The sequence below is a fragment of the Amphibalanus amphitrite genome, unplaced genomic scaffold, assembly GCF_019059575.1.
Source record: "Amphibalanus amphitrite isolate SeventyFive unplaced genomic scaffold, NRLGWU_Aamphi_draft 002149F_arrow, whole genome shotgun sequence".
NCBI lineage: Eukaryota > Metazoa > Arthropoda > Thecostraca > Balanomorpha > Balanidae > Amphibalanus > Amphibalanus amphitrite.
The window spans coordinates 1-60,473 of record NW_024883642.1 but is presented as its reverse complement, the minus strand read 5'-3'; the positions used below and the strand labels follow the sequence as shown (position 1 = coordinate 60,473).

The following is a 60,473-nucleotide window of genomic DNA, read 5'->3' as shown; positions in this document are numbered from 1 at the left end:
GATGCACTAAATTTGAAAAGATGTAATTCAAATTGAATGACATCTTTTTCAAATTTAAGTGCAGCTTTTCAATTGAACTCTAACTTTTTCAAACTGAAGGAAAAAGGTTGTAGATCATAAAATTAAAGCTGACGATTAAAATGTTTGCATATCGTAGCTGGGTGAAGTTAGGTGTGATCATCATACCCATAACGAACAAGCTTACACAGTGAAAATCATAACGCTAACAAGTTGCCCGTGCATTGCTCTGATGATTTGTTCAGCGCTCTGAGCAATATGTTCCGATAGAAAATAATGCACTGTTTTAAACTTAGAGATTAGAAGACGCACGAACGTATTTTTCATCAATGTTGTTCCTTGACGTTCAAAGGAAGAGCTATATATTGTTCCGGCTCAGAGGAAAAATGCATCTTTGAGCACCTTACCACTTTGCGTTTTGATCTCGGAGCTGATTATTACGGAAAATATGAACAATGCATAACTGAAAGAGTCCCAAGGTTTCGACATTCAATAAAACCGTTAATCTTTAGAAAGCCAAACGTAACGCCTCATCAATAAATTGCACGATTTATCAGGTGCCAACTAAACAATGCAGGCTTTATAAATCAAACCTCCAGAACCCACTTGGCCCCAATGCAGCATTTCCATTCATATCCACTCGACCCAGCCCACTTAACCCGCGCCCCGCTGGGGGGGGGGGGGCAGAATCATGCCCCCTCCCGTTTTTCGCCAATAACTTCTAAAGCGCGTTACGCCAGCGACATCAAACTTTCAGTACCTTATCATACATCAATTTGACACGTTCCCTGAAAATTTGAGCGAAATCCGTCGGAAATTTTTGAGAAATTGACGTTTTAGTGCGTCATGTTCGCCATTTTCGCCTCAAAAACGGCAAAATTTCAACGCCGCTAACATCTTTATTTTTAAAAGAATCAAGACGTAACAAAAAAAAGGTATTACGTGATTTCACTTGTCTATCAAATGGCTATCTCGGTTTTTTGAAAATATGGATTTTTGCCCATTTTTTTTCTTCAAAAAACTGGACTTTTTTGGGAAAATAATTATAAAATCCAAAATTTGAGTGTCTAAAAAACGGAATATGTCAGAGAAGTGGTTATGGTCACCTATACCAATTTCAGAAGAATCGGTTAAAAAATGTGAGAGTTATTCAAAATTTTATGACGTCACGACACAATTTTTTTTGAAAATGATTTTTTGGAAGTTCTAGACCTCGTACGGTACAAAAATAGCACCATTCGATTCGCCGTGCAAAACTGCATCAGATAGACCCTTTTTAGGCCTTAACAACCAACTTCAAAATTTGACCTCACTTGACTGACCTTGACCTGACCTCGGCCTCAAATTCATCCAGAGGTGGTCCATATCACTTATTGACTGGCCTATTGAATTCTCATGAGTAAAATGACCCATAAAACATGTGTCGCACATGCCCTTTTCTAGATTTTGTTTTTGGTGACACTCACCTGACCCGACCTGACCTTGACTGACCTTTGAATGACATTGTATGCAACGAATATTGTCTGGTAGTCTAAGAACACGTTTTGGGCAATCGTCTCAGTCCATTCTTCGGCAACTACGGTGCAAGGCCGATACTGTAGAAACTTGAATTTTGTACCCTTGACCTGACCTTGACCTGACTCTGACCTACTTAGCAAAAGAATTTGGGCTCTTAACGATCCGCCTTGTTGAGAGCTTTCGATTGCCGTTTCCCCGTCTTTCTACGACCATCGGTTCGGATAGTTAGACAGGGGGGGGGGCAGAATCTGCCCCCCCCCCCAGCAGGGCGCGTATGGCTGAATAGCCCAGCGGGGCGCGGGTTAACTTGACCTAACGCACGCTAGTTTCCTCTCAGCCCACTCAACCTACCCACTACATCGACCCCCCCCCCCCAAACACACCCCACACCTACCCACCTTTGAACAGGAACCGAGAGTATCCGCTGAACTGGCGGTGAGTTTTCATCACGGACGCGAACGTCGGATGACCACCTGTCCGTCGCGTCCACCGTCCACTGGACGGCGCTCAGCTGCGGTGAAACTTGAGCACAATACGCAGCACGTCCTGGACAATCTTCATGATGGGCTCCGACTTGGCGTTCAGCAGCACCTGATGGAGAATAAGGGAAAGAGGGGACTGAGTCAGGAAACGCAGCGGGAGCATATGACATCGCGGGACATCGAGGCGCAGGACATCGTATGACTTTGGCAGTGTTATTGGCTGAAATTAATCCACACATTTGTTATCTCTCGTCAGCAGATTCGATTAAGTGCACGCAGCACATTGCCGTTTCAGTTTAGCTATCTCAGTCTCGGTAATGAGCGACTCACGCCAGTTCAAATGAAGAGCCGTCAGGCGATATGACATGATTTCAGCTGTTTCCTATTGAAGTCTCGCTGGCTTTTGGTGCGTAGGAGGCCAGTGTGATAAGTCATTTAGTGAATTATGACTCTTTGCAGTTTGAAAGACCGAAATCGGTGCTTTCGCGGCAAGTGACAGTGATAATATGATTTGGATGTGTCCTGGTACCTTAGACGGAAGGCATGAAGCCTGACCTGAAGTGAAGACATGAACTATAAAGTATGTACATTAATGACCATCGCATTCATCTCGTCTGTATATTGTACGATGTATCCTATATGAAAGCCAAAGTCCGATAAAATTCGGGAGGTCAGGTTCATTGTTCTCTAGGTACTAGTATCATATCTATGCAGATATAAATATTGTTTTGAAGTCGCTCTGTATTTCCCAAGTGTTCCGTTCACGACTGTCATGTAACATACACGATACACAAATGGTAATCCAGCGTTGATAAATGGTAATACACAAATCCAGCGTTCTGATGAAATAACAGGGAACCTGTACGACAGCTGCCCGCAATGACAATACAGCGCATCTCTGTACTCCCCGAGACGTCAATAACTCACTGCCAGAACACAGGTCAATGGACAATACAGAACAACTTCGGAAACTACCGACATCATAGCATCCGCATTGAAGTACATCGGAGCGAAACTACCGCGTCAATTATCGAAACATCTGCATTCCCAGACACTCTTCAAAGGGCCGATGACTCTACCCATACTCTACACCACCCTAAACGTCCATCGGCACCCTTTCCGCCTCACAACAGCCAGTAATTACGATACCGTCACCGCACTCAGTCGCCGCAAACGCTCCCAATGCATTATTGACGGCGTAATTCGATTTACATGATCGCCCGGGCGATATCGTGGGCCTGTCGACACCGACGTCGGTCACTATTATGACGCCTGGTTCCGAGGGATGCGCACCGGCCACTCCCTGATCACACGGGGTCCCCAGGGGGGTGGTGACGCCAGGCCACAGCCGCCGTCAGACCACTGCGCTCAGTGTGTTATAGTCGGAGGGCGCCGCTCGACATGTGCGTGTCGGCTATGTAGCATCGTTTGAGTAGTTCGCTTTTGGAAGAAAGGATAGAAGCGCTACAACGAGGGATATGATTTACCAGTGTGGATGACGCAGTACTGCAGTAGGCACCCATGACAACTGGCATCATTTTATAGGACCTAAAGCGGCGGAGATGAGGGTATGTATGTAGCTATTTAATACAATGCGCTAAAGAGGTTCCAAGATATAACCGTCTCTAAACAACAGAGTTGCCATTCTCCTTTCGCCTTTCTTTTAAAATTTCCTGGTTTATGTGCATTGTTCACGCAGTGAACAAAGTCAAGCTTAGTCAAGCTACCTGGAGCCAACAAAAGTGCTGCTGTATTACCGCGTCTCGGATAGAAGTTTTGAAGCAGCCAACGCCTGCCGTTCCCCACAACATAGCGCCACCCCAGCTACCGCGTGTATTTACACACACCTTATTCATCGCCACAAGTCCAGCGCCGCGCCACTGGCAGACCCAAATCCTCCTATACAGCCTCAGATCCCCTGGCAGGCCAACACACATAAGCCGGCTGAGGCATTGGGCCATTTACATCCCTCGATAATCCGCTGTCACGCCGGCGCGGCCCCCGGCGTTCGGCCCGGACCCGTATTGGCCGCGCCCGCATTCAGCCGCTCTGCCGGCGACAAAACAACACCGTCGTAGCGTCGCGAACGACGCCGTGAAGACGACGGTGGTACGCTGACGGTGTGCGGAAGGACAGGAATTAGAAGCAAAAGTAAAGACTGGGCAGTGGGCAGCAAAGCTCAGGAACAGCCAATGCAGACAGCAAAGTGGTAATGGAAGGAAGACATAATTACAGAAAAGGCGCTTCAGCGGCGGGCGTGATGAGAATTGCAATGAGAGAACTGTTTCGTCACAATTTTCAAATCTTATCTAGCCAAAAATCGAGCATTGTTAAACTAAATTATTTGGTATTAAAGACTTTGACTTTGACGAAATCAAAAGATTTGGTATTGCAAGTGCAAATAACTGGAAGAGCTTAAAACTTAAAATGACATTCGTATTTTCATAAGCATTTCATAAAGTGATTTTGAAGGGCGACTGCTAGAAAAGGAGGCTTCTTCAACATAAATCGCAACTGGTCTGCTAGACCCAAACGATTCTTTAAACACGAAAAAAAACCGCTGATTTGTAGGCCAACAATCAATGTCTCGCCATTTGGTGAGAACATATCCGCCGCGCCGGATCAGTCCCATGTTTCCGCCCACGCCGGACGGTTCGGTCCCGAGTCAGTGAGACAGTCCGGCCCCGGCGCCGCCGCCATCACTCTGCTGGAACGACTTTTTGCTGTCACGGACTCGGCCGCGAAAGGCCATCGGCGTCTGCAGTAAATCTGGGGCCAGCTCGGGTCGCCCACTCGCCCGGCACGCCGACGACTGACCCCGGAAACATGCCAGCTACACGCGGCTACGAGCCGCCGCCTGCGCTACGATCCACCCCTTCCTGCCCCTGCGCGCATGATCCTGTCCCCTCCGCACGTACACAAATAACACATGACCGGTGACCCACTCCGCTTTCATAGGTAAACATGACACACTGAATCGGAAAAATGGACCTTTGACCCCTCTGTATGTCCCTGAGGTCATCTCAGGTCATGAACGGTCACCAGCAGTTTTTTTGGCTACAACTTTTGATAGAGACGCGCTAGATCGATGAAAACACGTCGGATGTGTTCAGCTCGACGATACGGATCGAATGATATGCAGCATGACCCTTTCCGGTCAGGTCATGACCTTGACCTGAGGTCATATTTTTTAAAATGACCTTTCAAGGTCAATAAATAGTTCATTTGACGCGTCTCGACGAGAGGAACACGATGCTGCCAAAAGTAATGTCGTGGCTGTCTTGAATTAACAAGTTATTGCCGAAAGATGTTTTTCGTGAAAACGGCTATTTTTACAGGTTTTGCTCTCTGGAGGCTAAACCGTTGACCTGAGGTCAAATCTGAGAACATCACTCAGAAAGGTCTGTAAAAGGGCTATCGAATGCGCTTTTCTGCGGCGCTGTAGCTCTAATGGTTCCCGAGTTAGCCGTTGGCAGTTTCTAAAGTTATTTAAATTGACTAAATTTGACCTTTGATGACCTCTGGTAACCTGACCTTTGACGTGACCTAAACAATGACCGAAGTATTTTCTTCCTTATTTTTGACGCTCTTTCGATTGCCGCTTATCGCGTGTCGCTACGTGGCCCAGGAGCCGAGTTAGACGGGGGCGTGAAAACGCCCCGTCCCCCTCCCCCAGCACTCGGCGTGAAGTTCAGGCCACCAGCACGGCGCGGGTTAACGAGCGCAATATGCTAAACGGTATGGAATGGTATAGATGTGCAGTTTATGTCTTAGGTCGCTTTGCAATATGCATGCGCTGGGCAGGGCGCAGAAGCTTATTAATTGCAGATGTGTTTGATAATAAACTTGTTTTCATTGTACCATGTACTTAACACATACTCTTATATAGGTAATATTAGGTATATGAGAAGGTCCGTGACTGAAACTCATCACTAATCATATATCATCGAGTGCCAACAAATAAATACATCACTATTTTTTAAAGTTTCTTTCAATAACATTCAGTCACTAAAACTTAGGCATAATGAATGCTAATGTCAATGTATATCAATCGAAGCTACATATAGAAATTTCAAAGCTTCTCGTATTCTTCAATCGTATTAACCCGAACATCGACGGGGGCGTGAACCGTCCCCTGAGGTTTTTCGTAAATAGTGGAAACACCGTAGAGCATGGTGCCACGAAATTTGGCACGACTATTTCAATTTCATCAGTTTCACAAATTGTGTGCAAGGTATAGCCTCCCACCTTTTAAGGTTATGTCACCAGGTCACGTTGAATGACCCACCATAAAATCTTAAAACCTGACTACATAGATATACTCTTTAACGACTGTGCACGCAAATCGCCAATAATTTATTGTGTTAATTTGTTTGTTAACCCGCGCACCGTTAAGGTCTGCCGAGCAACGCGCCCCGTTGGGGGGGGGCATTTTGCCCCCCCCCCCCCAAGATCTCGAGAACCACGCAATATAGCGACAAGAAGCACACGGTGATCGATAGCCCTAACGGGGAACTACCAGTACTAAGTGACTCAATTTCATTGACCTCGGTCAAACCGATGACGTCACAGGTCAGGTCAAATGCCGAATTTTTACCGTTTACAGGCATTTCAAGAAATGTGTTGTAAATTCAGGCATTTCAAGAAATGTGTTCTAATATCGAGTAAAATGCATGCAATGTAGGTAACATCATCGATCGGGAATTGTGCGCCAAACACATATCTTGCTACTTGAGATGATACCAGGTCAGGTCACAGAGGTTAGGTCACTGAGGGTGGTCAGGTCAAGGTCAGGTCAAATTAGGTCAAATTTCAAGCTTGGATATTTTGCATAAAATGGGTATCGATTCGATGCAGCTCGTCACGAGGAGTCTAATGGAGGTCTTTGTTTTGCGCTTCGTGGTCTAGAATTGCTACAAATTGAGTTAAACAATTTGACGTCATCAATTTTGAACACTTTTTTCCTATACCTTGGCCAAAAAAGGAGGCATCGATCTAAAATTTGGTATGTAGATAGAAGAGCGCAGGGACTATCAGCAACATTTCGGTTTTTACGAAATTCGAAAAATGGGGTTTTACTATTTGATAAAAAACTTTTTATTTTTGGGGGTCAAAATCACAAAATTTTGCAAATCCGAGATAGCAGTTTTGTAGCGCCGTCTTTTCTCTATACAACCACATAAAGAACTTGGAAATTGCTTGTTAACTGTAGTTTTTGTGAATGTTTCAAGATTTCAGGTTTTTTTTGCTGATATTTGCTCGAAGATGACCTCAGTTTGACCTCAATAACTCCTGACCTAAGGTGACCTAAGACTTGAAATTTTGTTGAAGGTGTCAAATTGATGCTCGGTAAGGTACGCACCGCCGTTTTCTTGCTATTCAGGAAAAACCAGAGGGGGCAATGGCCATATTGCCCCCCCCCCCCAACGGGGCGAGGGTTAACCCTCGCCGGCCGAGGGGGGGGGGCGGGTGCCGCACCCCCATAAGTTTTTTTCGCGATAGCTCCGAACACGCTGGCAATAGAAAGCTGAAACTTGGCATACCTGACCTTTGATTCAAGCCGGATCTTTTGACACCAACCGCATTTTTGGATTAGGTCAGGTCACTGACCTATGACGTCATAAGTGAACCTCTGCACGATCTTCATCAGATGTCGCAACTTCGCAACGCCTTCACTGCCAGAGGAGATGTCACAGGGAAATGAAACTTGCAGGATCTAGTATCCATTATGAGTCTCACAACTTGTATATCTCGGATTTTTCGTAAAGGTCATATGAGATCAGGTCATTTTCGTGACCTCACCATTATAAGTCAATGGGGAAAAATGAAAACTGCTATTCTGGCGCCGGGAACGATCTCCAACTATCTCAAGCACACAGCATCGCGATTTGATGCACTTCTTGCAAGTTAGATGCGTCACTTTTGCAATGTTGACCTTGCGTGACGTGGTCATATTATATTTTCGTCAATAACTCTTGATCAAATTGAGCTAGCGAGTCGGGAAAGCCACCAATGGACTCAGGAAGACCTGCCGAATCGACTCAGGAAGATCAGGAAGAGCTGCCGATGATATGCGACATGACCTCTTTCAACCAGCTTCGTGACCTGGGGGTGCTGACCTGACCTTGACCTGAGGTCAACACCCTAAGTTGACCTGACCCGAACAAAAAGTATATCATTCGACGCGCCTGAGCGAGGCGAGCACGATGCTGCCAAAATCGCGGCTCTGCGGCCGTTTTTTTGCGAAGTTATTCACCAAAAACTGAACCGTACCTTGGGGCACTTGACCTGACCTCAGAGGTCACCGGTTGACCTATGCCCTTAAAATCGGGTACCAATCTCTGCGTCTCATAACGGCGCACACGCTCGTTTTTTCCGCGACGCGCTAGCTCCACCGGGGGCGAAACGGCGAGGGGGGTCGTACCCGCCCCCCCCCTCGGCCGGCGCGTATGTAGAAAACCAATAGGTCCGGCGAGGGTTAAATGATAACCGAGCTACTTTCAGGACAAACAATATTTCACTTATTTTTGCCTCATTTTCCTCTTATCATTAGCACATTACGTTACAATTCAGCATTAAGCGTTTATTGCGTCATGCTCCGCAATATCATTACTTTGACTGTTCGTGCTGCTGGTCGCTTCCGCATGGCTACCATGAATATTGCATAATGCATATTGTAAAAACATCAGCCAATGTTCGGCTGAGGCATACCGGGTCCCCCTCAGGTACTCGTCAGCCACCAGCCGCAATGGACGCGCTCCGTCCCCTGACCGTGCTGCTCCTCAGCTGCGCGCTGCTGGCCGGCGCCTCGTACGTCCGCCAGCTGGATGTGTTCTCCGCAGGACCACTGGCCGAGTCTGCGGCGCCGTCTCGTCTCAGCTGCGCCGCCTGGTGCAACAGGACGTCAGGCTGTGTTGGCTTCACGCTCACCGACGGCGGACAATGTCAGCTGTTTAACCAGGTCTACAACTCTACTGCTGATAACAGAACCATGATGCCGGTCGACTACTCCTACCCTCCGACGTCTCCCTGTTCAACCGGCTGGTTTCCTTTCCGGGACCGATGCTTCTTTCGAGGGTTGTTCGACACGGCGCAGCTCTGGGACGCACACCGAGCGGCATGTCAGAGTCTCGGGGAGCAGTCTGACCTGGCAGTGCCGAATGACGTGCAGGAAAGCAGCTGGCTGTTGTACCACCCCTCTCGTACCGCATCGCCAGAGTTGACTGGTGTAAAGCTGGAGAACGGCACCTTCACCGGTCCGGACGGGGCAGCCGTCTCGTTTCAGCTACCGATATATGAAGCCGCTCATGATCCTGGACACGTCAACCTAAGGTTCTATCATGTAATGCAATATAGCGCCTTCCGATCATCAAGAGCAGTGTCACGCTATGTTTGCGAAGCGCCGAACAAATGCCGGCTGATGAGCCCCTGTCCCTCCGGCTGGCTCTTCGTGGACGACTATTGCTACCACTACGTCTCCACGGCCATGGCCTGGCAGGTCGCTGATGACCACTGTGCGGGACTGCAGCCGGGAGCCCGCCTCTCGCCCGTCATCAACATGAAGACGTTCAAGCTGGTCTACTACAGTCTCGGCCTGGCCTCATCTACTTGGGCTGGAATATCGGATGCCGAAATGGAGGGAACGTGGAAGTCGGTGGACGGCTCCACCTCATCTTTTGCATGGCGATCAACATCGGAGCCGAATGGTGGAACAGATGCCAACTGCCTCGAAATGAAAACCAGCGGAGGTAGCGATTACGGATGCTCCCAAGGTCGGCCCTTCGTTTGTCGCGTGCTGGCTGGCGTTTGCGGTTAAGGTGCAGATTCACCCTCACGCCCTAGTATATCGCTAGTTAAAGGAAAAGGGCCACCTTCGTGAAATATGAAGATATCGTTGCTTTTCATTTAGACATTATTGTTTTTCATTTTCTTTTTAAAACTGGTGCCAGAAGTGCACAATTCGCGAAAAAGTATTTAAAACTATTTAACATATTGGTACTATGTTGATACTCTCTACGGCACCTACTGTATGATGGCATAGCGATGACGTCACACTCAAGCCAATCAGCGTTCAGAAGACAGACTCGTCGGATTGTGTCAGATAAGCTGATTGGTTAAAGCTGAGCTAGTTGGAGCTGATTGGTAAAAAACCAAAGCCTCGCCGCGGGTGGCTGTATTGTCGGATAAGAACGCATTCCTGGGATAAGGACGCATTCCTGGCCTATTTTCTTTTAAAATTGCCGATAACTACGAATGGAGGCCGAAATCGGCCGTAAGGAGGAAGACAGGTAGGTTTTCGGACACGGGCTACAAGATGGCTATCTCAGTTTCAATCCCCATGTTAAAGGTGGCCCTTTTCCTTTAAATTACAGCCTTACTCGCGACACACTAGGTGCTTGTCTACAAGGGAAGTCTATACTGCTTGTCTACTGCTTCTCTATTGTTTCGGTTTTAGATAAGTGCACGACTAATGAACATCCGCTAGGTACCGATTTCCCCACTTTCTATGAAGACGCTAGCTATTGTGCTGTGTATATGAAGGGATTGTTCAAACCACCTCATATGACGGGCTTTAACTACCTATTTATTTGTTTTTGATGTGCCGATTTAATACGTGCTGATTTGACTCAGTCACTCCGCTGTTCTGTACTGGCCTGAGGTCTGGTGATTGCTGTGGCCTGCGGATTGTGCTGATATCAATTATGATAGAAGTTGAAAATGGTGCTGTCTTTTGCTGCATTATAATACATTTGTTCGTGTGGATAAAACGTTGTGGGTACGTGGTTGTAGGCGGGTCAGAGTTTGAGCTCGTGCATCACAGTCTATTTGGCAAGTGAGCGATGCATGGTATGGCAGACGCCCTTTCGTCCAGTACAAGTGAAAGGTTTGTTTAACAAGGCAAAATCTCAACACTGCGGAATCCTCTCAGCACAATAACAGGTATAGGTCAAACAATTTTGGTAGTTTTCTGCCCAAAGCAATGCAAGTAAAATTCACTTCAATGTTGCAGGAAAATGTCACCTAAAGATGCGTGCTTGCATACAAGGCTGGCAGTGGCGATCAGAGCTAGCAACTATTCCAGAAAAATGGACAAGCGCTTTTCAAATCAAGCTGTGTCGAAATCTGTGAAAGGCACTACCAAATTATTAATCGCTATTATATAATATTGTTCAAACGGCGCAATCATGATTGCTTTATAGCGAATGCTACTTTATTAATACACAAAAGTGATACTTTCCTCTTTTCACCATGCCAATGTATTTTGAAATCATTTGAGAATGAACCTTTTTAAAGATTCCTTAATGGTAATTTGAAAAAAAATGTGCTAAGCGGGTTGTTGCAATCTGTTACCAGTTAAGTTCCCCCATGGGGTAGTTGTGTGTTCCTGGAGAAGGGTTGCTGCCTGCTGGGCGGGGCGGTTTACCTGGATCCCCAAAAAGGATAGGTACTTCTAGAACATAACTATAGGTATACTGTTTACCAAATTTTCGTGACATTGGTCTGCATTTTATCCGTTTTTTTTTATTTTCGTGATATTGCATGCCTTTCATACAATATTTCCATGCGTTCCATCCGAGGTCGCGTGTTTTAAAGGAAAAGGGCCACCTTCGTGAAATATGAAGATATCGTTGTTTTTCATTTTGACATTATTATTTTTCATTTTCTTTTTAAAACTGGTGCCAGAAGTGCACAATTCGCTAAAAAGTATTTAAAACTATTTAACATATTGGTACTATGTTGATACTCTCTACGGCACCTACTGTATGATGGCATAGCGATGACGTCACACTCAAGCCAATCAGCGTTCAGAGGACAGACTCGTCGGATTGTGTCAGATAAGCTGATTGGTTAAAGCTGAGCTGGTTGGAGCTGATTGGTAAAAAAACAAAGCCTCGCCGCGGGTGGCTGTATTGTCGGATAAGAACGCATTCCTGGGATAAGGACGCATTCCTGGCGTATTTTCTTTTAAAATTGCCGATAACTACGAATGGAGGCCGAAATCGGCCGTAAGGAGGTGGACAGATAGGTTTTCGGACACGGGCTACAAGATGGCTATCTGAGTTTCAATCCCCATGTTAAAGGTGGCCCTTTTCCTTTAAGAGCTGCCGTTTCAGTGCAGCCCACCCGATGCTGAGCAATGACACCAACTTTTTGCGAAAACGATGCCGCACAAAAGCCGACATCCCGGATGGAACGCACGCATCAAACGCGTAGAGTATCCAGGCGCCTGTCACCTCCTCACGCTGACCGCATCCCCTTGGCGTGCCCATAACCCCAACACCCCCGACTGCACCCACCGTCTGGCGGCGTGTCTGATGTAGCCGACGTGCGCCGCCCGCAGCTCGTCCAGCGTGTGCACGCTGACCAGCAGCTCCCGGCGCAGCTCGGCCCAGCTGACCTGCAGCACCTGCCCGGTCAGGTAGCCCTGCAGCGCCAGCACAAAGTGCTGCATCTCGTGCCGGCACAGCTGCAGGCGCTGAACCTGCGGCCCGCCGCCGGCGCCCGACGGAGACAGCTCACCTGGCAGGAGAGGCGGCAGGTCACAATAGAGCACAGAGCTTTACAAGTTAGAGCTGGGACAGGTCACAGGTCAAAACTTGTAGGCCAGGTATATCAGGTCTTCTTTTAGACGAAACGATAACTGGACATTTCACTTAATCCTAGAAACTAGAAACCAGAGTGGCAATGCCTTGTCTAGGAGTGCAGCCCTTCCGAATCGAATGTTAGTATCACAGAGTGAGAGCGGGATCAACTAAGAACTGGGCGGGGTAAAAAGTCAGTCACTGGCTGTCGGACTCAGATGAGTCAAGCTTCATCGTCACCCCCTGACACACACGCGCCGCCCATGACGCCGGACCGGGGAGGGTAGCGGCCGCACTCACTCGCCGGGCCATGGGGAGCAGGTGCGGGGCGCGCCGCGGTAACCGCTGCCCAAATGGAGACTAAAGTGATCCGGAAAGCTCCGAACAGTGTTATTACACCCTACCAGCGCGCCGCGGCCGAAATTCATGCGACACAAAGGCACTGGAATAAATTACCAGGGCGGATACCGGGCGCCGGCAAATGCAGAGATGGGCTGCGCGAGAAATAATTTACACAAAATGAAGCTCGGGCCACAGCGCGAATACAGCGACCGCGACCACATGGGTCCATGTCATGTCATGGGCGACATGATGTGGCCCCATGTCAACATGTCTGCCACATAGACGGTGTATTTCCATGGTTGGATGATTGTTGGATAGGACGAAACCACAGTATTATTATTTCGAAATTCGGAAGATGTAGGGCTATGGTGGAGCTTTGTAGGGGCTAGCAGTTGGACAAGCTGGTGAATATAGATGTAGACTAACCCTCCACGCAATTCACAGCATCGGTGACATTTAAATTACATAGCCACCTCACTTCTAACACCGGTTATATCCTACAGCATCGAACACCTTCCCTCCATTCTGTCTCCCAAATGCCAGCCCAGCTGATAAAACATAACCAAGTCAAACAAGAGCACGCCCCAGAAGCCTTCGATCCGACTGTCAGGCGTTTGTCTGTCTGTCAATCCGCCCGTCTGTGTCTGCCCGTCTGTCGTTCGTCCGTCGTCTATCCATCTGTCATTCTGTCGTCTTTTTGTCCATCGCTGGCGATCGACATATACCTGCCACGGTCGCAGCTAATGGTCCGTCTGGGAACGTCCTGACCTGTGACCGGCCGACGGACGGAAAGGAGGACTCACAAAAGGCATGGTAAACGGACGGGCGGACGGAAAGAACGTATTAGTCAAAACTAATATGTAAATGTGTACTAACCAATGAAAACTTGGGTGTGATGGAAATCGAAACAACGAACACTTTCATCATATAAAAGTGTAAGACCCAGCTATCATTGACCAGAACAAGCATCCATGCGCTGAAACAGCACCTAGTGGTGAGTCTACGTCTGCGTTTGAGCGTTACGAGCGCCCGGCATGCATCGGGTATAGACGCCAACCGGAATCGGGTAGCAACGCTTACGTAAAAGACAAGATAGAGATAGAGCAACGCCACTTAAATAGTTAGAAGACTATGTCAGTGCTATGTGTTCGTCTACATAAACAAGTCAAGACCACAACCACCCTCAGTTGAAAGCACGTTGTGCGCTAGTCAGCCATAAAGAGTCCTAGGCTCATTTCGCTGAGATCCAAGGAATTGATCTTACGGTAGACCATTCAATTTCGGCCGGGAACGCTCATTAACTCGGCCGTCCCTATATGCGTTTGGTTACATAGAACTTCGCTAAACAGATGCAGCACATTAACATCAAACGGACTTCTCTTTAGTGGTCGCGGCGCGTAAACCTCTGCAGCCCGGCCCAGCCGCAGTTAATTTGGAGGTCAGAAAGCTGAGCTGCTGAAAATTCACCAACAAAAACTCTACACAAGGATGCACAAGGACAAAAGACTTTTCGAAAGATGATGTATGTTTAAGTGCTGACAATTGGCATACCATTAGAGTGCATTAAACGACTGAAAGGTTATTATTCTGACGGCACAAGATGAATTAAAGGCTCCGCAGAGGCTACATAAACGTCAGTCGGACCATTCTTGTCAGCACCATTCATTTTTGGAGAGGGAGTATAGCGCTTTATATTACATTGCAGCACACGGATATGGATAAAAATGATCCAATAGTCCATGACCCAATCCGGTCAGAGCCCCGAAAGTAGCATCCATCCTCATCAACGCTGCCCAGGTCCGTTAACTTGAACATACGGTAGGAGAGAGCTAACTCAATCCCGAAATCTTGAGAGGCGCGGTGCTGTGGGAAACAAAAGGCCTTCTCAACCATGGTACACAAATACTTGCAGATCGGTCGAAGAAAAATAAACTGCTCTGATTCCTAAGAGAGCCTTTGATAGCTCAGTTGTCATTTTGTTGATGCGTTCCAAAGGAACACTTGGAAATAATTGATGTTGCGCCTTCCCTAGGAAATTATTTTTATTCGTCATAAGTCAAGAACCAATAAACATAAGAAGGAATGACATTTTTAGTGCTGCAGGAGGGCCACCAAATAATGAAGATGAGATAGTTACAACAGCAAAACAATATCAATACACATACACCGACGGAAATATAACAAAGATAGAAAAACCAGATGAGCCGCCTCCTTGGTACTGGGGGATAAAATCAACCATCCCTGACTCTTACATCCTGCGGTGAATTACACCCTCACACCGCGTAAATGTTCACCAGCCCCTTCAACTTAACACACACCACACGGAGGCGCGGAATGGAACGGCCCGCAGCCGAAGTCCACACATGTCCGCGCTTTGAACCGGCGGGCGGATGGCGGTGAGTGTCTTATTGATGAAGCTGTTCGGTCGACGAGCGGCGGCGCACCAGAGACGGACATTATCGGTCGAGTGCAGACGCCCGGCCGGCCGGCCGACTAATGGTGCGCTGCCGGCGGGCGGGCGGAGAATGGGCCCGTCTCGGCCCGGACCGGTGATTAGCGACCACTCGTGCCCGGTTGGGTTGGGGTCGGACGGAGAACCGAGTAGGAAGGAGAAGAGCGTGTCGGTCCGGAGGGAAGGAAGGCGGCCCGAGAGAACCGATTTAACTTTTTATACATTGAATGAGCTCCACTGGCAATATGATTGGGTTTGCTTTCTCCCATAATTCGGTATGGCGGGCATAAGATGACGGCAATCTCAGGATTCTGTGGCTACAAGTAGGTTACGTAAGCCGAGTGACCGTCATCGCAGCAACAACCCACTATTAACAGACTTCATACACCACGTTATAGCTATCAGCCTTGTTCCGGCTATTCAGACTAAAACGATACCGCAGCATTCTATATTGACCCAAGTTGTATACGCAAGAACGGCTCTATGGCCTTTCTCGAGGCACCGCTGGTGCACCTTATCCCAGCGAATGTCCGGTTCATCTCCACCCACGCTCTGTTCTGACAGAAATCTGACAGCGGAGCCCCGACTGAGCAATCTGACAGACAAGCCGCGGTACCCGGACTCCGCAACAGCAAGCGTTCAGCTCGAGCCGGGACATCGCTCCCTCGGTACCCGACCAGGATTGGATTCACAGAAACAAATCAGCCATTTCGCGCCGCCGCCGCCTGCACTGTCAGCCGTTAGCCGGTTCGAAGAAAGGCGTCATTGCAATAACAACTCAGTTATCAAGCCACACTTGTGATAGGTTAGGATGTTATTACTATCTGAATTGAATATGGAATGTTTTTCTTTACGTGTCGATGTGGAAACTACTGGAGACCATGATTCAGTTGTTGATATTAACAGATTACCACGCATATTGCCATGCTACAGGTAGGTATATAAGATTGGCGTACTTGCAATGATAATTAGACTGTTTGAGTCAAGTGCGTCGAATATGCAATATGCAAAGTGATAAAATGTATCTTTGATTGGTGAACTTTAATGGAACATTTAGGCAATATTTTGAAAGTGATTGGCACTACAAAACATGTTTAAACGCTTTCCGTGAAATCCTCGTGCTGGTAGAATCTGAGGGCAACGTTGCTTGTCCCGCTGTTATGACTCCAATTACCTCTCAGCGTTAAATCACAGATAGGAGCAACCAGGTTTGCCGTGGGCCAGATCCACCACCGTGCGCCCGTCCTGAGCACCATTGACCTTCCTGGAGAGCAGTACGACTGATGGGTTTCCCCTTACACCCCAATCACGGCGCCAAGAGGCTGAAACTGTCCACAGGCGTTTGCGGCATTCATCATTGCCTTCCGCCATCCTTCATCAACATACAATGCAGCGGCACGCTGGCTTGTTGACTGGTCTGAGCGCCAGACCAAATACAGTCAAAGAAGTCCTAATGCCAAAGAGTTGCTGACATTGAGGGACCTGGGTCTGAAATTTTCATATGCTCAGAAAAGATGTATGAAAAAGAGCACAAAAGAACAGCGGCGCTACGCGCGATCGTTTCTAAGACATTCGCAAAATACCGCTAGAGTGTTCAAACATCCCTATGCAGGGCGCGGGTTACTGTTTGTTGAGGGTGACTGGTTCAAATAATAAAAAAAAAAAACTGAGCTTGCTGGCTCCCGAGAACCCCAGCAGCAGCAGCTGGTGGTCGATGACTCTTAGAACGTCCGCTGGCTATCTCAGGACCTCAGCAGCTCGTCCATGTTCTCTCAGAAACCCTGCATGCCTAGAACCTCGGCCTTTCGCTGCTGGCGACCGACTGGAGCTCCAAGTTCGGGGCAGCAGCGGCGACTGGCGGCGGCTCCTCGGCTTTGTCCGCGTGCCGCGCGTCACCACTAGTCACGACCAGGCCCCGAACGCGTCGAGACTTGCCGCAGAGCATCTTGCGGTAGGCGGCACGCAGCTTGCCATTCAGCAAGCCGTAAGCCCAGCCTTCGAAGATAAAGCCGACGAGACGCAACTGAAGCAGCAGGCCATTCAGCATCGGTCGTGGCTGCCAGCGGCTGGCGATGCGCACCAGCGGCGTGACTATGTCCAGCGAAACGGTCAGCGATAGCACTGTCACGATGCTCTTGAAGGCGCGGTGGTTGTCTAGAAAAGTATTGTGCTCCCTTTCGCTGCCGGTGCCGCCGCCCTGGCGCAGCTGGCGGTCCTTCATGAGCTTCTTGTTGGTGCGGTAGCCTACCACGCCTGTGTAGACCAGCATGCCCGCGGTGATGAGCGAGAAGGTCACCATCTCCACCTCACCCAGGATGGTGAAGGCGTTGGCCACGCCCGTCTCCCAGCGGCAGCCGCTGTAGGTCGAGTTGCCTCCGCGGCTGACGTGCTCGACGAACGTCTCCATGTCGGCCAGGTGCGCCACCAGGCCGAAGAGGACATTGGCAGCGAACACGGTCCAGATGGAGGCAAAGAGCCACGGCCGGGCCCCCATCATGATGGCGTAGTGCTGCAGCGGGTACACAATCGCCACGAACTGATCGAGCGCGGCACACGACTGAGACGCCTTGAACGCGATGCCGGCGGCGCTGCCTCCGTACTGCAGGGCGCGGCACAGCGCCTCGCTGCGCAGACCAGCCATGTCGTAAATGCCGATGAACATGATGAACAGGCCGAGGGCGGTGCAGTCGAAGGACATGCTACCAGCGATGACGGCCATCGGTTCGTCCCAGAGATGGCGATTGCTGAGTACGGCGATCAGTGGGAAGGAAAAGTTTACCGTCAGCACGACGCCTACCGCCGTCTTTAACCACACATACGCCATTCTCGCCTACTCAATGGTAGGCTACTACTCAACTACTCAACGACTACTCTACTACTCTACGACTCGCCTACTCAAGTGACTGCGAGTCGTTCGTGCTGAGACGTGGCTACTGTGAACGACAGAAGCTGAATGGTCCTCCACCCTTGCTGCCCTCTGGTATATCACCAGGTCAGCTTAGCAGCGTGACCGAAACAGTTGTCATAGCAATGCTTTAGCTCGTGTTACTGAGTAGTGCGCTGTCAAAAAGCGTGGCGCTTTTGTCGATCAGGTAAGACCAGATGTTCCGACTTTCTGAGAGTGTCTTAATCAGAACGTTAATTATAACCTACGGCCAATGGTCATTCGCGCTATCGAGCATCGTTGAAATGCAGCGCAGGAGATTAGGAATGGCAGCAGTTACCGCTGAACTAGAACTTGCAGCTGTAGTTATGCACCTGCACACAGCTGCAATGTGAACTTAGCAGTGGCTGTGCACTCGAATCCGCTTACCAGTCGCTATAGTGGCTGTTGAAACATATCGAGTGCCGCCTTGCAGCTTCAAAAGGAGTGGCGTTAACTGCTTCAGGCACTCACCGGACTTAAGCCTTAAATTTCCTTCTAGAGGATTTGACGGCAAAGTTTTATTGAACCGCGCCGGAGCGTCTGCAGGATCCCAGGAACAGGATCTGAGGAACAGGATCTGAGGGACAGGATCTGAGGAACAGGATCAAGATGCCAGTCCAAGGTCTCAGGGTGAAGGCGTGCGGCCGTTTAAGCTGTTCGTAGTCGTGACCATGACTGTATTATTACACGCGTACGTACACGTGTCACCGACGCTTTGTTTGAACCTGACCACAACCAAGTAATGATCACCAGCATGTCGAAGAGTCCAAATCAGTTAAAGAGGGACTATATGTAAGACTGCATAGGCAGATCAATCGTTTCGTAGAATTGTACCCCGTTGCAAATGGACCCCGATATAGTACTTTGTTTGGCGATACGTGCTATCGCGTCCGCATCAAAGTGAATCTACTTATATGTTACACACGCATGAGACACAATCCTACTCCCAGTTCACTCAACGGCGAGTACCAAACAACACACAGATCACCGCCAACAAACGGGCTTTGACAGTCTGAATGGGATTCGGTGACAGCGAGACCCCGGATATCGGAAGCTCCATTCGGCGGTTCGGTAGCACTCACGCGTCTGACGCGAGCGGCACAAACCGTCAATGGCAATATTATAGTCCGCAAGGCTGATGAACTTGCAGACGGTCCGTGCGCGCACGATGACTCAGGTTTACGTAAAGGTCACTTTGAAAGGTCAAGGTCAATGAAACTAGATACAACTGCTCCCAATGCGAGGAACGGATTGGACAATAGCTGATCGAACAGCAATGTAGGGGAGAGTGGGGCAAAGCGGCCACCCGGGGCAAAGCGGCCACCCATCGTTTTAGCCCTTCATAGCTGGCGTCAGTTCAAATTTATGGTTTCCAATTATGCTTCTCTTCACCGTCATTCGAATGAGCCAGACCGGGGTTTCAGGCCCATCACCATTGTTCTGTGAAACACGGAAAAGCATTTCTTGCCAGGTTACCAACTATGTTTACAATTTTTAAATGTTATGTTATTCCATAACCGTTTGGAATTTTTATAAGCGTTCTTGTCCATGCATTGCATGGTTATCGTACATGTATTCTACCAATTGTAATGTCTTTTACCCCACTAATAGCTAAGCTGGAATATTTTTGTCTCGGACGGTATGCGCGGGGCAAAGTGGCCGGGGCAAAGTGGCCACCCCCCAATTGGCCATAAGTTGCTTCCATCTGGATAAAAAACATTATTTATATTCAAATGTGTCGTCATGCATTCATCTTGGCCACTTTTTAGTTGCATGAGTTACCAAATAATGCAATTAAATGTTTATTTTCATGAAAATCCTTTCTTTGTTTACCTACAGGTGGAAGATGATAAAGTAAACATCCATCCTCGCTTAACCTTGTCACCATCAAATACCCTAGTCGTACACGAGACAACTATTTTGTTTCTCATATCGGGACTTGAGAAGACGCCGGTGGCCGCTTTGCCCCAGGGTATGGGGCAAAGTGGCCAATATGCTTAGGTTTAAAGTTTTGTCAATATCTTTCATATGTGAACGCCTTTGGAAATAAAACGCAGTTGAAATAAAAGGCAACTTAATAGGGATCACATTGGTATAGAAAGAATCTTTCCAAGTTTAAAAATCAAGCGTTGACATCGTGAGAAGCGTTAGGGTGGCCGCTTTGCCCCACTCTCCCCTAGACCGTGGGTCGTTGGGGCGATCGACAGCGCTCGAGGCCAACTGGCATATCACAGTTGTCAAAAGAGCAACTATCGTATAGTTCTGCCTTTCCCATGTCTGCGATTTAAAAATGAAACTTGTTGTTTTAGAGCTAGTAAGCTTAAGCATGAACTTATTCACACTCGCATCAGCTATAATTACTCACCCACTGCGTGTGAAAATGGTGCACTCACTGAGATTCCGTGGTTGAATAACGCACCTGCCACAACCGTTGTTTGCATTCAGAAGCAAGAGATGAGGTTGAGAACAAATGGTTCGTCCACATCTGAATTTGGTGGAAGTTTACGCTTATCGCCGAGGCTGGTCTTGTGGATGGTTTTTCTTTCGTTATTTATAAAGGCACAATTAGGATAAATTTAAGTTCGGCTTAACTTTCGCGGCACCGTCAGACGCAGCGTTAAAAATCCTTCTGGTATCTGACTGGTTCATCAAGGAATTACGCAGCTCCCAGACGATAACTCAGAGGTAAATTTTAGCTTTGATGGCTTCGCACAAAATCATCCAGTACCAATATTAGTTTGATTGACGAGATTTCCTTTTTCAGCCCACCGTGTAAAGTGAGCAACTCAAATGTTTGCCTACATCCTGCTCGACTTAGAACATGACTTAATAAGAGCATGCATATATCCCCCTAGCAGGCTATTCTGGCATGGACGAGAGCCAGCTTCGTCTCACATATCGCCCCCCCCCCCCCTCCCGACTCTACACATCGCTCCCCTGCCCCTTCCATCTTCCATCGCTCACCTGCCGCCTTCAGAAGGCTGAAAGCGCGCTCCAGCGCCCAGACGGCTCGTCGCAGCTGCAGGAACAGATGGAAGATGGCCTTGTAGCGGGCCAGACACTGGTCGGTGAGTACCAGGCAGTGGGGCCAGCCGGCCCGGTACTCCATGTCCAGACAGGTGAGTACTGACGGAGCTGAGCAGACGGGAGGAAGGAGTTAGTGGGGGTGAAACACGGGACGGCACACGTGAGAAGGGACACACGGGAGGGGACACTGGGGAAGGGATACGGAATGTACGTCATAAGGGACAAGCAGACAGAATACTGGACGCATGAAATATCCGCAACACAGCACACAGACTGCAGCGCGGCTAACCAAGAGATGCCGTGTGCATATGAAAGAGCAAACATGTCTTAATATCGCTGAGACAAATACCGTGCGCAAACCGGCAGAGCGGAGCCCGCACAGAAATCAGTCCCACGCACAAGGGGGAAAAGCTCAAATTATTGAGCGCTCAAAATATTGAGCGTGTGACGTCAGAGGCTCCCATAGGCGTAATGCTGAGGGCTCAAAAAATTGAGCCGTTTCAGGAACACGTTTTGCAAAAGCAACTCGTAACACCTAGGGAGAAATGGCAACACCCTAGGAGAATCACTAATGATGCAAAACAGATTAGGCTTTCATATTGTTCACTGCTCAAGCTTCCATGATTGGGGGAACACCAATTTATAGGTCGAAATCCTACGGCATACCAGGATGACTTAAAAACAGGCCAATATTTATGTCGAAATAAAAGTTATTTTTTGTCCATTCACGTTTTTTACTAGGGTTCTGTTGGAAAGAGCATTTTTCATACTACCCAAAATGATTGCGATTCAATTTCACATTACCCATATCGGAGAATATTTTTCATTTGGCGGCGCCGTTTGTTTATTTCGTCGCGACGTCTCCGGTCGCGTGGTTGTCGTCGTCCTTGTGTTGAGGGTAAGTTTTTATCGTTTTAGTTGTACTTAGATGTTAAAAGGTACACTGAAAAGTTTGAATATGCTGTGATTTTAAATTTGGAAACACGTAAACGTCAATCAATTCACGTTTTCCTCGATTTGCGTGCAGATAAGTAACTGTCGACGAAAGTGGCGCCATCCGATATGATGTTTTGAAGGAAGGAGACACAACATATTTACGTGAAAATTTTTGTTTTTTAGTGGTCTAAGTGCTTCAAAGAGGCTGTGAATGTTTTCTTCACACAATTTTTCATTAGTTATGATGAGGTAAAAGGTAGTTTCAGTCTTAACTTTCATATAATTGACATTAAAACATATGATAGTCCACTGCTATCAGTGATTGAGTACCTTGATATTTGGCATTTCTTATTAATTTGAATGTATTCTCTATCCTTGTGTCCTGATAGTAAGTGACAATACTCTGCCAATATGTTTCCATAGTTTTCACATTCATTTTCCAGTCCTTTACATAACATCACAATTTATAATCAACAAAACTCAACTCCTTCATTACTTCACAACACTGACAGCATGACAGACTGACAGTCAACTATTGTGTGGGTGAATGCTGAAACAGGATAGCCACTTTTCTGACTGGCTCGCTCATATGAAATAAGATAAAAATGATCCTTTATATCATTTCCATCTGGAGGATCGGAGTCAACGGAAAAGGAAGGCCACTTTCAAGCCTCAAGGTCTAGGCCGCCAGACGCCAGTCGGCAGTCACCACCAAATTTATAATCGATTAATTCATTATTATACTTTGAGACCCTTAGGTCACTGGATCAGCATCACATTTTCAGTTTCAATATAGTAAAGGTTTTTATTTGTATGATGTGAAATATTTTCCTGAATAAGAATTTAATTTAGTTCTTCTGAATGCTTGAGACGAGGTGTTAGTATCACTGATGTTAGTTGTCGGACTTTCGTCCCCGTCTTGAGTTGAGATGTTAGTTTCACAACGTTTCGGCCAGTTACTTCTCCGGCCGTCGTCAGGTGTTCTTTGGCCCTTAGAAGGACCTGGATGTTGGTGGCGTTGCGCCGTACGCGTCATACCGTTCGAAAGCTCCTGTAGTCAGCGGGAATCGAACTCGGGTTTCCCCGGTGATAGTCCACGGTTCTAACCACTCCACTATCGAGGCAGACAGTTAGAACCGTGGACTATCACCGGGGAAACCCGAGTTCGATTCCCGCTGACTACAGGAGCTTTCGAACGGTATGACGCGTACGGCGCAACGCCACCAACATCCAGGTCCTTCTAAGGGCCAAAGAACACCTGACGACGGCCGGAGAAGTAACTGGCCGAAACGTTGTGAAACTAACATCTCAACTCAAGACGGGGATGAAAGTCCGACAACTAACATCAAGAATTTAATTATCCCTAGGTACCTGGTAGAGGTTTTGGATTTAATGCTCATTGTTGGTGTGCAGTCAGGATTTTTTGATAGGTCCAGATAGGGAATCCTGAGCAATTTTATAGTAAAGTGGTCTCCTTATAATCACCACACATTTTATCAAAAGCATTTGCAGAATTCATTCAATGAAGAATTTTATCAATGTTGCACCCATTTCTTAGACGACCTAGGCTGCAACTTTTTTTTAGTTCCTGTTGTATGACATATTTTCCGTTTTGTTCCACTGCATAAAGAAAAAAATCGTTTGAGATCACCAAACAGCTTTTCTTTTTCTGGCAGGTCTGCACAACCAAGCGTGTGTACTTACTGTGGTACCTTTTAGCATTCTTTCATTGGGTTAGTTGCCTTTTGCATTGTTTTATGTCGTATTAGTGTCGTGTGTGTATGCCTTTTATCCCACAACTGACGTAAGCACATGAAAAGCCGGTGTATGTTTACCTGGATGAGCTTGAAATACATTCTGAATTCTGAAAGCGGTCGCTGGCGAGGACGTCGGCCGTCTCTGTGGGTAAGGTCATCTGCTCAGCCTTTGTGGAGATCAGCAAGACGTCACTAAGATGAAGACTTCGCTGGAGCAGAAGCCGCTGACCCGTGTCCGATCGGGCAGGTCATGCTCGACGGCACGAGCCACAACTCGAACGACTCGGTGACATCAACAACATGGTGGAGCAGGTGAATGAGTTTGGCGACGTATTGTGCGACTGCAAGAAGGGTTGTCTGCGTGTTCTGGCCGGCGGAGCGGCGACGCTGCGCAGTCTGTGCTGGCGGTGAGCAGCTGGCCGTGGTGACCGCGCGCGCCCACATGCGCCGACAACCTGTGCGGCTTCGACGGCCCGGGACAGCCCGATGCCGCCCACTATGCGACGCCGACCGCGCACTGTCCGCACGGCCACATGGAGGTGTGCCCGCGCCTTTTGCCCGCACGCCGCTACCTCGCAGCTGGTCTGCAACCACGCCGTCGCCGCCTGTAGCCCGATAACAAAACGGCTGTCTGATAATGCCGCGTGTTCTTGTGATGTTGCTACTGTGATCGTTGCTACTGCTGGTCTGAGACTCGATGTTTCCATTCGTCTTTTACATGTTAAGGATTTGATAATGATAAGGTTAGTCCGAGCTTAGGTCGTTTATGTCATTTGTTATATGGCATATTTTGGATCAAAGCAGTACGACACTGCCTCCTGCTTTTGTGATGTATGCTGGCAAGACGCAGGTTCCGGTCGCAGGTCACCCGGACCCGGTTCCAATGTGTTCGGGCTGGCATGCGATAATGTGATGTTGTTTTGCTCGTCTCTGTGTTCCACACTTGATGATGTTTGTGAATCTAACCCACATTGTATAGTATTTTTGTTTGTTTGCGGCCGATGGCCTTGTAAGTTGTAACCGTGGCAATACAGTTTTTCCTGCTATAATTCTCCAATATTCAAGGGTGGGTGGATATCTCTGTATTCACGTATTCCGTTCTCCCAGTACAGTCAGGGAATATCAATTACAGTATTCATACGGATTATTCAAGCCTTGTATAATTATTTGAGGTGTGCCGAATCCGAAAGACCGATAAAACTACTAGCGGAAAATGTGACATGATGCCATGGGTTTGTGAAAAGTTTAGGTACCACGTAGCATTCAACTTCCTGCATTTCTGTTTCAACTCAGTTTAACGTATTTCAACGAACATAACATCAAAAATGGCAGCCAGTACCGGCTTCACCTGTCACGGAGAACGCTCAAAAAATTGAGTGTAGATGCTGGCCGGCACTCAATTTTTTGAGCGCCAGCTGACTGTCGTCTGTCGTGGCGCTCAATTTATTGAGTATCGCGGTCCCGAACGACAAGTGGCGCTCAAAAAGTTGAGCGTCGTTAGGGCATTTTCTTTCCAAAAACACCGATATAAATTATCACGGCGAGTGTTCGAGAAGAAACCTTGTTGCTCTCTCTTGCCATTGATACCTTATTTGGATACGATATTTGCCGTAGTGTGACGCTAAAGGCATTGTAAAATACCATCGTTTCGCCTATTCCTTCATAATGGGGCCCGCTCAATTTTTTTAGCTTTTCCCCCTTGTGCGTGGGACTGAAATAGCACGCACATACCCATTACCCATACGCCGCCCAAATTATCCGACACGTAATGACAACTCTCTATTCTACCACCCAAAGACACATCCCCCTCGGCCGTCAACTCACAGGATCTGTCCAGCACGTCGGGCACCTCGTTCGCCACGAAGCTGAGTCGTTCGGTGAGCGGGTGGTCGCCCCAGACAGAAGCGCTCAGCGCCTCACTGAGCACCGAGTTGAGTGTAGCGGGGCTCAGCAGCTGGTGTGGCGTTCGCACGGTGCCCACCTGAGGACAAAGAGAGGCGGGGAGGGGTGAGATCCGGCTCTGAGTCGTCACAAGACAGACGCGTGGACGGCGCGATACTGTCGCGTCAACCGGTATTGATTCGAAATTGACTGAGGTAAATAGCTCCCAGGGACAAAAGACAGATGAACCGCGCGCGAAAACAACTTGCTGCAGGCGGTTTAGCCAGTACGCAAACAGCTTAATCGGATTTCGCACCACAATTCACTTACGGGCGCTTCTTCATCGACATAACACAGGCTAACCAGGGTCTCAAAACAAAGACCAGAGGTTCTGCCGACAGAAGGGTACCATTAGGACACATAAACCTTCCACACTTGGCTCACCTAAGACCAAGAATAAGAGTAAGACAGAGACACGGACTAAGGCACCTGTGTTGGTGTCTGTCCGTGGGTGAAACCCGCACCTCTATCTGACCGTGCCTGCCCTCGGGCGGTGTCTACCCGGACGGGCGCAGGGCCGCTCGGACGCGGCGGTCAGTTGCGATCGAGCTGTACTCACGTGTGTCTGTGCTGGCCAAATATAGCTGCATCGTCATGCCTGAATGCTTTAGCTTCTCAACAGCACCTAAGACTAAGACCCAAGACTCACCAGGTGGAAGAGCTGACTGCAGAGCCGGGAGCCGAATTCCCCGTCAGCCAGCAGCAGGAATCGGCGCAGGGTGACCAGGTGCTCCATCAGAGACAGGTCGACCAGCAGGTGGTTCAACAGCGCCGCGTTCACCAGAGACAGCCTGCGGAGAGACGTGGATAAATGTGAGAACGGCAAGATGATAGCGCCAGAGACAGTCCGCTGAGAGAGGAGCAGAGAGATGTGAGGACGGCGTGGTAGAGAGTAGAAATATTGACAACAGACAGCTTTCGTGCGTTCAAATGAGATGCATATTTCGTAGCCAGGACTGATAGCGGACGTAGGTCTCGCATGACGAAAACAATGAGGCTAGAATAACGTCGCACTGGAGTACGGCGCTCGCGCTCAGTATAGCATGGCGAGAACAACATGACCTGAGAAATGATATGCATCATGCGAGTCATGTTGAAAATGTGAGGAACGCAGGGCAGCCGCCGCTGGCGTGACCCATAACACCCTGATCGCAGCATAACGTTCCTAATGTGACTACTTGAGAGAGACCGACCCGAGATCCGGCTTCATAATGGAAATGAGCCGCAATAGTTCTTCACGGCTAACTCCATTAGCAGAATTAATAAACGTGCTCCATATACGAGGCATGCATTCTGGGGAACAAACTACACCACATCATTCTGGTCGAGAGCCGAACAAATCTGCGTCAGAAAACTCATAAAGTGCTATACTTCTGAGCAACTGGGCGCCTTATAACGCCCACGGGACGTCTGGTGGACATTCATTTCCATTTGGCTTAATTCGCTACCAAATATGAGTTGAAGTGGTTGACATCAAACATGGCACCAGCCAGCAAGGAGTCGAGCCCAGTTCAAACGAGCTGTGCTCGGTCAACAATTTTATGTACGCCTCATTCATTGGCCCTGCGCTAAGCGAATCGTTACGCCAGCCAGTTGTATCACGAATTAGCACGAAATGACACGGAAGTGGCACGAAATGACACGGAAAGGAGGTTCTCCGCCTGAGTCGCTTGGTAAGTCCACTTATTGAACAAGCTTCAAATGTCCAGCCATTTCATCTCAACTAGCACACCAGACCACTGTCAAAAAGAGACGACCGTTTCGATCAGGCCCCACTACAAACCAGCACAAACTCGGACGCAGTACCCGACCCGACCCGAGTCTAGACCAGCACAGACCCGCAAAGACCAGAGCAGACCAGCGCAGACTGGAGCAGACCCAGCAAGTCGAGACAGAACTGGCGGTTGGGTCCCGTCACAGCCGGGGTCGCCAGACGACGGGCTGGCCGTGCCACCTTATGTGAACCGCCGACAGTGAAGACGAATACAGAGCTGGGGTGACAGAGCGAGCGGCACCGACTCCCCCTCCCCCCCACTCCCCACTCCTCCTAGCGGCGGGCTACATAGCCAGGCCGCTAGCTGAGTAACCAGGTAGGCAGAGCCAGGTAGACCACAGCATAACCTGTTACCTGAGACACCAGTAACCTTCTCATCCGCCGTATGGAGGCCGGAATGCGAAAAAAATAACGCAATAAAACGAACCCGGTGCCCCCGGGCTCCATATTGCCCTTCAAAGTGTCTTCACGTTGGTTATTACGATTCTCATATTTGAGGGAGTGATTTGAAAGGGCGAGCGAATGCAGTCCAGCGAGCAATATTCATATTCAAACACGACTGGGCAGTAAATTGAATGCTCAATGGTAGGTTATATGATGCTTGCCGGGTACTTTGGCTTCTTTGAAGGATTTAGCCAATATTAGGGCATTATTCTTAGCTCAAGAGTGGAGCTTAAATTTCACACATTATACTCTCCATTGTGATAGGCTACAGCGCATTGCTGGTTTCAAATCAAACACGAAAACAACATTGCAGCACGAGTTTCAATTTGGCTGAGCAGAGTTGATACCAAACTCGAGCTAAAAAAATCGGAGCTGTAAGGTGAATCTGCCCTGGACGCGATGTCAGCTGTGTCCAATACTTGGCTAGTAGCTATCCCAACACAAATTCACTCTATTCAATCACATATTCTGATAATCTGATTTATCTCTTTAATTTCGAAAAAGAAAACGGATTTTACAAATACCATACTGTACGTAAAGTTATTGGCAGTCCAAACAATAACCTTTAGAAAATAGAGGGGCTTTTGAGACTTTTGATATTGGACGCGCAGTGGTTCGCTGTCCAATACGCAGCCGTTCAGTTCGGTTTTTCAGTTCAATAGCACGTAGGTATATGACAAATTGTGGAACTCGACATACGACAAATATCAAGCCACACTCACACACTGACGCACGAGTCACTATGGCTGTGGATATGTTCGTACCGCCGCATACATAACGCAGCCAACGATTGACGGCAGCTATTATGTAATCCCTAAGTCAGCCATCAGTCACCACCACTCCCGAAATCCACGAGACGAAAAGTATGTGAGTCACACCACGCGTGCTTCAAAAGGCATCAGCTATATCAGCTGATGTGTGGAATCGAAACAATACGCAGCGACTTGAAATCAATCTCCAGTCGCTGTGCGCAGGAGATATCCATCTAGGCACGGAATGCCGCATTTTCAATCGGCAAACCAACATGTTGAAGCCAGTCTGGTGGTGTTCAATGCAATGTCCAAGGTTCTAATGGCAATGTTCAGAGTTGGAATGGAGTACCTGGGACTTCTGAGCACCTTGATGTTAGTGCATTGCTCTAACACGAAAACTACTCGTGACCGTGGGGAGTCGTTGCTGATCAAGGTTTATCTCCAAGCATGTATGTAACCCCAGTAAAGGGACAACTGCGAAATCGAGGATGATGTGTCATTAAATCAGCATATCATGCTAATCAACGAAAGAGAAAGGGAATCAAATGAGAGTCGACATAGCTTCTGAAAAGAAACGAAAAATATTTGGGGCTCTACACGGCCAAACCTTATCAGTTCGGTGGTAACTTTATAGCATGACAGCATGCATGATTATTACATATTATTTCGATCTCCCTTACTATATATTCTGCCCTCAGCTGCATGCGTAACCAAACAACAGCTATTAAGTGACCTCCCCACTCACTGTGCATTGAGCAGCAGCGCCACCGAGTGCTGCAGAGATCCGGCCAGAGTAAACTGGTTGCTGCCGCCCAGCTCAGGTCGGCTCTCCTCCTCTCCTCTCTCCCGCTCCTCCGCCCCTCTCTCCATCCGCTCCTCTCCCGTCGAGTGGCCGCCCCCGGCCGCGGACGGTGGCAGCATGGGTACTGCGGGACAAACAGGAAACGCCGACTGTATTGAGAGCAAACAGTGACGATAAAACGCATTTGACGGCCACCGCAGCCGCCTGTTGACAGAAGACGGTGAAAGGATACTGTCAATGGCCCAGAATTGGCGGGGAACTCGGCGCGCTGATTCGAGGATATTTTCCCAGGATGGTCATCAGAAACATAATTCGTGGAATAGAAGTAGATGGTTACAGAAAGAGAAATTGCAAGAAAGGACCATATCACAATTTACAAATATACCATGAGTAATATGGCATAAAAATAACTACACTTATGTAACCTTTCGAATGTATGCGGACTTCAAGAGCATCCAATTGTAAAGGTGACCTAACAGAAGACAACCTTTGATCTCGGTTCTCATCTGCTTTGACGTATGAAATATCAATGCTAGTGTCTGCAGAATCTGAATTATTCTTTGGTCTCAAAACCACATCTGCCCACACCTCTTTCTACATCTCCCTCTTCCCCATCCACCCCTCTCACCAGTGAAGTCGGGTGGCTGGAAGCGCACCACCGTGTGCTCTGTCCTGGGGGTGACCCGTCGGCGGCGGCCGGGAGTTGGCACCGGCGCGTCACTTTTGGCCGCCGCCGCGCCGCCGCTCGCCGCGCCCGCGCCACTGCCGCCGCGGTACAAAAGTCGCTCGATGACAGAGTCCGTGGCATGGCCGTGGATGTTGCGGCCACGACGCCGCAGCACCTGTCCAGAAGGGAGAAAAATGGAGGTTAGACGACAAACAGCGAAAAAAAATGTGTGACAACCTCTAGTCACATTAAATTTGTAACGGGAAAGGCAGAATTAATACAAATTTTGAGCCAAACATAAGCAGAAACATAACTGGCAACAACATAAATCATGATATTTCTGCGATAACTGGAGGAGACATTTACTTGGGAAATTTGAAATTCAATCATTAACTGAGCATACAAATTTCATCACCGCCCAATTTTCTCAGATCATCTTACAAACATCAATCAAAGCGCAGTCGCGTCATATCTCCAAGTCAAAATTAATGGCACCACCGCATGCCAACAACGAACAACTTCAGCTTTTCCACCCCGGACTGGCAGCGAACGATATGGGCTCCGAGCTCCGTAGAATATTGAACATTGATGAAATATCCCCCGCAGGCAGGCCCCGGGGCTGAGGTGAAGAGTTTACGCGGATAATGTGACGGCTCGTTAACCCACTGAGGCCCGGCTCTTCAACGGCGCGGTAAGTCGTAGCACGTGAAGCCTTTGAGCCGACGGACGGGTGGCAAAAGCCGTACATGGCGGCAAATTTGGCACACATATTGACCCCATGAGGAGCACATGACTGGGAGGAGACATTGGTTTGTGTTGAGAGATGGTACTCGCGCCGGGATGCATCATATTATGATGATGATGGTGCTGTTTGAATTTACAGGGCTTTCTGACTTAGGAGTTCATTGGTCATCATTTGTATCAAATCATGAGGCATTGTTTGAATGGAGATGCATCGTATCAATGCCTGGCATCAGGTCCATCCCTCTTTTCCTTCCCCTCCACATTTTTTTGTTTTGTCCGACTCTCTCCCGGCCTCCCTCTCTTCCTCATCCTACCCCTCTTTCCTCACCTCTCCACCGATCTGATCCACCAGGACGGGCTCGGTGCCGGCGCCACCCACGCCTCCATCCTCGCCCAGCGCTCTGCGCCGGATCAGTCTCCTGCGCTCCGCCAGCGCCGCGCGGGACGGAGACGAGTCCACTGTGTCCCTGATGACGTCAGACGCCGCCAGGGTGACGTCAGACGTCGCCTGTGTGACGTCAGAACCCGTCCGGGCCAGGGCGGACGCGTGGGAAGCCGTGGTGAGCGTGTCGCTCGAAGCGTTGGCGTTCTCATCAGGCGAGAGCGGGGCGACATTCGCGTTGGAGGCGTCATCAGCTCTTGTGATGGTGTCGCTAGTTGAATCACTGGTCCTGTTGTCTGTGTTTCCCTCCGTGTCAACTCCTGGTTTGTTATCAATCACCTCTGTCGTTTTGATTTCGTTGCCACTCGTCTCACCAGCGACTCCCGGAGTGGATTTATTCACCTTCACGTTATCCACTGTGTCCACTGTGCGCTCCTCGCTAGCGCCCCCGTCCAGGACCCTCTCTGTGATGTCGTTAGCAGTGTCTCCTGTGGCCGTTCTGTCCGTACAGCTGCTCTCAGAGGTCGGCTCGCCGCTCGGAGACGCCGCTGTCGTTGTCTCCGCCGAGGGAGACGCAGAGGGAGACGCCGAGGGAGACGCGGTCGGCGCCGTCTCCGTGTCGGGGCTCGGATCGGCGCTGGTCACCATCGGTTCGGAGGTGTCGGCTGCGGTGGTGGCTTCGTCAGTTCCTTTGCCGGTGCCGGCGGCGGTGGAGGTCAGGGCAGTTTTATCCTTCTCTGCTTCATCCAGCTTCAGATGACGTCTCATCTCCGCCAGTTGTTCTGGCGTGGTGAGACGCTGCAGACGCGCCAACCTGAGATGTCAGGAGGGGAGAGAATCAGACACGGCAGAGAGCAAACACCGAGCGAAATGCCATATTTGCGGCAAATGCCACCGAGCGAAATGCGGCAACGGGTTGTGATAACGTTTTCAATGTGATGTTGTTTTCAATGATTTTAAGAACAGCATGCGCATAACATTCCCACACTGGCTTCGAAACTAATGTTCAAATTGTGGTGTTTCACTGAACTTTTTTCTGATGCAGAGTTCTGATAAAAACAGGCTTATATAGCATGAACAATGCAAAAAAGCACCACAGCTTCCAAAGTTCCAAAGCACAACATCCAAGTTTCATATTAGATAACATAAATCCGCAGCGTTTGACGTCATACCATGTTATTGTTGAAGTACACCGATCGTTGAAGGCACACCGTACTCCCCTCCGTCTCTCTCCAAAGTTGATGACGTGTCTCCCGCACCTTCAAGAGTCTTTATCATGTTATCCCAGTCTCTTGCCTCATCCCATCCACCCTCTCCTCTGTCTCTCCTCTCTCCCCTCCCCTCCTCACCTCGTCTCGTTCTCTCTCCTCAGGGCGGTGATCTCGTCCAGCCTCCTCTCGCCCTCTGCCCTCTCCGTTTCCAGCCGGTCCCGCAGCCGCAGCTGCCGCTGCAGCTGTCGGCTGCGCTCCACGTCCTGCAGCTGCTCCTCCAGCAGCAGCCGCTTCTGGTCGGCGCGCCGCCGCCGCTGCGCCAGCATCGTCTCTGCGCAATGATCGATAGCGTGATATCAATTTGATGTAATGTTTTTTTTTTTAATATGGCGCGATGTTTTATGATTTGTCCTGTGCCTGCAGGTATGAACTTTCTGCACTTGACTTTTCGACTGAAAAGCCATGTATTCCAATCGAAATAAATGATGATGATGATGATGATGATGATAATGTTTGAATTGTAAGGGAGAAATTTTCATCGAAAAAGCGACAAACTGATTTAACCACACATGAAAACTAAATTTTCTTTAAATATGATGCCAATGGTAGCTTTCATACACAAAAGATCAAGATCACCTTGTTTGTACAGCGAAAATACAAAATGGAAACGGTGCCATACAAGAAGAAGCTATATGGAAGCCAGAGGGAAAACCGAGAAAAATGTGACTACAAACGTAATCTAGGGAAGTGACAGCGACAGAGGACCACGCATCTTGCAGATACTTGAAGTTGTTTATGCTCTAAGTAAACATCACGCTCTATCAAATGTTGTATGGGCGATGTGTAGCGACCGGTCAAAACATCAGGCAAATCCTAGAGCGTGCAAGCTGTTTTGAAACACAAACTTGTCTGGGAACTGGTGTGCGCAGTACTTGGAAAGTACTGGCACAAACTGTAAAGAAACTTCCCGAGGAACACATATTGACTGCGCTGCTTGAAAACAAATGAACATAACAAAAGCCGAGACGGCGTTCAGCTGTCAGCAAACTCAAACAGAAATAAGTTAATTCGAGGGCTGAACTTCGGTAACTGATGTCTGCTACGGCCTGTCACCGGACCTAGTGACATCAGAAGAAGTGTGTACAAGTACTTTTTTTAACACATCAGCTAAATGAAGTTAAGAACCTTCAGGAAATGGTAGGTCAATAATTCATCCGAATGAAGCCATGAAGACTGCAGAACGCTATAAACACTTGGCTTGAATCCCTAGAAATGGCAAAAGTTAGTTTTTATAATACGGACTGCAAAAAAGGCAGACGATAGTGGTGCTACGTAGTGAAATATTGACAGACGTATGCAAACACAACGAGAAGCTAGCGAATGTTTAAAGGAATCGCTGAGATCGAGCAGCTGGTAGCAGGCTGTCTCATCGAGCAGGCTGTTGAGGTCCTGTATATCGTATACGGAGGCCTACACTCGAATCTGTCTGTCGTAGCTGATGCTCTCACTACACCGCTCGAAAGTTATAGCCTGTCGGTCTGGGGGGATCCAGTTCGTGGCGTCTTTCCCAACTCACTGCCCAGCGGTGAACTGATGATTGCACGTTGTAGCGCCGTACGAGTGCCGTGGTTCGCGTTCACACTCTGTATGGAGCCGCAGTTTGCGTTCATACCCTGTATGGAGCCAGTGCCCATGCCTGTTCGGCCCCCGCCTCCGTGCGCTGGAGTGGGTAATATCACAGGCACGGCCCGAGACGTCCAGCGCGACGACGTGGTGGCGGCCTTGGCCGCCGGCTACGCGGCCCACAAGAGCCGCGTGGCTCCGTCACCGTCTCGGCGGTGACCGGGAGGAAAACCAACAACAACAACAACAGCCGTTGTTCTCGTACGCACCCTGTATGGATATGGTTCTCGTATGGACCCTGTATGGAGCCGTGTTTCTCGTATACGCACCCTGTATGGAGCTGATGGCCGACTGGCGTCGCCGGCCTGTATGGATATGGTTCTCGTACACACCCTGTACGGAGCTGGTTCTCGTTCATACCCTGTCAGGATCTGGTCTGCGTACTTACCCTGTATGGAGCTGATGGCCGACTGGCGCCGCCGGCCGGCCGACCGCTCCAGCTCCTGCTCCTGGTGACGCTGCTCAGACAGCTGACGAGACAGAGTGTTGGCCACGTGACACTGCATCGCCGCCTCGTAACTGCCGGATATAGACGGTCACGTTATTGGCTGTTCAATACGAAACTGAGAAACAAGCGGTCCAGTGCTAAGCGTGACACAGGTTTTAGAATAAGTGATAAAACATAGCAGGCAGGCAGGCTCAGTAAATCGGAGCTATAGAAAACAGGGGTTTTGTCCAATGCCTTCCCATCAGACGTCGAATCCCTCAATCAAATATGTTTTGAACGCCGCAACTAAACCACTAACCCCTTAGTTTTAATCCTACCTCAGAGTGCGTCAAACTACAATTACCTTCATCCCAAAATCCTCACCTGACCACCTGGTGTTCAATCTCCCCCAGCTCGGTCAGACTGAAGGCCAGCCGGACTCGGAGATCGGCCGGCGGCTGCACCAGCGGGTGTCCCGAGTCACACAGTCGCAGCAGGCTCAGCGCCTTGCCACACTGGTACATACCCACAGAGAGGTTCTGAGCGGGCGAATGGGGAGGTGGGGCGGTCAGATGCAGGGAAGTCCGGCAATGTGTGCATTGCAGACGAATGACACACCGTCGGTTTTGCTGACGTGTCTGTCATGCTGTACTTAACCCTATTAGTGGCAGGGGGGGTTGTTTTTATCCACCCCTCAGGTTTTTCGGGAATATCTCCGAAACCGCTGAAGCTACGATGCTGAAATTTTCTGACTTTTCCTAAAACTAAATTGGGCACATTCCCTGAAAATTTCAAGTTCATAACTTTACCAGGGGCGGCTCCAGAGCACCGGGAATTGGGGGGTCCTATTCGTGAAGCGAGTCATTTGGGCGAAGATCACGATGCTGCACCAGTTTTACGAACAGTGAATGAAAGGTATCATGTGATAACATATACAAAGTTATTGTGCATCCTCTTTTGACACGTTTTTGCTATAATAGGCGGATCCAGGCGTCCAAAAAGGGGGGTTATTTTTTACCTCCCAACATAGGTGCCCTGACACCGCCTATGCATGACCAATACAATTTTAGTCGTTCTCTCATAAGAAAATTGTAACATAACAAGACCATTGCCACCCTTTTTAGAAACAGTACCAACAAAAACCTTATTTACTATACTTTTTGTGTACCCCCAATCTCAATGATCTGTATCCGCCTATGATTTTTGAAAATGCATCTTTTAGGATCCATGTGAATTCCTGGTTCATTCTCTATCGATCGGCAAAAGTTGCGTTAAGATTGGTTCAGAAACCTGGCCGTGATAAACAGTCTAAAATATATCTGCAATTTGCCCGTTTTTACCCCCCTCTACCCCCCTATTGACATTTTTTAATTTTTTTTTAGAAATGTAGATCTCGTTGAGCCAAATCGAATGCCGTTTGAATTTTGAAAATCGGCCCGTTAGATCTCGAGATATCAAGGGGGGGTCGTAAACAGCCCCCCCCCCCCCTGCCACTAATATGGGGTAGCCAGGAGCCTGCCACTAATAGGGTTAAAGCTTAGATAAATCTGGGATCAAAGGACCCATGGATTGGACACTCAGTGTAATAATGCACATCTGAGCAAAACACCATGACAATCTGCCAATCATACTGCAACTCTCGGACATCGTTGAAAGCAGCACCATCCCAATGGCAATTAATCCCTTAACCCTCGCACGACCAGGCCATTTCTCATAACACGAACGACCAGGGGGGGGGGGGTTGTTACGACCCCCCCCCCTGGCGTTTCGAAACGGAAGGTCGTAGAGCTTAGCGGAAAAAATCAACGGATTGCTCTCAACGAGATCTCGCGATTGGTGGTATATTTTTTGGTCCTAGGTCAACATTTGACCTACTTTTGACCGGTCAAAGGTCAAATTTTCGGAAAAATAGACTTTTTTCAACTTTCCGCGGCGATTGCGGCAAAACGGTGGGAGATATCGACTTGAAACCTTCACTATCGTGTTTCTTGATCAATTCTCTATCGTTTGGTATGTATTTCGTTTCCCTAGCTCTAAAAATGGCGCGTTGGGAGCGCCGGAAGTCGGCAAGGTCACAGTCGGCGGCAGAAATTCGAAAAATCAAAATTTAAATTTTTGAAATCTGATTGTATTTTTGGATTTGGGAGGTCCATTTGCTCCCTATAGAAGCTAATATTGCTGCATATTCCCATTGAGATGACAAGAATTAGCAAAATAGTGGTTCGGGCGCTTTTCAAAAATAGTACCGGACGCTGTTCCTCTTGTGACGTCATAGCTCCGTGACCTGACCTGACCCGGTCAAATTTCTTATACCATATGATAGCCAATACTTGCCCCAACATGCATGGGAAGTTTCATCACGATCCATCAACCGATGTCCGTACCACCGGCAGGAAACCTCGGGCGTTGGCACTCAGTTTGTGAAAATCCGGCCGGAGGCTGTACCTCTTATGACGTCATAACTCCGTGACCTGACATGACCCGATCAATTTTTTTTCGGCAAAAGATGCGCAAAGGTTGCCCCAGAGGGTATTGAAAATTTCAGCCCGCTACGACAAGCCGTTTAGCGTGCACTTCGAAAAAACCTCAGGGGGGGGGGTTGATACAACCCCCCCCCCCAGGCGTTCTAGGGTTAATCAACCTAAAGTGGAACCCCGCACTAAGCTACCCTTGACTGACTACGTAAGCCGACGCACCTTCAGGAAGCTGGGGTGGTCGTTGTCGGTGCCCCCGGGCACCTGCTCGTAGGCAGACGTCCAGAACGTCTCGTCTGTAGTACTGGCAGCGGCCGGCAGCTGGCGGACCGGGAACTCATCGTACGGGTCCCGGCAGACGCCCTCCAGCAGCCAGCCCGTCAGGAACCTGGGGACGGGAAGGCAGGTAACTACATGACGGTGAAGAGTGCTATCTGAATGGGAAAGTGGTGGCAGCAGATGTAAGTAAATAGGGCAAATGTCATGCCTCAAAAAAAAAAAAAACAGCTTCATTGGAACTCTAAATCTACGATTAACAATCAAATGCAGTGTCATGTCAATGACTAATGAGATAGCCAATTAGCCAAAAAGTGTCATCAGAGAATCCAAAATGCCTAAAAGTCCGCTACACACTTACCCCAGGTATGGCGCCACAGTGGTTCTGAACAGGTGTGCCGTCAGAGCCCACTCTGCGCGCTCAGACGCCCCCACCAGGCGCTCGTACAGGTGCGACACCAGCGCCATCTTTTGCGGCAGCTCCGAATCACTAGTTGTGACGCAGCACACATCGGCCAGCAGCGCCATGAGTCTGACCAGCGGCCGTACACGGCGGCCGAACTCAGCGAGTGTGTCCGCCCGAACCTCCGCCAGCGCAGCGCGGTATCCTCGCAGACACGGCTCCACAGCAGTGGCGAACGCCCGCTCCGTGAGACATCCACTCCCTCCGGCCGCCACCAGCGCTGCCACGCGGCGGCAGCGCGAACCGCAGCTTACCCAGGCGCCGCAGCGCGCCGCCACCGCCTCCGGACTGCAGCGCTCCGTGCAGAGACCATCGGCCACCCGGAACGTACCGGCTGCCGGGTCATACGGAAAACTCTCCGTGTCCAGTCCCATCATCATGAGCCGCAGCTGGGCGAGCAGCTGCTCCACCGGCAGCGGCTGTGGGGCGGTGACGGTGGCGCCTCCCCAGCTGAGCAGCAGTCGCCGCAGCAGAGGAACCGCCGCCGGGCCGGCCTGGGTGAGCGGCGGCGGCTGGCGGCGGTACTGGCGCCGGCCGCGCTGCTCCCAGCACAGCCGGCCGCTGGTGGGCGGGCCGCGCGCCGCCGCCTCCCAGCTGTCTGGGGCGTCAGAGCCGGCCGGTGAAGGGCTCCGGGCGGACGGGAGAGGGGTCTGTCGAACAAGAGAGCGCGGTTTAAATCAAGTAGTAATAGGATAAAACGTATCGTTCCGAGGCCATCAAAGTTCTTACATATGGTATAGTTTCTATAGTTCTATGTCTTTATAATTGAAAATACAATAGACTCACGGCCTGACAAAACCTTCGAAAAACATCGTTACATCAGGATGAAAATACATCGTCAAACTATTTCACCAATTTAGCCCTCCCTAACGCACCCCGACCCCCCGTCTCACCTCCGTTCCCCGCTCTGGCGTCCTGCTCCCGCCCTTCTGTCGGGGCCGGGACCGGGACAGGGCCGTCGTGGGTGCCTCCCGGATCAGGGTCTCCGGCGCAAACGGCACGCGACGCGGGTCGGCCGGCAGGGGAGGCAGGCGGAGCCGCTCCCCAGGGCCGGCCGTGCTGCGGCTCTGTACCAGCGCCCCTAGCGGTCTGCCGAGAAAACACAACGGGGTTAGGTTGCGGCGACACGAGTGTGGCAAAAAGGCCTTTGGAAGCGAGTTTAATTCGGTATTGAGTAGCCAAAGTGTTCGTTACATTAACTACAAGGTGAGAGCCTCTACATATTGCTTAGAAAACACAACTTTGACCCGCGAATACTGGTTGGACCTGTTGAAATGCACAAAAAATTAAGAACACTACTGAATTTCGTTTCATAACTCGCAAATTCCAGCTCATTAAAATGGAACACAAAATAAGAATCATTGTCTGGCTTGTGAACACAACTTCATCTCAATTGCACGCGAAAGACATCAGTAAAAAAGAAAAAAAAACAGACACCCTCCCAGCCCCACCCCACCATCATTTTCCACTCACCCTCCGGGCTCCGAGAGCAGTGACTGGCCGAACATGTTGACCCCCTGACCGGGCGGCAGGTCAAACAGCCCCGCCGGCGGCGCGCCGTCCGACGGGAGGCGCGGGTCGGCGGCAAAGGCGCGCGCCGGGTACTCCATGAAATGGCGCGAATCCTCCGGCGCCATATACTCGGTACTGTAGACGGGCGGGCCGCGCTGCCATGGCGCCTGGCGAGCAGAGAGGTGGGTAAGGAGCTGGTGCACTGTTGGGGGTACGTCATGTAACTTGTTAAATAACCCGTTATTGGCACTTGTTATCACTTCCATCGCGAATCCGTAACAAAACGTAATTCCATAGATAAATTGATTAAATCTGTAAAAATGTGCATCCCGCAGCATTGTCTACCCTTCCTCTACCAGCAGCAACGCGTTGTTACACATCACACCCTCTCCATCATTAATCTAAACTCTGCCCTCCATCATCCCCCGCGACTCCCACCCACCTCGTAGCTGACGCGCGTGCCGAAGCGTCCCAGCGGCGCCGGCGGCGGCTGTTGTCCCAGCCGACGGTCGGCGAGGGCCAGCAGCAGTCGCAGCACGGCCCGCACGGCCGGCGGCGGGTCGGTTCCCAGCCTCTCCAGCAGGCCGTGCAGCCGGGCGGCCGGCTCCTGCTGACCAGCCGAGTGGAGCAGAAACCAGACGCCGTGCAGACGGCACAGCTCCGAGACCGGCGCGCTGGCTGCTGGGGAGGGATGGTGGGGGTTTGGTCACACAGCTGGCTCAGATCAAAGTTCAAACATCTTTGCAAGTTTGATTTAATACGGTCAACAACAAAAAAAAACATTGCTACAGGAAAAGACCAGGAAGAACAGCAGACTACCTATATGTGGGTAACTGGCATACCACAAACGCACAACTAGTTATGCATAATTGCATTTAACATTTAGTACGTAGTAAATGTCTCATACAAAAGACATCCAAGTTCTATGCCCCTCAGTTCTTACCATTTTTAGATGCATCTGGGAACAAAATATTATTTAGTGCATTGGCCCTGATCTTCTTAAGCTGTTGAGTGGTGATGGCTGGTGCGTCCGCCGGATTCTGACCGACTGTCAGATGACAACACAGGGAAGTGATCGGACCCAGGAAACTATGGTCCTGCTCCACCTCCATTGTTATACTCTGGAAAGGCAGACACCCATCAAATACCTACAGACCATGATACAAGCCATACCTAGCCTACAGATTATGATAAGTCTTTTAACATTGAACAAAATGTTGTATTATAAAGAACACAAAAGAGAAGCATCCATGGTGTTGAAAGACAAAGAGACCGGCCAGTTTCACATATGTCTATGCCGCACTGCTGCCCCACTAGTAGATCCAAAGGGGCAGTTGAGGGCATTTGTACCTTCCACAGAACCTATAGAAAATTGACAAAGCTCTTTCATAATCTCATATCTTGAAAAATATCATGTCAATGTCAATTTGAAATAAAGTCTGGTTTAAATTTCACTGTGATTCAAATTACTGAAGCAAACTCTAAAAAGTTAGAGGACCTACAAGGAAGGTAAGCAATGCATAAGACACGACTTATGTTCCATCCTTGGTTCCATCCATGGAAAACTGCATCCCAAACCTTTCTAAATCTTCTAATTAAATGTGGGCAGATACATAATAAATTAAAAGAATGAATTAAGCTTTACTATTTAGCATGCTCAATTTGTCGGACGATATGGAAATGCTGAATTATGTATTTCATTAATGACTTGTTGTGTTGTGACTTGTGGCACTAAAAGTTGAGTGTGCACAAGCTTTCAAGTAATGAGGATTCCTTGACTACCCACCAGCTGGCAGCCAACATCAAGTTTTTATGAGAAATTAAAATAAACTTAGCAGCACATCAATGTTGATATTTGCAAATATTGATCTTCTGGAAGACATATGTTTGCTATTTCATATTTGTGAATAAGCTGCTGTTTAGATGCTGCAGAAATGAACTCACACTATATAAACTCAAAGTCTGCCTGTAACCCAGCCCAAATTCAGCAAATACTTGGCTATAAAAGGCAAAAACAAACAGTTTTTATTGTTCATGTTTGCCATTTGGGGTAAAGTAACCTCAAGTTTACTCCTAGCATTTTATATCCAAATTGGGCTGAATAAGGGCTAAAAGATCTGAATTTGGCGGGGCCTACACTAAGGGCTGGAACAGCTTTTAAGTGTTCGAATCATTTCTCCGGTCTAAGCAACTCTCATTGGAATACATGGCATATTTCTGCTCGCAACACACAGCTCAATGCACTACGTGCGTGTTAGCAGCAGTCAACAGAAAAAACAAATATGCACAATGGGACAAAACAAATAAACAAATAAACAGACAAACGAATGAAGAAAAACAAATATACAAATGCATCACCGAAAACTAGCCTTGCCGAAAACAACGTCCACGAAGCAAGTAGCCAAGTACCTATACACTAAAAAAAAAAATACCAACACGAAATCATACAACTTCAAGCAAATATTATTTTTACTTACCCGTTTAGATTGGTTTATAATTTATTAGATCAAGATAGCATAGCCCGTAATTGTCGCGCGTTCATAGAAATATTATTTTTTATCGCTGTTGTTGTTGTTGTTCTGGGTTAGGGCGCGTAGCAGCTTGGCTCTTGCGTCCAACTTCTTTTGATGGCAGTCTTTCTTCTTCTTTTCTTCTTAATGGGTAAAGGGAACTAAGCAGGGTGACTAAGCAGGGTTACGGATTTAGGATAGGTATAGCCGTGGTGTGGACTTGCTTTGGGAGGATGTAGACATGAAGGTCTCTGCCGGAGGCAGAAACGGTTAGTTTTCGGCCGTAGTTGTGGCATCCTGGTTACACTACTGGGGTTTCAGCTAGGCTACATAGACCAAAGAGGTGGTCTGGATACGGTAGATTCTAGAACAACTACTTGGGAGTGAAAACTGACTATTTTCTAACTAAACTACAGACACAATCAATACAGAGCATCGATAACACGCACTCTAATTAGTTCACCAATAAGTCACAGCAGTGTTGGACATCACAAGATCACAGTGCTTATCACATCGTCTCACAATCTCTGAGCAACACCGCATTCAGTAAGATATGCAAACACAGCATCAGTGATCAAGGGAAATTCATTTCCCAGTAGAGATCCCACATTCATCTGGACATTGGATATGAGACATTCTATTTCCAGGTTCCGTCTTTCGGCACAGAATTTCCGACAATGCAGCAAGATGTGCGGAACGTCAAGTGCACATCGGCAACAGTCACATATCGGTGGAGGTTCGCGATCAAGAATGTGTCTGTGAGTAAGAAGAGTGTGGCCTAATCGCATCCTCGTCAGTATGATTTCTTCTCTACGATTACTGCGGGAACTCGACATCCATTGGCCGACATTTGGCTTAACCTCTTTAAGGAGCGTCGGGCGGTAATCGTGCCATATCTCAGCGAACTTATCTTTGGTACTCTTGCGTACCATGGGCAGAAACTCTCTGTACCCTGCATTAACATGTGTGACATTCGGTTTCTGGTGAGACATTCTGGCCCAATGATCGGCTCTTACATTGCCTGCTACACCACTGTGTCCTGGTATCCACAGAAAGATACATTGGCGTCGATCACGTGAGAGCTGGTAAAGAATCTCAGAAATCTCTATGACAATGCAATGTTCTCGATTGTGAGACGCTATAGCACGTATCGCGGATTGCGAGTCCGAGCAGATCATTGCTTTGTCAACCCGATGATCCGAAATGAAACGAAGCGCTTCGCGTATGGCCACCAACTCCGCAGTAAACACAGACATCCATGGCTCCAGTTTGTGGGAAAAGAAAGCATTATTCACTGTAAAAGCACAACCAGTCGATCCATCAATCTTAGAACCGTCAGTGTAGAATCTCCGGAAACCTGGATATTGTGCAAGCACATCTTGGAACGCTAAATGTATGTCCGTTTCTGTCATGTGTCTCGTGCCATTGAGTAACATCATCGTGGTAACGTCAGGTAAGAGCCAGGGGGGTATTAGTCCACGTGGGTTCACCGTGTTTCGTGGTAATCGGAGACCAAGTTCCCTGCACATGGTGGACAACCTATGTGAAACAGGAAATCCAGAGATCCTTCTCATATAATGTTCCGATAATCCTTCATACACGTGTTGGTTGCTCTCCATATCAACCACTTTGCGACATGGATGTCGAATGTCTCCCTGTACCTTGAGATAATATCTTAGGGATAGGTCTTGCCTCCTGAGGCTAAGAGGAACCACGTTGGTTTCAACCTGCAATGATCGTACAGGGCTGGTTCGCAGTGCTCCAGTCGCAATACGTAGTGCTGTGTTCTGTACGCACTCAAGTGAATCAATAATGCGACTGCCCGGCCCATCTAGTAGCACTGCAGCATAATCGAGAATAGGACGAATTAGAGCTTTATACATTCGAAGGAGAATCACTCGATCAGCGCCAAAGGATTTGCCTGATACACATTTGAGAAGAGCGATTCGTTTCTGTGCCCTCGCTTTCGTATACTCTACATGCGCTCTAAGGTTTAGTTTGCTGTCTAGCAAAACTCCCAGGTATCTAACCTGTTCAGCAAAAGGAATGGTTGCATTGTTGATCACAAGGGTGGGGTAAGACCCCAGGTCAACATGTCTTAATCCACGTCTGAACATGACCGCTGTGGATTTTTCTGCTGAGAATGAAAATCCATTGTTAAGCGCCCATTCACCAACTTTGTGCAGAGCCTGTTGACATGTGTGAAACAGTTCAGGTAGGCGTCTACCCTGTGTCCAAATCGTGCAATCATCAGCATAGATGGCATAGGAGACACCGCGAGGGATATCATTAAACATCGAGTTAATAGCAATGTTAAAAAGCATTGGCGATAACACCCCACCCTGCACAAGTCCGTATTCTTGAGAGAATGTGTCCGATAACACACCACATCGAACCTGAAACGTTCGTCGACTTAGGTACGATTGGACAAAGTACATCAAGTGTCCTCGAAAACCCATATCAAAAAGACGATGCATGAGCATAGTAGGAGACACCATGTTGTATGCCGATTTTAAATCGAGAAAAATTCCAATTGTAGTGCTATGATGGAGGAATCCATCTCGAATCTGGGACTCCAGTCGTAGCAAGTGGTCCATTGTGCTCCTGTTCTCCCGAAAGGCACACTGGAACCTAGATAGCAGGCAAAACCTCTCTAGATACCAGCTCAGTCTCTTCCCGATCATTCTTTCCATCAGTTTGCACAAAACAGAAGTTAACTGAATAGGTCGATATGATTTGACTTTGTTACAGTCCTTGCCCGGCTTCAATATAGGAACAACATACGAATGTTTCCATGTTTGTGGGAAAACATTGTTTAGCCACAAAAAGTTGAAAAGTGCCAACAGTTCTCGCAATTGCCCTTCATCCATGTGCTTGAAAAATTCATAGTGCACTTTATCCGGCCCAACTGAAGTAGAACCTGATCTAGATATTGCATTAGTCAGTTCACGGAACGAAAACTCTTTATTATAGTCTTCGGTGTTCTCACTCCCAAAGTCCGGCATGGAATCAACAAGTGTCCGTTCTCGTTGTAAAAATACATCAGAGTACATAGAACGTCCACTCAGACCAGCAAAGAAACGTCCAAACGTGTTAGCCACCTCAAGAGGATCATCGATTGTTGCATCATTTTCAAACAGTACCGGGTATTGTCGGGATATGCGACCTTTGTAGTTAAATTTCCGAAGCGTCTCCCATAGCTTATTCATTGGTGTTCGGTGGTTAAACATCGATATGAGCTCCCTCCATGAAGTTACCTTAGCCTCACGGATTGTGCGATGAGCCTTTGCTTTGGCTCGACGATATTCAATTCGCAGAAACTCAGAGTGTGGGTCTCTCCTCATTCGATTCTGAGCACGCCTTCTCTCCCTAATGGCATTTCGGCATTGGTCATTCCACCATGGACATTTGTATCTAGTGTTACAGTTTCGGGTGGGAATAAATTGGGTGGCCGTTTCCAGCATCGCTGCCACCATGTTGTCACAATTCTCAACACCATTTCTGCTATCAAACTTAAAAGAAAAGTGCCTCTGAAACTCAGTCCAATCTGCTCGCTTAACATTCCAACCTGAAAATAAAGGTGGAACATTTGGAGGTGGTGCTCCTGTATCAGAACCCATTCTAATGTGTATGGGGAAATGGTCACTTGAATGAAGGTCCTTGTCAGTATTCCATTCCATCAGGGGAGCAATGTCGCTTGTTGTGACAGTTAAGTCAATAAATGACTCGTGTCCTGTAAAGTCGTCAATTCTAGTTGGTTGACCATCGTTCAGCACGCACAAGGTATTCAAGTTAATCACATCCATCCAGATATTGCCTCGAGTGTCATTTATTTGGCTACCCCACATCATATGTTTGCTGTTGGCATCCGTGCAAATGACAAAGGGCTTAGGAAGCTCTTTGATCAACTGGTCCATCTCAGTAAAAGAAAAGGTCTCATTCGGTGGAAGATACAATGAACAGATCGCAATTCGTCTGTTTTGGACCCGTATCGAACATACCACTGCCTGTAATGTAGTGTGTACCTGTACCTGGAAGTGTGACAAGTTGTTAGACACATATATAGACACTCCTCCACCCCGTCCTCCTTGACGTGAGTATTCATGATACGCAGAAAATCCAGGTAATCGGAAAGTATACCTGTCATTCATCATGAAATGAGTCTCTTGAATACATATGAGGCTGAAGTTACCATGCATGAACATGGGTTTTGCCTCGGCCCATTTGCCAATGAGCCCTCGTGCATTCCATTGTAGGATGCTAAGACCCATTGAAAAAACTAAAGGTGTAACTTATCATCAAATAAATACATACCACTTCAAACCAAAGCTTCCACAATGGGAACATATATGCATTGTGCACACTATCTGTGTGATGTATGTACCATTCAGTGCAATGTGCACTGTCAACCAAGACACAATTCAACACTAAAAACTTGTTGATGCTCTGCACTATATACAGCCTTTCTACTGCCTGGCCTTCCACTAGGTGGGTGGGGTGCCCATCCTAGTGAGACTGGGCATTCGTTTCTTCGTCCTCTGTTCAGTGAGTGGTTCCTGTTTTCCTCTAGTCTCTTCTTGAGACGATGGATGCATTTGGGATGTTGGATGTTTGCCTTTTCCTCCACCTCTATTCCTATCTCTACTATGACGGTCCACTTTGGTCCAGTGTACTCCCTTTTTGCCAATCTCTTGGCTTTCCCCATCCTCCATGTCATCAGAGGTGTCAGTCTCTACATCGACCTGGGCATTTTGACAACTCCCATTTCCACTACCTGGAGTAGGATTGTCCTCAGCCATGCTGTCTCCCACCTCACGTGGTAGTTGTGCAGGGGTTGGGACACAGTCTCTCAGTTCAGGTTCTCGGTTTGGGATCTGGAGTGTCTCATCAGAGGTGTTAACCCCTGCCTGACTCGCCAGTTTGTTGAGAAGGGACAGCATCTTATCCACCTTTGTTTCCAGTACATCAACCCGCTCCCTCAGAGAAGTATCCAGGTGGTTCTGTTGCTGTGTGGTCGGTGATGTCTGAAGTATAGTGGAATATGCCGGTGTTGTGGGTCTTTGGTGCTTTTTCTCATACTCCCTCCGAGCATGAGCGTATGAAATATCCTGTGTTACTTTGATTTCACACACCTCCTTTTCCTTTCTCCAGACTGGGCAGTCATGGGAGTAACAAGGATGTCTGTCATCAGAAGTACAGTTAATGCATTTGGGGGAGCAGTCCCCTTCATGTTTCTCACCCCCACACTTCAGACATAAGGCAACACTTTTGCACTTGGCCTGAACATGACCATATTTGCCACACTGATTGCAGAGCAGAGGGTTAGGAATGTACCTTCGCACCTCATAGGACACATAATCAAAATGTAGTTGTGTTGGGCACGTTGGCTTGTCAAATGTCAGGATGAGCAGAGGGGTGTTTTCCCTGTGAGTTCCCACCCTCCTTGTCACCCGTTTCGCTCCAACCACTCCAAACTCCTGGAGCCATCCCACTACCTCCTGTTCGGTAAGTTCAGTCAGGTCAAAGGCATAGATAGTGCCTTTGCTCGTGTTAAGTTTCTCTGCTTTCTGAACACTGCACTCCTCACTTCCGAACATTGTCGCTTTCAGCAGTCTGTCAGATTGCCTTTCATTTTTTGTTTTCAGCAACAGACTCCCATCATTCTGAAATGTCGCCTTTGATACTCGGTCTTGTCCTCCTAAGATGCCCCTAATACAAGTCTGAACCCAAGGCCAGCCTTTGCCCTTGATCGGACTTCCTGACTTCAGGGTGACACTCAGGTATAATCCCGAGTCCTCATCACCCCAAAAGGTCTCTCTCATGTTATCTACTCTAGACCTCTTTGTAGCTCTGGGTTTACTTACTTACCTGGTTTACTTACCTGGTTGGGTTCCAATGTCCGACTGTGAGGGAATGGCAATTTAGGAAGTTGAGGCAGGGAGTGGACTACGGAACCCCAGAAACATAAGGCGCGCCAAACAGTAGTGCTGGAATGTCCTATGAGCACAATCATAAATAAACTGTCTGGAAATGTGCGCCTCACAACAGTAATTGACATGTAGCATATACTAGTTTCCTAAGATGAGACAGTAAGACATGGTATCAGCCATTACGAGAAACAGTACAATGAGTCATTCAGTTCACTGTCTAGTTTTCCTTTAAATCGCGATACATTGTCCGCGCATACAGCTTCCGCAGAGAGAGAGTTCCATACAGATATACACCTACGAGAGAACGAGCGCTTCCTTACATCGGTTCGCAAGGTCGAGGGAAAAATTTTGTAGCAGTGACCTCGGGTCCGAGATTGAGGAGGCTGTAAGAACAAGTCAGCTGGCTTGATGATCGACTTACCATGAAAAATTTTCCAGCATTGAATGAGGTCAGCACGGAGCAGCCTTCCCTGGACCGAGTAGAGGTTTAGGGCTCTCAGTCTGTCACCATAGGACCCGACTGGAAAAAATGCCTCCACTACGCTGAAGTTCTCGGCGGAGGTGATGCGCCGAAATTTCGGCGCAAGGGTTTATGCGCCGGAATTATTTTACCAAGCCATGCTTCATGCGCCGAAAATTTTCAAGGCTTACTGATGGCTGCAGGCTGTAGCCACGCACTTTTCGTCGAGGGGGGGGGGGCTGGCGTGTGTGTGTGGCTGTCTTCCAGTGACTACTGTCTACAGACAGTTGTTGGCACGGTCGACGGGATCGGGCAGACAATAAACATCAGCAGGCCATGCGGGACCGAGCACCAGCGTTCGCTATCACAAAATCTCCTGACTCACAAACTCACTGGCATGTTCCATAATGTAACCTTTATTTTGTTGCCCGGCTCTGGTCAGCAGTAGTGCCCAACCGGTAACTGACGCCTGACGAGGCCTTCAACATGGGCGTGGTGCAAGCACGGCCGATAGGATCGGGCAGATACCAGGCCACGCGGGACCGATTGCCAGCGTCCGCTCGCAAACCACACGCCGGAAATACAGGAATCACAACGGTCAATACGCACACGATAGCATACGTTATCTGAACTAGGGAATCCGACAATCCATAACCATAACCTCACTCTCGACCGGTGAACTGTTCCCGCCGTGGGAGAGTCACAATCAGGTTCACTGAACATGACTTAAATACCCTGAGACGAACACGAGACAAGATAAGTGATATTTAAGATGTTTAACTCCCGAAGACATTTAGTCCTCGCCGGCCGAGGGGGGTTGGTGCCACCCCCCTGACGGCTTTTTCGCGATTTACGCCGAAGTACGCCGAAAATTTCGGCGCAAGCCGTCGATTTACGCCGAAGTACGCCGAAAATTTTCGGCGCAAACGCCCAACTACGCTCGAGTTCTCGACGAAAGCGTGCATTTTTTCCAGTCGGGCCATAGGATAAGGACTGCATACCGGAGATGCGTTTAGTCCATCTTCGCTGCACACTTTCCAGTAGCTTAAGGTCCTGGACATATCCGGTGTTCCAGACGCAAGAACAATATTCAATAACGGGGCGTATATGTGTGGTTAAGAGAAAAAGCATAAACTTGGGGGACCGGCACACCGTCGACTTAAGAAAACTGTATGCTAGCCCGCCTGCCCTGTGAGTGACTGATCTGACATGTCCCCATCATTTACACACCAGCCTACACTTCCGCAATGGATCCCAATCACTCATTGAGGCGATTGTGACTCACCACGTGGCCGAGATTCCACCCGACAATTAATCAAAACGAAATGGAAGAAAAAGAAAAATGGATGCTTCTCCAAAAGAATTGAATAAACAAAAACAAATTGGACTTAAATAGTCCTCTTCCTTCTTCCCGGCCTCGCCGATCACAATCAAGAGCTTTCCGATCACACGTCCTTCCGCTCCCGTAACTGCCTTCTGACCCCAATATTATCAAATATGTATTTTTTTTTTTTTTTTTTTATCGCGCCAGTCCGCCAATAATGTGCCGCCAATTCATCGTATGTGCGTCATATTTGCAGCAGACTAACCAGTTAAAGCACTGCTAAAAATAATTTATTCCACTGCTAGCCGTGCAAGAGCAGTAACTACTGGTCGTATCAATAGCACTATTCCATCCATCTTGAGATTTTGCAATCCTCTTTGAATCTTCAATTTCAATTGAAAACGCCGCCTATTTTTGGCCGGATTCTTCTACGTCGTCTGGCCAATGCCGTTTGAGGTCGGCGGGGCCCGGGGCTTGGCTGCGGGCCGCAGCTACCGAATTCGCCATTGGTCGGACGCAGTAGAATCTTCGTCGTCCGGAAGACATCGAATCCGGCCTTTATTCTTTATCAAGTTTGATGATGGGCGAAACAGCGAAACAGCGTGATTCGGCTTTCGCATTTAGGCCTACCTGGTCACAGACAGTAGCCTCACGTGTGCAAAACCAAATGGTCCGGCGAACATTGACCGTAGAATGGCATTTACCTACTTACCTCTTGTTTTACAAACGAGCGTTGTAAAATGTTAATCACGTAGGTATCCGTCTGCACAAATAGGCTCTCATTAGACTGAGACGTCGCATGTTCCGAACAATCTTGCCATCCCCGGGCCCGAGATAAGATCGTTGGCCGCGGCAGCTCGTGGTTGCGACCTGTCCCTACACCTGTAAATTCATTTTCCAGGAACATTAGAAACCAACGGCAACATACAGACACTGGCGGCGAGAAATGTTTATTACACATAGCCAGTTACAAAGAAGAGCGCCGTTTAATTTCGATCTCCATGTCTTTTAGCTCAGACGATCTTCCATAGTGTCATCACTGGCATTCGGGCACGTCTTCCACGTAATCGCAGTTGAGGAGGCTCGGGTTGAAGACCAGCGGGTCGGGACACATCTCGTGCACAGGGGTCCCGCCGATGCAGACATAGAAGTAGCGGCAGTCGTACTCGTCGAGGTAGGTGCCGCTCTCCTCCGGGCACGTGAATACGTCACTCGACTCGACCTGGGAAGAAAGGAGGATTGAAATGTGGATGCCCATGGACATCGCAGTCACCGTAATTTCATAGATATCGGACATGACTATGAGTGACTTATAAATACATCATGAATGAGACGGCGAACCAACTGAGTGAAGCGTTTTATGTAGGTACGTCTAACAGTGGCCAATAATCTAAAATAACTATTGAGCTTATCGAATATCGAATGCCTAGTTAATTTGCTATGAATAGGTACCTACAGCCTCTATGGTCGATTTCAAAGTTCAGTGACAGGAGAGCAATGCGATCGAAGGATCCATTTTCAGAGCGGAGTCCACTACTCTTCCATCACAAACCACACAATCTCAGATACTTGCATGGACAGCCGCCCATCCGCTGAGGATCTGCGCGCCGTCGCTCGTGTAGGGCGCGCACTGGTATCTGCCCGTGTAGTCTTCGTCCGGGTGGGTCAGGGTCACGCTGCAGTCGGTCGGGTGCAGAGGTGACGATGCCTCCACCAGCGGCGGCGGCAGCGTGTTCAGGAAGCCGCTGCTGTTGAGCGCCGTCCCCTCCAGCCGCCAGGCGCACGTGACCGGCTCGTCCAGCTCGCAGGTCAGCTGGGCCGTCTCGTCACGTGACAGGGTGACGTCACTCGGGACGGAGATGAAGGACGTGGCACGGGCGGCGCCTGTCGGACGAGGCGGGAATGACGTTTGTATAATTGCATGCAGCTTGATATCAATCTCGTACATGCAGATTCCGGACCCTTTCAAATCGCCTCAAAATCGGCATGTAGACCAAACAGGACACGCTGATCACGAATCTGAAGTCCGTTCCGCGGCACATATGAAACTTTTCCCGTAATTGACGAATTACGGATCTGCATGCAGATTCCGGACCCTTTCAAATCGCCTCAAAATCGGCATGTAGACCAAACAGGACAGGCTGATCACGAATCCGAAGTCCGTTCCGAGGCACATATGAAACTTTTCCCGTAATTGACGAATTACGGATCGGCATGCAGATTCCGGACCCTTTCAAATCGCCTCAAAATTGGCATGTAGACCAAACAGGACACGATGATCACGAATCCGAAGTCCGTTCCGAGGCACATATGAAACTTTTCCCGTAATTGACGAATTACGGATCGGCATGCCGATTCCGGACCCTTTCAAATCGCCTCAAAATCGGCATGTAGACCAAACAGGACACGATGATCACGAATCCGAAGTCCGTTCCGCGGCACATATGAAACTTTTCCCGTAATTGACGAATTACGGATCTGCATGCAGATTCCGGACCCTTTCAAATCGCCTCAAAATTGGCATGTAGACCAAACAGGACAGGCTGATCACGAATCCGAAGTCCGTTCCGAGGCACATATGAAACTTTTCCCGTAATTGACGAATTACGGATCGGCATGCAGATTCCGGACCCTTTCAAATCGCCTCAAAATCGGCATGTAGACCAAACAGGACACGCTGATCACGAATCCGAAGTCCGTTCCGAGGCACATATGAAACTTTTCCCGTAATTGACGAATTACGGATCGGCATGCAGATTCCGGACCCTTTCAAATCGCCTCAAAATCAGCATGTAGACCAAACAGGACACGCTGATCACGAATCTGAAGTCCGTTCCGCGGCACATATGAAACTTTTCCCGTAATTGACGAATTACGGATCTGCATGCAGATTCCGAACCCTTTCAAATCGCCTCAAAAGCGGCATGTAGACCAAACAGGACACGCTGATCACGAATCCGAAGTCCGTTTCGCGGCACATATGAAACTTTTCCCGTAATTGACGAATTACGGATCTGCATGCAGATTCCGGACCCTTTCAAATCGCCTCAAAATTGGCATGTAGACCAAACAGGACACGCTGATCACGCATCTGAAGTCCGTTCCGCGGCACATATGAAACTTTTCCCGTAATTGACAAATTACGGATCTGCATGCAGATTCCGGACCCTTTCAAATCGCCTCAAAATCGGCATGTAGACCAAGCAGGACACGCTGATCACGAATCTGAAATCCGTTCCGCGGCACATATGAAAGTTTTCCCGTAATTGACAAATTACGGATCTGCATGCAGATTCCGGACCCTGTCAAAACGCCTCAAAATCGGCATGTAGACCAAACAGGACACGCTGATCACGAATCCGCGGAAAATCATATGTGCCGCGGAACGGACTTCGGATTCGTGATCAGCGTGTCCTGTTTGGTCTACATGCCGATTTTGAGGCGATTTGAAAGGGTCCGGAATCTGCATGCAGATCCGTAATTTGTCAATTACGGGAAAAGTTTCATATGTGCCGCGGAACAGACTTCGGATTCGTGATCACCGTGTCCTGTTTGGTCTACATGCCAATTTTGAGGCGATTTGAAAGGGTCCGGAATCTGCATGCAGATCCGTAATTCGTCAATTACGGGAAAAGTTTCATATGTGCCGCGGAACGGACTTCAGATTCGTGATCAGCGTGTCCTGTTTGGTCTACATGCCGATTTTGAGGCGTTTTGAAAGGGTCCGGAATCTGCATGCAGATCCGTAATTTGTCAATTACGGGGAAAAGTTTCAGATGTGCCGCGGAACGGACTTCAGATTCGTGATCAGCGTGTCCTGTTTGGTCTACATGCCGATTTTGAGGCGATTTGAAAGGGTCCGGTTTCTGCATGCAGATCCGTAATTCGTCAATTACGGGAAAAGTTTCATATGTGCCGCGGAACGGACTTCGGATTCGTGATCATCGTGTCCTGTTTGGTCTACATGCCGATTTTGAGGCGATTTGAAAGGGTCCGGAATCTGCATGCAGATCCATAATTCGTCAATTACGGGGAAAGTTTCATATGTGCCGCGGAACGGACTTCGGATTCGTGATCAGCGTGTCCTGTTTGGTCTACATGCCGATTTTGAGGCGATTTGAAAGGGTCCGGAATCTGCATGCAGATCCGTAATTCGTCAATTACGGGAAAAGTTTCATATGTGCCGCGGAACGGACTTCAGATTCGTGATCAGCGTGTCCTGTTTGGTCTACATGCCGATTTTGAGGCGTTTTGAAAGGGTCCGGAATCTGCATGCAGATCCGTAATTTGTCAATTACGGGAAAAGTTTCATATGTGCCGCGGAACGGACTTCAGATTCGTGATCAGCGTGTCCTGTTTGGTCTACATGCCGATTTTGAGGCGTTTTGAAAGGGTCCGGAATCTGCATGCAGATCCGTAATTTGTCAATTACGGGGAAAAGTTTCAGATGTGCCGCGGAACGGACTTCAGATTCGTGATCAGCGTGTCCTGTTTGGTCTACATGCCGATTTTGAGGCGATTTGAAAGGGTCCGGTTTCTGCATGCAGATCCGTAATTCGTCAATTACGGGAAAAGTTTCATATGTGCCGCGGAACGGACTTCGGATTCGTGATCATCGTGTCCTGTTTGGTCTACATGCCGATTTTGAGGCGATTTGAAAGGGTCCGGAATCTGCATGCAGATCCATAATTCGTCAATTACGGGGAAAGTTTCATATGTGCCGCGGAACGGACTTCGGATTCGTGATCAGCGTGTCCTGTTTGGTCTACATGCCGATTTTGAGGCGATTTGAAAGGGTCCGGAATCTGCATGCAGATCCGTAATTCGTCAATTACGGGAAAAGTTTCATATGTGCCGCGGAACGGACTTCAGATTCGTGATCAGCGTGTCCTGTTTGGTCTACATGCCGATTTTGAGGCGTTTTGAAAGGGTCCGGAATCTGCATGCAGATCCGTAATTTGTCAATTACGGGAAAAGTTTCAGATGTGCCGCGGAACGGACTTCAGATTCGTGATCAGCGTGTCCTGTTTGGTCTACATGCCGATTTTGAGGCGATTTGAAAGGGTCCGGAATCTGCATGCAGATCCGTAATTTGTCAATTACAGGAAAAGTTTCAGATGTGCCGCGGAATGGACTTCGGATTCGTGATCATCGTGTCCTGTTTGGTCTACATGCCGATTTTGAGGCGATTTGAAAGGGTCCGGAATCTGCATGCAGATCCGTAATTCGTCAATTACGGGAAAAGTTTCATATGTGCCGCGGAACGGACTTCGGATTCGTGATCAGCCTGTCCTGTTTGGTCTACATGCCAATTTTGAGGCGATTTGAAAGGGTCCGGAATCTGCATGTACGAGATTGATATCAATCTGCATGCAATTATACGAACGTGCGGGAATGTATGACAGTAGAATGTGTGCAAACTGCATCTATTCTTGTCGTCTAGAAATGTGTTTTTTTTTTTTTTAGGTGAGGCGCTGGACAGCTGGCTAAGAAAAGAGAGTGGCCAGAATTGCCCGGTCATCTACCAACCTCAATGTCACCAGTTGCACTTGAATAAGCCACATAAGTACAACGGAAAATTGGATGATTATGCTGGCTGGACGGCTACTGGCTATTTCGCAATAAGTTTATTCCAAAACGAATAATTGACTCCAATGCGTCCGTTTTCCAAACCGAGAGCTTGACGTGTGGTAAATCGAATCGTGATTGATAGCAAGATCGAGAATAAGTGCCTACCCCTTGGGTTTTCGGCGTAGCCGGTAGCGGCGGGCTAGCATAACACCTGCACTCGAAATCTTACCTATGACGAAGAGCAGGCGCAGCATCCCATATAGGGCCATCTTTCCCATTTACGTCTATTTGCGGAGTAGCTTGAACTGGCGCCTGATACTTCTTCCGCGATTTCGCTCCTGGTAAAGCAATGCGAGGCCAGCAGTCTACTGAAGTGCATTCAGTCGCAATGCAGACGCTGATATGGTCTTATCAGGTTCGTTGACAGCTGACCATTTTCTCACGGGTCGAGTGTGGTACTGAGGGCTGACGAACTTATTTGGATGCTTCCTTGTCTGTTGGTAGATATGAGCTAAGTATAGGCATCTACTACCTACATACGACATAATTTCCTTGGGCGGATAAAAAGTATACCTACTTGTGAGTATAAAAAGTGTACGGTCTAGCATCTTTCATTATTTCTTATTTTTCAATAGGTCCAAGTTCACTCTGGAGCCTAAAAGAAGGATGAATTGCAAGCCTTTCACTCGGCCAACGAGCCCAGAGTGTCAAATGTCAATAACACGAACGTATTTCGTGAAGTATTTCTGCCATGGACGAGCTACCGGACGCCGACTACCTATAACAATACTCTTCCAGTGGTTACAGATTTCGACTTCACAGAGATTTTGACGCGAATCGATCATTAGCAGCGGGCCGGTAACAAGCGCAATGAAAAGACGGATCCGTCCGGCGCTTGCAGCCAGAATCGGCCGGCGAAAGCCACCGCGCCGCCGCTCCGGCGGGATTTTTCCTTTACGCCCCTCTGCGCCCTGTAACTAGAAAAGTTTTAGACCGATTTCCTTATTGTTTTCAAGGCAAGATGAGTAATTCAATTTTAGGCAGGTACTGAAACCTTGGAATGGTTACCGCGTGAAATACTTGCAAAAACCAGGTGGGGTGGGCGAAATTCGACTCCCCCTTCCACTGCGCGTGTTATAAGTGCCACAAAACTATAGATTATGATGTTTAATCACATAGAATCACTAAAACAGAACGTTAGTGTGAGCTGCAACGTTTGATTTTTTGGGGATTTCTGCGTTGACAAAAAAAAAGTGAGGATCTATGATCTCACTGCATCTCAAGCAAAAAATTAGACTCGGATCTATGATCCCTACGGATCCCTCGACAAATTAAACGGCTGGATCTATGATCCGGACGGATCTGAGATCATGTTCCGTGAGATCAGATCCCAGATCCATTTCCTCGGAACCTTACACGTGTCTGGTTCAAGTTTTCGAATGCTTTCAAATCAATACTGACAATGACGCTACGTGTGTTATTGTTAATTACGTTTTATTTTACGTTTCATGTCGCGAAGTTACGTTTTGTTGTAATCTTTCGATCTAAACAGTCCATTTAGAAACCACGAATGCGAATTTGATGGCAAGAAATGACAATGTTGCGTTTCAGCCCGCCAAGAACAGACCCCCCAGCCGTGCTAGCGCTCTCCCGTTTGCGGTTCACCCTTTGTAGAGCTGCAGGGAAAACGCCGGATGACTGAAGAATGAATCTCTAGGTCACTTATCACCTTGTCACCAAGTCATAACCAGGTTAGAAATATGTGCCTGTGACACCATTTAGAGCATTGTGTAATATTTATACAACAATTAACTGCTCCACTTGTTGCGTTGGCTCGGGCCGCGCACGTTTCGCCACATCCTGCTGCGACACGGTCCAGGCCAGTGCGTAAGATCAGCGGCAGCAGGGCATGTCGACGACCTTGGCTGGCACGAGCGAACCTGCTGTCCCCCTGTGTGACCGGGGCGTGACCTGAGCGTGCAGCGGGGCGGGGAGGGGCGGTCATACTGCACCGGAGCAGGAGCGGCCACCGTCAGCCAGGGGCGGTGTGGCAACACGGTGAGAGGCCTCCCCGGACCAGAACGGCCTGAATATAGCCGCCGGGCCGGCCGGGAATCGGCACAGAGTGATCACAGCTGCAGTGTCGGTGACACAGTGAGATTTAGCTGTACTCAGTGTTATAAGACAGAGGCCAGGCCAGCCCGGGTCATATCAGGTCAGACCAGGTGTACCGACTCGTCGAGATGTTCTCCTCGCCAGTGTTTGTGTGCGCGCTGCTGGTGGCCGGAGCGGCGGCTTCATCCGTGCCAGTGTCGCAGAGAGCCCGGGGAGGCAAGATCGACGGCGGAAGGTAAGGCTGAGATACACCATAAACAAACATATCTATTACCATAAAATGGTAATGTTAACCCGCGCACCGACGGGGGTCTGCGCCAACTTCGTACTGACGGGGGGGAGGCGGATGACCGCCCCCCCCCTGAGATCTCGAGAACGAAGCAAGATAGCGACAAGCGGTAAACGGCATCGGATACGCACGGACAAGGTCTACAATTTCTACAAAGGTCATTTTCAGGTCAGGTCAAAGATGACGTCACAGGGGTCAAAAAAGTCAAAATGGCGGCGCTAGATATGGGGAGAGTTTTTCTCGAATAACTTTCGAACTAGTCACGATAGGAACAAACTAAGGGCACCATCGTGATCCTCTCGTCAATCCCCATTAAATGATATATATGTTGACCTCGAAAGGTCAAGGTCAAAGGTTGACCTCAGGTCACGTGACCTCGAGGTCATCATATATATATATATATATATATATATATATATATCATTCGATGCGTCCTGACGAGCTGAACACAATGAGACCATCCGCGCGGCTGTATCTTGTTTCTGTACGGAGTTATTGGTAAAAAACCGCTGGTGACCTTTGATGACGTCACATGACCTTACAACTGCCCAAAAGCAAAACAGACCTCAAGGTAGTGAAGGTTGATCGTATATGAAGTCATGTATGGTATATGGGGCCATTCCGACCCGTTTTAGTGGTAAAAACAGGGAGTTGATTTTTCCCCCATTGACTTATAATGGGGAGGTCGCGAAATTGACCTGACCTTAGGTCACCGACATCAAAATTCCGAGATATACAAATTGTAGCTATTAATGACCTCATAACATCCTGAGACTTTCAAAGGCCTCCGACATCTACTGTAGCTCTGGCACGGTGACAAAGTTGAAAAAAGTGACTTGAGGTTGGGTCATTCAAAGTGACCTGGTGACCTGACCTAAAAAGTTAGGAGGTTCAAACTTGCACACCATGTGTAAAATTGATAATAGAATAGTCGTACTAAATTTCGCGGCGCTACGCGCCGGGGTTTTTCCGCTATTCGCGAAAAACCTCAGGGGGGGGGGCCGTCGGTGCGCGTGTTAACTTTTACATCGCTCTGATTATCGACCTGCCGATTGATTTAAGCCTTCACAACTTTTGATTATAATCTTAAATTAATTTAATATCATTTTATTTCGATTGCAAGAAAGAAGCCTATATACTGCGAAATTAATTATAAGAATTGATATCATCTGCATAAATTGTCATCCAATATCAGGAAATTCACTAGATCAAATGACACTAAGCATACTTTTATCTTTTCATGACTTCAAAGTATGTAAGACATAGGTCACCACAGTACGTCAAAAACGTAACTAAAAGTACCTAAACGCCGCAATATAAGAGAATATGTTAGAAGCAAACCATTTCCCGTTTTTTTTTTCAGCGAGTCGTTCTTCAGAGGCGGGTTCCAGCCGTCGGTGGCCGTACCTCTGGAGAGGAGATCCGACAGCCACACCGCCGCCAGCACCTCCAGCTACCAGGTGAGAACGCTGGCGCATGACGAGCTGTGATCTGGCACTTCTATCAAGGCGCACATTTGGGGCATGAAAGGGCTCATTTTTTTGGAAATGTTTTCTGGTTCAAGATCACGACCGTGAATTATATTTCACGTTCGTCGATTCTAAAGCTCATTCTAGTGCAATATTTCTCGCAGGTTGCACAATTTTCCAGGTACCCTTCTTTTTGCAAATAATGCCAGCTTTTTCTAACCAATGGCTGCCTTTTTCTTCAGGCCGCTAGTAGCAGCTATCAGCCCACGGCTACGACCTCTGATGTAGCCAGCTATCAGACCAAGTCCACAGCGGCCGCATCGCCTCGTTTCTTCGATCTTGGCAATCTCTTCTACGGACTTCAGGTGCGTTGGTTATGTTCATTCATTCATTCATTCATTCATTCATTTATTCATTCATTCACTCATTCGTCGTTCGTTTATGTCTCCATGAATTCATTTTTCGTTCATGTTTCTATTCGTTTGTCATTCGTGTATGTTTTCATTCATTCATTCATTCATTCAATAACTCATATTGTATTTTTCGCTCGCTTATGGATGTAGGTATTCCTCGTTATGTATGAACGTAAGCACTTTGGTTGTTTGGTAAAGTGCGTAATCGCATAGCCATTAAAGGTAGTGTGCCACCTTTGAAAGATTTCCCGTTTTATTTTTCCTAGGATAAGAGGCTTCTGTTTTTACCTAATATCGCAAAAAAATCCAAAATGGGCCTGGAATAGTGCCTTTTTCGCCTAAAAGTTTATCGGTTTTTAGATATGTATAACAACTGTAGTGGGCTCACCTGCAAACAGGCGTCGGGCAACAATCGCGAATGCGGCGCACTTGTGACAATAAGCAAAGGTCATTATAGTGTTACGACCATACGACGTACGGGAATGAGTTATCAGCTGTCTAATCGTAGACAACACAATGTCGAGCCTTAAACTGTAAGCCTGTATTGGTATTGTTTCTTAAATTTGGCTGTCGAACATTAATTTGTGGTTTGAAATATGATTTTATGTAAAATAATTGATATGAAACAGCCGTCTCTTAAGTTATGACCCCATTACACCACACGCAAGTGGCAGAAATGACAATGATCAGCTGACGCATTTTTCTTGGCCGAAGTCAGAGCGCGCGGCCCGACGCACCACGCGTATTTGGAAATTCCGACCTCGACGAGCATCAGAAGCCACCTAACAGGCGTGTTCGA

General features: G+C 48.3%; 3 protein-coding genes across 3 annotated transcripts; all 3 read right to left on the bottom strand.

Moving 5' to 3' along the window:
* Positions 1–12,249: 12,249 nt before the first annotated feature.
* On the bottom strand, positions 12,250–42,198 carry LOC122376462 (gamma-tubulin complex component 6-like). Its single transcript, XM_043356335.1, has 17 exons — positions 42,071–42,198; positions 40,537–40,714; positions 40,036–40,274; positions 39,555–39,760; positions 38,975–39,170; positions 37,980–38,731; positions 37,565–37,730; positions 35,253–35,407; positions 34,830–34,960; positions 32,897–33,089; positions 31,494–32,361; positions 30,383–30,596; positions 29,698–29,878; positions 26,632–26,773; positions 25,866–26,022; positions 21,286–21,456; positions 12,250–12,539 (listed from the first exon to the last, which is right to left on the bottom strand). Exons 2-17 carry the CDS (start codon positions 40,703–40,705, stop codon positions 12,250–12,252), a joined length of 4,230 nt encoding a protein of 1,409 aa, XP_043212270.1. The 5' UTR covers positions 40,706–40,714; positions 42,071–42,198.
* A 2,826-nt stretch (positions 42,199–45,024) lies between these two features.
* On the bottom strand, positions 45,025–49,971 carry LOC122376464. The gene is made up of 2 exons (XM_043356337.1): positions 49,705–49,971; positions 45,025–47,959 (listed from the first exon to the last, which is right to left on the bottom strand). The coding sequence occupies exons 1-2, from the start codon at positions 49,713–49,715 to the stop codon at positions 46,588–46,590; spliced, it is 1,383 nt and encodes a 460-aa protein (XP_043212272.1). The 5' UTR covers positions 49,716–49,971; the 3' UTR covers positions 45,025–46,587.
* Positions 49,972–50,754: 783 nt separating this feature from the next.
* LOC122376463 lies at positions 50,755–55,939 on the bottom strand. The gene is made up of 3 exons (XM_043356336.1): positions 55,618–55,939; positions 51,391–51,701; positions 50,755–51,039 (listed from the first exon to the last, which is right to left on the bottom strand). The coding sequence occupies exons 1-3, from the start codon at positions 55,664–55,666 to the stop codon at positions 50,854–50,856; spliced, it is 546 nt and encodes a 181-aa protein (XP_043212271.1). The 5' UTR covers positions 55,667–55,939; the 3' UTR covers positions 50,755–50,853.
* Positions 55,940–60,473: the final 4,534 nt, after the last annotated feature.

Coding starts and splice junctions, on each gene's coding strand:
- LOC122376463 (XM_043356336.1), bottom strand. CDS start 55,666: ATGGGAAAGATGGCCCTATATGGGATGCTGCGCCTGCTCTTCGTCATA. Junction 51,702..55,617: donor GCGCCTGCTCTTCGTCATAG/GTAAGATTTCGA, acceptor CTCGTCCGACAG/GCGCCGCCCGTGCCACGTCC. Junction 51,040..51,390: donor GCGGATGGGCGGCTGTCCAT/GCAAGTATCTGA, acceptor CTTTCTTCCCAG/GTCGAGTCGAGTGACGTATT.
- LOC122376462 (XM_043356335.1), bottom strand. CDS start 40,705: ATGGAGGTGGAGCAGGACCATAGTTTCCTGGGTCCGATCACTTCCCTG. Junction 39,761..40,035: donor GCACGCGCGTCAGCTACGAG/GTGGGTGGGAGT, acceptor TCTGCTCGCCAG/GCGCCATGGCAGCGCGGCCC. Junction 12,540..21,285: donor CAGCCTTCTGAAGGCGGCAG/GTGAGCGATGGA, acceptor CTCTCCTGCCAG/GTGAGCTGTCTCCGTCGGGC.